Below are 71,382 nucleotides of genomic sequence, written 5' to 3'. Positions count from 1 at the left end.
GCAGGTGAGACTGAATCCCATCAGTTTGTTTTTTTTTATCTCACATTTTGGGAGATTTCATCCCATTTAAATCAGCGACTTTAAATTGAGAGTAAGACAGAAAATTGCTGGCCTATTACTAGAACCAGCGTGCAAGCACGTGCACACGCGGGGTATCCACTGTACGTCCGTCCGTGTCAGCGTTGATGATAAATGGAGGGCCTCGCAGTCGAAACCTATTTGCACTTCCATTAGACGGGGAGCCAAATGGGGATCAACATGCATATTTTTACCCGCGGAGAAGCCATACATCTCAGCCAAAACGTTGCCCCAGGGCGGCGGGATAAGAGGCCGCCAGAGAGAGAAAGGGGAGGGTGGAGGGCTGGGGGAGGAGGGGGAGAGCCATTCAGCTCAAATACTTAGGGGAGTAAAGTAAATGTTTAGCGAAGCACCTTCTGTCCCGGCGAATTAAACTATTCCCCACCGCCCTCTGATCACATTCATCAGCCGCAGCAGCCACTTTAATAGGCTGGGAACGGGCACTGCGGGCATCACGCGCGCACACGCAGACACATCCGTTGGCCTGCGAGCCGCAACTAAAATAATAGAAATGATTTCTAACTTCTAATGACTTCCATGAAACTGTTATTTGTATTATTATTATTATTATTATTATTGTTTTTATAGCAATATAAATGGATTAAAGAGTAAACGTCTGAATCCTGTAGGACATGAAACCCAAATATCCGCCTACACGGAATTATTGGTCAAAATATACATCAACAAATCCGGATTTTCTAATATTAATTTGCTAAAATTCATTATGGGTCATAAGACAAGAAGAAAACAAATGAAGCAGCATTTAGCCTATACATTTAGTAAAGGCTTTTTATTTGAAACTAAAAGGTAATATCAGGCCTGTGATTTCCTTCCAGTGTTCCCATACACGCCTGAAAGATGTATATCTCCTCCCTCTGGTCTCTTTGTAATAGTTATAATAACTGTTTGGACCTCGGAGATATCTCCTCCTGTCAGGCTACTAATACATATCTAATCATGACCTCCAGCGTTTCATCTATGAAAATCTCAGAAGAAGAAGAAGTGCAGAACAGGAAATCGTGCTCTTGTAAAAGACCGGATATTTTTCTTTAATAAGTCATCTTTTTTGTGTCAAGCTGCGATTATTTGAGTCTATAGATTTATTAGGAATAACTGAAAATGACCTCCAATGAACGTAATCAGATAAATGCATTCAATCACTTAGAAAGTGATCACGGCCTATTAAAAATAATCCTGCCGAATTTAAATCAGCTGATATAATTTTCCAACACATTTCATCAACGCCTTGATCTGTCACAGCAACACTTTCAGTGGGGATTTGGGTTTTCCGGGAGCCCGGGAACGAGGTGAATAAATTCATGAATAAGGCATCCGTCACGGTTCATTACGACAACGAGTGATAATTACCCCCAATTGAAAGTCCTTTGTATAATTAATGGATTGAACAGAGAGATAATTGGATGTTAATGGATAACACTTTAGTCTAAGTGCGCACATTAAAATCTGTTGGTCCCTTGAGCTCGTTGGCCTGCTGTCATTAACAAATAAAACGCGCGTGCATAGATCTCCCAGATGTTTTTGAAGCCTTGTTTGGAAGGGGTTGGGGTTGCTTAGTGACAGCGCATCCAACATGTCTGAGTGAAACCACCACTGCTCCTTCTGACGCGCGCCGCCGTCTCCTTGTGCGCCCCGCAGGTAGCGACCTCTCACCATGCAGCACTACGGGGTGAACGGCTACTCTCTGCACGCCATGAACTCCCTCAGTGCCATGTACAACCTGCACCAGCAGGCCGCTCAACAGGCGCAGCACGCGCCCGACTACCGGCCGTCGGTGCACGCGCTCACACTGGCCGAGAGACTAGCAGGTAATTGAGTGCGTGCTTTCATACTGTACACAAAGAGCGTTTCTCTGGAAGCCTGTGACTCTGAGGCGCAATGCTTTTAGCGGCCTGATGTTTGCTGCTAACTTCTGTCAGTATCTGTGATTGCCTCTAAGCTGCACTCTGTGTTTGAATTAATAAAATGAAGAAAGCTAAAACTTTTCCGGAGAGGGTAAAATATTACAAAATATTTTGTCTACATTTAATGGTTCGGTCATTTGAGACCTATTAATAGCAAATGCCCAGGAAGACTGCAGCTGGCATATGAGCAGGCTTTACTCCTCCATGCCCAGTAAAATAAAACCTGCCGTGCGTTTTCTTTTCCAACGGCTGCGCATTTCAAGACATCATCTTGGAGGCTCGCTACGGCTCCCAGCACCGCAAGCAGCGCCGCAGCCGCACGGCTTTCACCGCGCAGCAGTTGGAAGCGCTGGAGAAGACCTTCCAGAAGACCCACTACCCGGATGTGGTCATGAGGGAACGACTCGCCATGTGCACCAACCTGCCCGAGGCGCGAGTGCAGGTAGGCCCGTCCAAGGAGGGAGCCGTGGGCAGTATTCTTATTCCATATGTTCGTATTTCTGTTCAGAAAACTGAGATTATGCACTGGAATTATGAGTTTTTATTATTATTATTATTATTATTTTTGAATTTATAAAACCCTAATTCTGTTGCTCCATATCAGAGGTGTGACCAGAATGGCATGTGTGGGTGGGCAGTTAGCTCGTCTGGGGGGGGCAGAAAAAAATACCTGGGAAAAAAATAAATAAATAAATAAAAAAATCGGTGGAAAATTTTTGGAAGGTTTTTAGCAAGGGGTTAAGGTTACGAAGGGGGGGAAACACGATAACAAAAAAATAAATAAAGCTATAAACTTTGCAGATATATGCTTTTTAAAAATCACCACCTGCATTTATTCTATCAATACAAGACACAAACAGAGATAATAAATTGTGGCCTTTTTTCTGGACAGTTTTCTTTGGATGGACAGGGCATTTCTCAGGGGGGCAGTGCCCCCCCCCCCCCCCCCCCCCCCCCCCCCCCCCCATAGCCATGCCCCTGCTCCATATGAGCTTTATCTTTTTTAGGGTGATATTTAATATTATGCACCAGGATGGAGGTAGTGCAACACTTTCCACTGTAAGCGTCTACATTTTTTTTTTCTTGTTCTTCATCTGAATCTTCTGGTTGCCGTCAGGTTTGGTTCAAAAACCGCAGAGCGAAATTCCGTAAGAAGCAGCGCAGCCTCCAGAAGGAGCAGCTTCAGAAGCAGAAGGAGGTGACGGGGGAAGGAAGCGAGAAGGAGGACGCGCCTCCCTCCACCACTACCCTCCCGGAGGCTCAGCTCCCCCCTTCCTCGTCCTCGTCCTCCTTGGAGACGGAGAGGGCTGTGGTCCGTCCCGTGGTTCGTCCTGTACCTCTGGACATGGAGCTGAATGTTACCTCAGCAGAACATTCAGGCAGCGAGTCGGCGACGGAGGATAACGCCACAGATAAGGAGGACGAGTGTAAACCTCAAACAGAGGAGATGAAGTGTGAGAGGGCCCTGACGCCCGGGGACGCTTCTCCAGCTTGCAAAAGACTCAGCCCTAAACCAGGTAAGAACACAGGAAACTGAATCTTACTAAGAAGTCGACTAAGACCTTCATTCAGTTAACAGTTGACTGATAAATGCGAGTACTGATGAGAATCTTTTTTTTTTTTGGACAGATTCTTCCTTGGTCTCCCCATCGGTGACGCCCTCCTCCAGCAGCGGCCCCCTGGCCAGCAGCGGCCCCCTCTCTCAGAGCAACTCTTACTCTTCCTCTCCTCTCAGCCTGTTTCGTCTGCAGGAGCAGTTCCGCCAGCACATGGCTGCCACTAATAACCTGGTGCACTACCCAGCTTTTGACCTCGCCACCCCATCCTCACTCCCCTACCTGGGAATGAATGTTAACATGCCCCCTGCACCGCTGGGCTCCCTGCCCTGCCAGTCCTACTATCAGTCTCTGTCCCATCACGCTCAGCAGGTGTGGAACAGCCCGCTGCTGCAGGCGTCAGCTGCAGGCGGCCTCACCAGCCACAACAGCAAGACCACCAGCATCGAGAACCTGCGTCTAAGGGCCAAACAGCACGCTGCCTCTCTGGGACTGGACACACTGTCTAACTGAGATTACAGCCGTACGGAGGCGAGTGTAAACTAGGTCAGAGCCTCAGCCATCACCTACGCATCCTATTGCATGTCTCTGTGACTATAACTCTTTAGTAACCATTCACACAGCTCTACTCGACTAGATGGGAAAAGGACATACAGACATGTCCAAAAAGAAATCCTGTCGAAATGATTTGGACCTACAGATCTCTGTTTAACCACTGACTCCTTTAGTTCCTCGTCGATTCCTTTGCAGCCTAAAAGTACATCCTACTGGAATGAGAACATTTATGTATATATATATGAATATATATATATATATATATATAAATTATTCTCTCTCTATATACATGTGCAACACTGAATTTTGCTGCACTGAGGTGCCACGGTTAAAGCGACTGAAAGGGGAATTCTCCAGCTGACATGCAATGCTGGATCCTGTAAACAGTCCAGATGGGAAAAAAACTACTTAAAATGATGTGAACTGCTGATTATGAATGCACTCGGTTTAAATGACAATGCAAATAATGTTTACAAGAATAATGTGAATAAATGAGGCACTTTGGTGGGAATCACAAATCACTCTTGCAGTAAAGAGACTTTTCAATTAAGCGATGTGGTCGCGTACGTAGCGTGCGCTACACAACAGCGTGTTAATGAAAACAGACCCAAGTCATGTTGTCCTCAGCAACATAATTAAAAGTGACTAATTCACCAGTTAAATGGGCAATGATATGCTCCTTTCTGCAGTGGCTGGCTTGATAATGAGAAAATGATTTCAGTGACTAAATTTTAAAAGCTCTTAATTACATTTGGCCCAGGGCTGAGGGAGCTGGGCAAATGCAATTATGAGCATGCATAGCATTTAAAGAGAGGCTTTCTAAATTCAAAAGGCCTGTACACCGAAACAACAGTTTCAGGTGCCACATGACAAACGTCCCTTTGTCGGGGCCTCAGTGGGTTTCTGTGAGAAGATAAAATATTTCAGGACTTTTGCTCAAATGTAATCTTCGCTCCCATCTTCTCGACATTCATTCTCACCTAAAACTGTTTTGAGGAAACATGCTGTTTTGCATTGAAAGTCTCACAGACTGTAAGCACTTGATTGAAGAGAATCATACATCTCTGATGTTTTCCGTTAATATGTTCCGGAAGATCACGTCTTCGAATGAAAAAAGCACATTATCATAAGATATAATGTACAAAAAAAAAAAAATCTATCTATCAATGTTAACTGGTAAGGTAACTGTAAAGTTTTGTTGTATAATTGATAATGGGCTGAAGAGATGCCTCGAGCTGCCACATTGTAAGATTGTATTTGCTAAGCTCACCGACGGCCCTGTCTACCCCTCTCTCTTTGGTTGTCTGTGTCCCGCTTCTGGTTGAATTTATTTTGAAAGTGTATACAATCTTTACTTCTACAATTAAATGAAGCAACTGAAGAAATGAGACTTTCAGGAAAACTAACACCTTCCTTATTTTGTAATCAATTCAAAAGTCAACAAAAGTGAATATGATTCAGTAAATAATTCCTCTGTGTAACTCTGTCTTGACTCTTTGAGTTCTGTTGTTGTTTCTAATGCTGTTCCTCTGACTGTTTCTGTCAAACTACTTGGTTCGGTGAAGAATAGATTTCTAATGGTGGAGAAGGGAGTGACTGTTGTTTCCTTTGCTCTCCCCACTAATGTAGATTTGAACTAGTGTTGTATCTGCAAATAAAAACATTGCTTGAAGAGCTTTATAATGAAGGCTCCTGTAATTTGTGCCGGGTATTTACACAGTGTGGGCTGGTTATTGCTGCACCCTGACAGAGGAGGTGTGCCAAACTCTGTGAAACAGCAGACTTTAAACAGCAAGTGCTAAAGTCCAACTTTTCCAAATGCAAAAAGTCATAGCAAGTTATCCACTTAATGTGACAGTTTAGCTTTGGTTCTGTCTCTGAAGTGAAACAAAGTGAACATTGAATTAAAAAAAAAGAAAAGTGAAGAAAAAGCATCAAGACGATAGAGGCATGGTGAAAAGGTCAAATTAGACAAAAATCAAGATGAGAATTTGCACAAAAAAAAAAAGTGAGCGCGGCAGCAAAAGAGAAAGAAAAAAAAATCTGAAAAATACAAAGCTTGGAGACGTTGGGCATCCCCAATGAATAAGCAGGCCATTATCCTGAAGAATGATAGCCCGGGGCGGTGATTATGCTGCTATTATATCTTTAACAGCATGGTTTGTCAAAACGTACGGACCCCCGCCCACCCCAGCTGAACATTTATACACACACACACACACACACACACACACACACAGAATCTGGGCATGTCACATCCTCTAAAAAAGTGCCCTTGCTCTTCCCACAGTAAAGTTTACATGTATTGTAAGTGCATTACTGTGGCTGTGTGACATTGTCGTGCTGTTAATTGAATTAGCCTTGAGCCTGTATTTTTCCCTCAGCGTTTGTGTAAATGACTAATGTGCGGCTGCTGCGCTGGGCAATTTCTTTGACTGTTACGAATGACCGCTTTCCAAAAATCGGATAGAAGAAGATAATGATCTCACCAGATTAGCAGTGTTAATATGGGTGTAACATCTCACCCTAACCTTGTTGTGTTTTATTACACCACAAATGTGTGTGTGTGTCCTCAACCAAGGGCATCCTGATTGTGTGACTGATAGGACTGTGGAGTGGGTATACATCTGAAGAGTGTGTCCTTGTTATCCAGAGGAGGAATATGTCCAGGTACATGGAAGACATTTTTTTTCTCCCATGGGGCTCCAGAGCAGAGAACACAACAATAGTCCTGTTCCAAATGTTCTCTCTTTTCTTAACACCCATCCCCCAAACACACACTCACACACACCCTGGGGGTTGAACAGGGATTGCTTGATTGTGCTGCTGCAGGGTCAAGTGTGTTGAGCCCCCGATGCTGGATCAGGTGCTTCCATTTCTAACACTCAGGGCTGTATATAGTCACCACTAACACTATTTGTTTGCACACACATGGATCTCCATCTACTTTGCTTTAAGCCAGTGAACACATGAGTTTTTCTGGGTTGCTGTGGGCTCTGAAAAAAATCCTTCTCCCAAAAAAGTAGGGGTCTGAACCGGTTTGTATTCTGATGATACTTTAACTTGCACACAATATGTATATAATATACACATAAAATGTACTTTGACTACTGAATTCACTGGCCATTTGCTACATTTTCAGGCAACATCTTTGTGTACATGACTAACACAGGTGCACTGCTTTTGCTGCATCTCTTGTTTTCACTCTCCCTCACAGTTACACGCTCACACAGCCCCTCAGATCAAGACCCCCACACAAAAATCACAGTGTACCATTCAATCAGTTCTTTTTCTCCCTCCTCTCCATGGTTCTCTTAAAGGTTTTAACCACGACAAGAATGAAAAGTGCCAGCATTAGAAACCTCGGCCCATTGAGGAGGTGACAGGGTCTGCCAGAATATGATCCTAATCCTGTTTCCAGCATTCTTTTAGCCCAGTGGCACTGCCATTTCGCAGCATATTCTCTGAGCTGTCAGGCCCGGGGAAATCCCTCTAATAGTGCATTGCACTGATACACATCAAAGCCCTTCTGGAAACCACCAGCAAGAAATTAACAGAGAGGGAAGTACAATCAGGTTTACAGCTGCACATAGATTAAAAAAAGCAAAAGCTTTAAATCACGCAAAGATGGAATAAAATCAATTCAAACTTTATGGTAGAAAGGTGTCCAAATGTATAAATGTGGCAGCAATACCAGTCCTGTACGTTCTAATAAACTAAAACGAGACAAGTTGGTTATACAGAAAGAAAAAATTAAAGGAGTGATATCAAGAGGAAGACAACAGGTGGCTAAACTGTGTATCCAGGGCCACCCTCCTTTAGTTCCACTTCATCTTCAATTCTCCTCTTGTCTTTTTTCTCTTAAACACCCCGACTGCCATCTCGCCCCGCCCCGGGTAATCTTCTTAGAGAGAAGAAAACCCCTATTCTCTCTTTTCTTAATCTGGCTGCAGCCTAAACCGAAGGTTGCATTTCCAAACTGAACAAGAGTGCTCTCAGTATCAAATCTGTCGGCAAATGCTGAGATCACACATTTAAAACGTGTCCGGTTCATGAAGTCCATTTGAAGTTATTTAGAACGGCAAACTTAAAGATGCACTTCAAGCTACTGGCAGCTAGAATGTTGTGAGAATATCTCATGTCATATCATAATATTCTCCCTAAAATTATACCAGGGACACTAGAATTCATGTATTTCAGAGTAGGTGAAACACCTATCATGCTATTCAATTAAAAAAAATTCAAAAATACTTTATTTATCCCAGAGGGAAATTAAATGTTGATGTAACTCAATTAAATCAAGGAGTTATTATAGATGCTGATGGCTGTGGGCAGGAAAGATTTCCTGTAGCGGTCCGTTTTGCATCCAAACTGAAGAAGCCTTTGACTGAAGAGACTCTGTTTTCCGATAACAGTCTCATGGAGAGGATGTTCAGGGTTGTCCATAATTCTCTTGATTTTATGCAAAATCCTTCTTTGCATTATTGTCTCCAGAGGTTCCACAGTCGTCCCCAGAACAGAACCAGCCTTCTTTATCAGGTTGTTGAGTCTTTTTAGGTCCCTGGTTCTGATGCTGCTGCCCCAACAGATGACGCAAGAGGAAATGACGCTCTCAACAACAGACTTGTAGAATATCTGCAACATCTTGTTGCAAACCTTGAAGGACCTTAGCTTCCTCAAGAAGTACAGTCTGCTCTGTCCTTTCTTGTAGATGGCTTTGAGGTAAAGGATAGATTTTCTGGAAAGCGGAAATCTGTCTTTAGAGGAATGGGTTATTCAGAGTTATTCAAATAAAATATCTAACAAATCAAGACTAATCATCTTGTTAAAAAACATAGAGTAAATTTACTCAAGCACTATACAATAATACAACTTTGAGGTAATTTATTATTAGTATTGCTGATTCATACAGCTTTACTCTTCTCTTTCACAACATGCCACAGAGATATATAATGTGTTTTTGTCATAATCTTCTGACAAGTTAAGTTAACATTTTGAGTTTGTGATTCATAAAAAATGAATCGATGAATCATTTTATGTATCTTGTCATGTTTTATGATCACGACGTTGATGGGCCTCTTCAATTAAACTGTGATTTCACTGTTTATTATAAAAACAACAAAACTGGAGAAAAGATTAAAAGAATTGTGTAGAAGAGCTTGATTTTTTTTCTTTTAAACTCTTTGATAGGTTAGGAGGAAATGCAAGCGATAGGCTAGAGAAGATGGGAGACATAATTTACTCCAATGGTGTAGAAAGATTTGGGGTGCAAGATAGAAAGAGGGTTGAAAGAGTACATTTAGTTAAGTCAAGACGGAAAAAAGAGATGGAGAAATTGGTTAAGGAAAGAAGAAATTTAAGAAAGCAGTGGAAAAGAGCTACAGAAGAGAGGGAGGGAATTAATGTTTGCAGGAAGAATTGAGAGGTAGGCTAGCAATACTCAGAAGGGCTGAATATCTTAGGAAAAAGAGAAAGAAGAAAGAATATGTAAGTACTGTGTTTTACAGGGACCCGTTCAAGTTTGTTAAAGGATTGTTTAACCAGGAAAAGGGAGGGCAGCTTAAGGCAAGAAAGTCAGAGGTGGAAGAATATCTCAGAAATACATATTCAGATCTTGAGCAGCGTAGAGTAGCAGGCCTTCCACCTGACATGCCGCCATTAGGAGAGATAGCTCATAAGATGGATGTTAGACCACCTAGGTGGAAAGAGGTTGAAGAGGTAGTCAGGCGTGCAAAGGCTTCGTCGGCCCCAGGGTCAAATGTAGTCCCCTATCCGGTTTATAAAAGTGCACCTGATATCCTAAAATTTTCGTGGAGGCAATTAGGAATAGTTTGGGAGAAACAGATTATTCCTAAAGCATGGCGTAGGGCAGGAGGCGTTCTTATTCCAAAGGAGAAAGAGTCCTCGGACCTGAGTCAGTTCCGGATGATCTCTCTCCTAAATGTAGAGGGGAAGATTTTCTTTAGTTTAGTTGCACAGAGATTAGCTAGTTATTTAGAAAAGAATAGCTTAAAGGGATAATCCGGAGTAAAATGCACTTTAGATCAATTTACGGGATGTTGGGAGTACATACGTTGAGTTGACATCAAAATCATGTCATTCGGATGTGTTTTGAGAATTTCGATTTGACCGTTTTTAGCCAAAAGTCGTTAGCCTGGAAGTGAATGGGGCAAATCATGTCACCGCTACAAAACGCAATTTTTATACCTCTTCTACAGCTCCAAACAACATAACACTTATGTGGTAGTGAGTAGAGGGTCCCTAAAGCCAAACCGAAGTGTCCCGAGGTCTTCATGTGGTCGGATATAGAGTCCAGAATGAATTTAATCAAGCCAGTACCTTTCCGGAAATGTTGCGCTGCAGCTGCCGCAACTTCACCATGGTCTGTTGCGGCAGCTGCAGCAGACACATTTCCGGAAAGGTACTGACTTGATTAAATTCATTCTGGACTCTATATCCGACCACATGAAGACCACGGGACACTTCGGTTTGGCTTTAGGGACCCTCTACTCACTACCACGTAAGTGTTATGTTGTTTGGAGCTGTAGAAGAGGTATAAAAATAGCGTTTTGTAGCGGTGACATGATTTGCCCCATTCACTTCCAGGCTAACGACTTTTGGCTAAAAACGGTCAAATCGAAATTCTCAAAACACATCCGAATGACATGATTTTGATGTCAACTCAATGTATGTACTCCCAACATCCCGTAAATTGATCTAAAGTGCATTTTACTCTGGATTATCCCTTTAATAGATACTACTGTGCAGAAGGCAGGAATACCAGGTTTCGCAGGGTGTTTAGAGCACACTAGCATGATTTGGCATCAGACAGAGCGCCAAGATTGAGAAAAAAGACTTGCATGTTATATATTCTGGATCTAGCTAATGTTTTTGGTTCAGTGCCACATAGACTTATTTGGAAAGCGTTTGAGTATTTTAGAGTGCCCATAGTAGTTGTTAACTTAGTAAGAGCATACAGTATTTTCAGGAGATTAGACTGTGCCTAAGTACAGCAGGTTTCATAACAGGTTGGCAGAGGCTAGAAATAGGCATTATGGCAGGGTGTACGATTTCCCCATTAGCATTTACAATGGCGATGAAGATAATTATTAGAGCTTCCAAGTGGGTTGTAGGTGGGGAGAGACATCAGGATGGCATGCGCCTTACACCAATTAGAGCATACATGGATGATATGACGTTAGTGACTACAACAGTGCCATGTATGAAGAGAATACTTGAGAGACTTAATAAAAATCTAAAGTGGGCTGGTATGAAAATCAAACCTACTAAGTCTAGAAGTATCTGACTAAGTAGAGGGAAATTAAGTGATAGAAAGTTTGTAATAGATGAAGAAAAAATCCCAATCATTATGGAAAAGGCAGTAAAGAGTTTAGGCAGGTGGTACCAGGGAGACATGAATGATGGAGAGCAGGCAGTGCAGTTTGGGAAAGATGTTGCTGAGGCTGGATAGAATAGATAAATCAGAGCTTCCAGAAAAGTTGAAGCTGTGGTGTCTGCAGTTTGGATTGTTTCCTCGGTTGATATGGCCATTCTCTGTGTATCAGATTCCATTATCTGTTGCAGGAAAAAAATGGAAAGATTAGTTAGCTTTTACATTAGAAAGTGGCTAGGTGTTCCAAGATGCTTAAGTACTGTGGCACTGTATGGGAAGGGCATACAGGCTCCCGGTATCTAGTCTAGTAGAGGAGTTTAAATGGAGTAAAGATGTGGTAGTTAGTAAGGTGGTTCCAAACCCAACCAAGGAGAGGAAATGGAATCCAAGAATGGCAGCTCAGGAGGCAGAAGCAACTCTTAGACATGCAGAGATTGTGGGTAATGTGCAAAAAAGCCCCCGGAGGCTTGGGGCTTGGCCCAGGCAAACCGGTGTGAAGTAGAGCAGGTCCCAAGGAGAAGAGAAAGCTAGTTGTTGAGCAGGTTTGTAGACACAAGGAAATGTTTCGGGGTACAAAGGCAGTGGCTCAGGCTAAGCAGGGACGGTGGTTGAATTGGGAAGGTGTAGAGAACAAAAAGCTTAGTTGGAAAGAGCTGTGGAGTATGGAGGAAAGGAGTATTAGATTTTTGATAGGGGCAACATATGATGTGTTGCCAACTCCCCAGAACCTAAAACTCTGGGTAAATGGAGACCCGTTATGTTCGTTATGTTCAGGTACTGCAACTCTGAGGCATATTTTGTCAGGTTGTAACGTTAGTCTGTCACAAGGCCGGTACACATGGTGACATGACCAAGTATTAAGAAGCTTAGCTGCAGGTATTGAAATTAAACGAAGGCAGGTAAATTTAGGAAGGTCTAAGGTGAAGAAAGTGGCAATTCAGTTTGTTGAAGAGGGGGAGAAAGTTAATAAGACAATAAGGAGGAAAGGCAGCTTAGAGGATGCTTGTGATTGGGAGATGCAGGTAGATTTAGGAAATAAGCTTGCTATTCCCCAGGAAATAGCCTCTACAAATTTAAGGTCTGATATAGTCTTGTTGTCAATGAGTAGAATGAGAGTCTATTTCATAGAGCTGACTGTTCTTTGGGAGGACTCAGTGGTAGAAGCATATGAAAGGAAAAAGCTTAGGTTTGTGGAGTTGGGGGCAGAAGCAGAGCAGCGAAGATGGAAAGTTAGGTTATGTACATTGGAAGTAGGATGTAGAGGATTTTTTAAGGGTAAACAGACTCTTGGAAGAAGCAAGGATGAAATCCAGGATATATTTAAGTGGAGGGTGTGGCCCATGTGAGCATTTTGAAATCAGGCGGCCATTTTAGGTTCAATTCAATTCATTTTTATTTATATAGCGCCAAATACAACAAATGTCATCTCAAGGCACTTAAATAATAAAGTCCAATTCAAGCCAATTGGAATTCAATTCATTGTAATTATAATTATTTATAAAATAATCCAATTTATTCATATAGAGCCAATTCAAAAACAATTTCCTAGCTAAGGAAACCAACAGATTGCACTGAAACTTGTCTTCAGTCCAATCTCCCGTCCTGAGCGTGCCTGAGGCGACTGTGGAGAGAAACGACTCCCTTTGAACAGGAAGAAACCTCTGGCAGAACCAGAACCAGGAAGGGTCGGCATCCGCCTCGACCAGCTGGGGTTTGAGAAGACAGAAAAGAGGGGACAACAAACACTGTATCACCATTCAAAGGAAACCTGTTGGAACAGGGAAACACGAGTTAATGACCACAATAATGTCACATGTACATAATATCATTTGAGAAATTAAACGGGGGAAAAAGAGAGTAAAGTGTGGAAAGGTGTGACAGATGAGGCCCCCCAGCAGTGTGGGCCTATAGCAGCTTAACTATGGGATGTTTCAGGATCACCTGGGCCATCCCTAACTATAATCTTTATCAAAAAGGAAAGTTTTAAGCCTGGTCTTAAAAGTGGAAAGGGTGTCTGCTTCCCGCACATTTACTGGCAGCTTATGCCCCTTTTCCACCGAACATTTTCGTAACAGTACGGCTCTACACGGTACGACTCTACCCTGATTGGGAGCTTTTCCATCGCGGGTTGAAGGTGGGATCCGTTACGATTTTTAGTACCGGCTAGTACCTGCTTCAGAGGTGGGTCTAGTCGGTACTAGTCGGTGCTAAAACGTCACGTGATCAGTGCTGTCCACTGATTGGTCAGGTGAAATTACATCATACACGCAACGAAGCTCGGGGAGCTTTAAATAATCACCCGCCATGTATGAAAACACACCTGCGAGAGCAACAGAGAGTAAACAGAATTGCGAAGATGGAAGACCAGAGAAGGAAAGCCAACCCATGGACGATGAGCGAGGTGCAGACCTTTCTGTGTGTGGTGGCCGAGGACCGCATACAGAAGGAACTGGACGGAGCAACACGAAATGAGAAGATGTTCCAGGATATAGCCTAGCTGATGGCTAACCATGGCTATCACCGGAATTCTCAGCAGTGCCGAGACAAGCTGAAGAGTGATTACCGGCAGGTAAAGGACCACAACAGCCGGAGTGGGTCAAACCGAAAGACATGGAAGTGGTTCGACCAAATGGACGGTATTTCGGACGGATTCGGCGACGTCTTTGTTGGAGGCGATGGAAAATGGTAAGTGTTGTTCTTATCCCCTTGGTGCAACGCTTATATCTTAACAAATGCATGTTTTATATCGTAACAAAAACATGTTCAGTCTTTAACTTGTGTAAAAAGTTACACAGGTGTCTCATGTAAGTTCTGAGTAAGCTAGCAAACAACGCTGTTTTGGAAGGCTAGCACAGTGTCTCACCTATGCGTTTCGTATGTTCACACTTTTTATTCTTTTTCCCTCAAGACTCGGTTTGTGCAACCGATGAGTGTTCGGTTGCTGAGGTCAGCGAAGAGATCCTCCAATCCTGCAGGCTTCAGAACTGACACTGGCATTGCAATCTGCAGCTGAGGCAACAGCTGCTATGTGCATTCCACCAGCCCCAACACTAGTTAAACCAAGCTCTTTATTAAAAAAGACAGTACAAAAGTAAACCGTAGGGAGTTGTCTCAGATACAGGCGTTGTACTCTCTTTTTTAATAAAGAGCTTGGTTTAACTAAACAATATGAATTGTCAACTGCATTACACATTACACTCCATCGTTGTGTTTACTTTTGACTAAACGCGGCGTGACACTTTGTAGTCACCTGAAACCGACGTCACGTTAGTGGTGTCCGGGCCGACTCCGCCCACTTCCAGGTCACAGTTTGGGTGGAAAAGGAAATGTTACTGGTGCCGTGCCGTGCCGTGTAGTGTAGTGTAGTGTCGCGCTATATCGAACCGAGTAGAGTAGGGCTAGCTCGGCGGTGGAAAAGGGGCATTATTCCACAAGAGAGGGGCCTGATAACTGAAGGCTCTGCCTCCGATTATACTTTTAGAAACTCTGGGAACCTCAAGTAAACCTGCAGTTTGGGAACGAAGTGCTCTGTTAGGAAAATATCTTATAATCAGATCTTTAAGATATGATGGAGCTCTTTAAGAGCTTTATATGTGAGGAGAAGAATCTTAAATTCTATTCTGAATTTAACAGGGAGCCAATGAAGAGAAGCTAAAACTGGAGAGAATTTATAGGTGAATTTGAACAGGAACTAACATAGGTGAGTTGGCCTGTATGGCCTTGTTTTTTCTGGCATTTTTAGTGATTGTAGGACTGTTTAGGTGAGATTGTCTGCTGAATCTGCTAGTGTGTCTTGTCCTGCCTTCACCTCTGGCACCCTCTATATTTTCATTACCCCCTACCTGAACCAGGGTTTGTATCCCCACCCCACTTTGACTGGTGTGCAGTTGGTGAGAGGCTGGGGTAGCTTGTGGTTGTGGAAGAAAAGATGGTTGTTGTGGTGTGAGGAGCAGTGATGGCTGGCATTAGGGGGGTGACTCTGGGACGCCAGTGGTCATTGTCTAGCCTCCTGGAGGTGTCGTGGGCCCAACGAGACGAAACACTGATGAAAGGAGGTTCCCACCTGATGACCCCAATGACATGTTGGTCAGCACTGCTCACTGGTCTATATAGGAAATATAGGGAATTATTCACTGTGTCTGGTAAATTTTTTAGTACAAATTTCTTGTGTTTACTTCAAATTCAACACCATGGCTTCTTTGTAGATAAGTCCAGATACTGGACTGGTCTGCCTGCAGTCTAGAACTTTCTCCAGTTGTAAAGATTTGAAGCATAATGAACCACAAAACATGATAAAGAAAAACTAAATGGGACAACATTCTTCTCCAAAGGGTCCAGCAACTGGTCTCCTCATTTCTCAGATGTTTATGGACTTTTGTTTAAAGAAGAAGAGGTGCTACATAGTGCTGTACATTGCCCGGCCCCAAATTACTTAGACATGTGCTGTCATCAAATTTACTGACATTTTTCATAAAGTAGTAAAAAGTCACATATTAAACATTTTTTATGTTTTCATTGTTCAATTGTAAATAAAACATTGGTTTATGAGATTTGCAATTAATTGCATTCTGTTTTTTATCTACATTTCGCACAGCGTCCCTAACGTTTTTGGAATAGGGGTTGTACTCACTTAGGTACATTTTGACCATAGCGATAGCCTACTGTAGTTTAACCGAGCTAAAGAACCAGAATACAGTATTGCTTTAAACAATAATTCAAATGATGAATTCATTTAAAAAAACAAAAACAAAAAACACAACACTGGTTTTGCAACTTCCAACTGTTCACAATGGTATAAACCAGGGGTCTTCAACGTTTTTCAGGGACCCCCAAACTGATGGAGAGTTGGAGCAGGGACCCCCCTACTATTTATATGGCATACAATTGTGTTTTATATTTAACGGGGCCTAGTGCCGTGTATAAACATAGCTACTCTGTTATTACTGAGCTATTCAAATAATACACAGGTTAATATATTCATGTTTTTATTTTAAACATGTGCAAGGTACAGGGTGGCCGTGCCACTGCCATTTATAAACAAACATCTTGCATACAACACTGAGCTATTCAAATAATCCACAGATTTTAACTTTAAACATGCATGTAGATGGGACATTGAATCCTCAAACCATCTGTGGATGGCACACGTTTGCACACAATTTGTGAGAAAAAACTGTTTGAAAAAAAAAAAAAAAAAAACTTTTTTTTTTTTTTTTTTTAAATGTTAAAAATCATCTAATCAACCAAAGATTTCGCGACCCCCCTGCAGTACCTCCGCGGACCCCCTGGGGGTCGCGGACCCCCTGTTGAAGACCTCTGGTATAAACCACAGTAAAGAAAATGTTACCATTATATCAACCTTACGGTTGAAAAGTTATTACAATTAAAAACTTGCAGCCCCATGCAAGTACCAGACACGTTGTAGTTTAAAGTCATGTCTGTTCAGTTTTGTATATAATTTATGTTTAGACAATCTATGTAGAAATTTATGTACGAATTTCATTAAAGTGTATTCATATTTGGCAAATAAAGCAAATGTACAGATGGAACAATGACAAGAGACAGTGGTTCAGATTGACTGTAGATGTTGCTGTAAAGACCCTACAAGTTCTAAAAGGTGTCACATGTATATTCAACCTGACAGCACAGAATACAGTCACTTCAGTTTCAAAGGTGAGTACCAACAGTGGCATCCGTTCAGCATCAGAGCACACGTGACTTCACAATCTTTCTGCCTTCTGAGCCATGGTGAAATATGAGTATTATACTGCCACAGTAAACCGGACCTTTGGCACTTTTTGGTACAAAATTGATTTTCATTTCATTTCATGAAAAATTTGAGTGAAATTTCTATCATAATCAAATTTGAATTTAAAGAATTTCCATCTTTCAAGAGATACTGAGTTCAAAAGAAAAAGATGGGCTACCAGAGAAGACTAAGAATCTCCTCCTGCCACTGTTGCCTCCAGCATAGAGGCATGAAAAAACAGAAAAGGTCCATGTACAACCTTGACAGAATGTAGTTGGGCCTCTTGAGTACAGTTTGACATCCACTATGTCCTAAAACTCCTGTGTGAACTCCACTATTGTCAGTAAATCTACTGTTCTACAAAAATGTCTTGAAAAATCCTCTGTTAAATTACAACCCCCCCCCCAAAAAAAAAAAAAAACAGGGGAAATACAATATAAAACAAATTGCAAGGAAACTTTGTACACTAATTTCTTTCACTATTGACAGACCACGAGATGCTTGTGAACAGAAATTAGTGTCATAAGTGATCAGTAAAAACAGGAGTAGCTGTTGTCTGGGGGGGACAACACCAATTTTATATCGAACAATAGAGATGTCTCCTGCATTAAACACATTTTTTCCATCACAAAATATTGTCATCTTCTTCCCGACTGTCACACTGCCAGTTGGGATCTTCACCTTCAGGCTAAAAGCACCACAACAGCACTGCTTAAAGGACACAAACAATAACTTGCCTTCTTCTCTAAACAGATACCTTACTGATCACCTTAAACGACTTAAGATGAAAAACATCCAATCATTAAACTATTTCACAACCCACTCTGGGAGCTAGATTTTTCTGTGGAGTTCAAGAATAATGTGTAGCTTGTTTTGTGAGAGGAAAAAACACGAGACTATTAAAGTGTTTTGCATGTTTATTAGAAAGATGCGACATTTAAATTGTATTTGAAAACACAACAGAAGCAATGTTGTAGAGTTAAATCCATAATATTCATCTTTCTAATACAAAGCATGTCTCCCTAACAGGCTTACACACAGGGACACAAATGCACAGCGCTTCATTGGCTAATTCAATAATAAAGCAGGCAGCCAGTCGAGTCTATGGACAGGCAGAATGGAGAGTAACTCATCTCTAACAGTCTGCCGTCTCCTGAGTGTTAAAACATGTAAATTTATGTAAGAGCCCATAGGAAACACATATTTACAATACGTTTAGGTAATCACAAGATATGCGAAGAGGCACTCAAGGCCCTGGGGACAAATGCAGTCAATACAAAAATAGTTTTTATGTGTCATTAATTCCCTCTGCATTCCCTGATACATCCCCCTTTTGCCACAGTAATACAGTAATCACTCACAATCGCACAGAAAATTATCTGCACTCATCTGTGGAATAAAAAAGCGGAGGGGCAAACAGGGCGAAGTTGTCCCATTTTAGCTCTCTGCTGCCTCTTTAATGTTCATCTGGGAGCCGCATGGCTGCCGACCATCCCTGCACACGGATGGAGCTTGGCTCCAGCACTTGGAGCAGCTTAATGACAGTGGGAAGTGGATTCGTTTCACACAACCAAATACACACACATATATATATATATATATATATATATATATATATAAACACATTTATATATAAATATATATAAACACACACCTTTTTCATGCTACATTACCTGACCAGGACAACATAAAGGGTCATCGGCGGTGTGATGGCAAAAGAGGCACCTCTGTGCTCACATTAGGGTGTGATAAGAGGAAACATTTCACCTCTGAGTGATGTCAAGTGTAAAACGGAGTCAATCCAGCTATAGTAATGAAAGTTGCACAGATTCAGATGTGAGAAGCCAAATGGTCAAAATAAGTCATTACCTGCCTTTTCATTATCTCCTCCTTTCAGAAAGGAGCATATCATGTTATTAGACAAAACAATCACACCTGATGAATAACCAACAAGCCAAACCCATTTTCACTGCAGAGTTAAAAAGAGCACGGAATTCTGATGGAAATTTGGGTCTCAGTAATGTGAACCTGAAACATCATCTCCATGCATCTGACACAGAGCAGGAGAACATACACTCTGGAGTTCCTGCAATCTTTCTACATATATGCTTAGTGTCCTCTAGTGGACATCGAATATAATATCCTCCTTAGTTACTGTGGACACCTATGGGGCAAAAATAAAACTGCACATGAAAAACACTTAAAGTTGACAAGCATTCTGACTGCTCCATAACACACAGTAGAACTACTGTGTGTTATGTCGGGTGTATCCAGAGTTATAAAAAAGTCCAGGTCCATCAGCTGAAGATGCTGAATCACTCAGAACTTCTGAATCTAAAAGGAGTTCCTTTCCAAAAAGCTTTTAGGGCAACACATCCACGGAAGCACACTTTAAGTAAGCCTCCTCAGCTTGCACAGGTAAATGGGCCCAAAGTTAGCGGCTAAGTGTGGGACCACCATCTCACCCAGGTGGAGGTCAGGAGCGAAGTGAAAGGTGTTCCGAAACATTTGCGTGAGAGGTCGCAGACTGACAACCTGAGTACAGATGAGACCAGGACGAGGAAGGAAGGGAAAGAAAAATGGGAGTTTCTGTCTTTATCATCAGGTAATCCAAATCAATCAAAGTTACATTACTATTAACAGTTACTCTGAAGTGGCATTCTAGGGTTTCTTGTTGATTTTTAAATCCAGGTTAAAAACATTTCTGTTCTCATGTGTCTATGCATGAAATCTGCACGCTATCTTTGAACTTATCTAGACTGTTGCTTGTTTTTAAATTCATTTAAATTATTTTATGTGTTTCTCTTTATGTTCTTTTATGTGTTTTTAATGCTTCTTCCACTCCCTGCTGCAATGCTTTTATTTTATGTAAAGCACTTTGAATTGTTTGTACATGAAATGTGCTATACAAATAAATTTGATTTGATTTGATAGTGTCCCACTAACCTGAAGGTGGATGCCGTGGTTCTCTTGAGCCAAGTATATAGCTTGTTCAACCACAGCCAGGTTCTGGTTTGGAGACAGGGAGCAGGTGGAGTAAAGGATCTCCCCTCCAGGACAAGCAGCTTCGATTCCAGCGCTGCAGTAAAGACAAACAAATGTACGCACATGAACACGTGCATAACCACCCAAACGTTTTGAACACACCTACTCATGCGCAGAATTGCCTATAATAATGACGCCATCTAAACTCTGAAAAGGAATCCTGGCAGACGAAAAAAAAAAAGTCACATGTGTCTTCTTTAAAGCGTTTTCCCTTGATGACAGTTTTTTACACTCTTGACATTCTTTCCACCATCTTGACAATGCAACTATCTGGAATGCTTTCCAATCAACAAATGTGCCTTGTCAGAAGTGAACTATTGAACTTGTAGTGTGTTTGAACTCACAAGCTGTGTTGTATCAAGGTAAAGTTGACCGATTATGTCAAGAACTGCTCATCTAAATAAAGAGATCAAAAACACCAAATTACTTTAAGATGTGCAGGTGAGTCAAAGAAAACTGCAAGAACACTGAATTTGTTTTAAAGTGCATTTACACCAAACTGACTATTATGAAAACTATCCCAGAACACGAAGACCAAAGCTCAACTCTGCTGCAGAGGATAAGTTCTTTAGAGTTACCAGCCTCAAAAATGATCTATCAGCAGCACCTCAGATTAGAGCGTGCATGAGTGTTTCACAGGGTTGAGGTGGCATGTGCATCAAATGTTACGAGACCATTCCCTTCCAGAGGGAGACCAATAAGAAGAATAGGACCAAGAAACACAAAGAATAGACATTAGTAGGGCTGGGCAACGATTAAAATGTTTAATCTAATTAATCACATGATTTCCCTGATTAATCGCGATTAATCGCATTTGTACGCAAAATCCAAAAATGAATTCAAAAGTAGTGTATAGCTTTTAGCATTTAGTTTTATTTTAAATGTGCTGCCATATGAATGAAAGTGCCATAACATTTGTTGTGCAAACACACTTTTAACATCAGCATCTTTCTGTAGTTTTTATGTAGAAGCCTCGCTCCACTGTCTGTTTCCTTGAATGACTTGCTGCTATCAGTTGTGTGTTTTGCCTTTAAGTGATATTTTAGACTGGAACTACTACGCTGAGAAGACAATTCAACTTGGCAGTGTTTACAGATGACTTTGGTTCTGTCGACTCCGCCGTCTGGAAGAACTTTAAAATGAAAATGGCCGAGTAAAAGTTCCGTACCCTTCTCCATGTTTGGTGGATCCGCCGATTACTTTCTTTTCCGGTTCCGCAGCAGACAGCAACAGACTTTTACAAAATAAAAGCCTGTGAGCAACAGACTTTTACAATAATAAAATAAACGATAAAACAGGGGTGGTCCATGGCGTAGTGGGTACAGCAGGCGCCCCATGTACAGAGGCTATAGTCCTCGATGCAGCTGGCCCCGGTTTCAATCCCGCATCGGACAGCCCTGTGCTGCGTGTTGTTCCCCCTCTCTCTGCCCCCTGCTTCCTGTCTCTCTGAACTTTTTCTATCCATTCAAGGCACAAAAGCCCGCCACCATTTTTTTTTTAAAATAAATTAAACATGCGTTAATGCGCAATAAAATATTTATCGACGTTAAAAAATTAGCGAGTTAGCGCAATAATTACAAGTTAACTAGCCCAGCCCTAGACATTAGACAAGTGAGATGCAGGAAAGAAGAAGGGATGGTATCTGATCTGCATGTGTGGTTCCCATAATGAAGCGCGGTGTGGGGCTGTTCTAATCATTCCCTTGCCAAGCCTCCCCATCGGGTAAGTGACCTCAGATGATGATGTATAACACATTTCTGGATTGCATTACCACCAATGAACCTAAAATGCATGTTTCTGGACGGCGGGAGGAAGCCAGAGTACCTGGAGAGAACCCACACATACACGGGGAGAACATGCAAACTCCACACAACTGGGATTCGAACCAATAACCCTTTTGCTGTGAGGTGACGGTGTTAACCACCACACCACGTGCAGCCGTTCATCAGAAATGCACATCGTTGAATTCTATACGTGTTACTTCATAGAAAATAGTCAAAATAAAGAAAAACATATGCATGAGTGGGTGTGTTCACACCAAACTTACAGCAGCAGTTCCAACTGTAGCTGTGGCAGCGTTCGCCTCTCACCGGTCCTGCTCTTACTGAATAAATTGTTGTCATCCTCCAGGAGTGAATGTCTGTCTGTGGTGCAAGGAACATCAACAAGGACCTGAATTCAGAGACGACAAGAAGAAGCAGTGTCTGAATTAGTTATGCCTTTACTCAGCTACTACCAATGGAATTTTCTGAAAAGGTTCAACATTGTTGTGCGACAATCACTTACTCTGTCAAAAGTGTTACTTTCAATCTCCCCCCATTTGGTGCCATCAAAAGAGGTGATGCGCAGATTCTCATCTGTCAAAAACTGCTTAGGAACGTAGCTGTGGAGGACCTTCCTCAGTCGCAAAGTTCGAGACACTGACGAGTCGTTTATGCACAAAATCCCTGTGACATGAACAGAACATAGTGGACGATTAACAGAAGAGCCACTGACAGAGTAATGCTGCGTGTACACCAAGGGCGACCTACGCTGCCTGGTAGCGGAGGTAGCTAGAGAAGCTTCGCTTGAGAATTTGCTTTGGTAGCTTTGTTCGCTCGTGACGTCACATTTAGAATGTTAAATTCTTAAAGGCCCCGCGGCTGTGCAGCACCCGCGCGAAAAAGAACAAAGGAGGAAAGAGAGGGCAGGGACATGAATAAACGTGTTGTTATTTACAATTTGTTATACAAGATATACATCACGTTACAAATTATGTAAAACTACATTAGGTACACCTGAGAAGAGCAGGAATAGCAGAGGCAGCTGTGAAAAATAAAATAAATTCGAAATAAAACTTAATTGCAGTGAGAAAGGTATGCCTGGGGTTACTACACTATTGTATTGAAGCACTCGACACAGCAATTGCAACAGTCTCAGGATTAAACGACTATTGTTTGGATAGGAACCAAACAAGGAAACAACTAGGAACCAAAGTTTACACGTCTGTTTCCGCGAACCCCGCAGATTGTCATTGGTTTTCACCAAACCGCGTCATAGCTCATTACCATAATATTAGCTTGAGTTTAATCGCTGGAATTCGCTCTGGTCGCTCAGTTCGCTCACCCTCCATAGAGAAATAATGATTTCCGGCGCTCAGTTAGCGTAGGTCGCTCTTGGTGTACACAAGGCATAAGCAAGAAAGATTTTTGTCAAGAATAGTCTACTCACTGATCATCTGAGTCTGAAGTAAAGCCAGGGTCTTGCCACCTGGAGCAGCGCAGAGATCCAGCACAGCATGACCCTCCTGAACATCCAATGCGAGACAAGGCAACACAGACGCCGCGTCCATCAGGTAGTAGCCCAACCGGCCAAACTGATCTGGTCTTAAGTCAACAAGAGAGACGCGAGGATTAGACTGCACTCGGGCAAGAGACCACATCCTTTGTAATGAAACATTTTTCAGACTTTTGCTCACCTTGCAGGCTTGAACCGTGTGACATCCCCTCTGGGAAACACAAAGCACTTTATATTTGGGCTTAGATGCAGGGGAGATGGACCCTCAACGTCTCCAGCAGTGGGAACATCACTGGATTCCTCCTTAGCTGTGGGGATAAATGTATTGTCAATTATTAATAGCACTCTGCAGTCCGGGTTGGTCCCAGCTGACTTTAAGCATGCTGTGGTTGAACCTATTCTTAAAAAGCAAAACATTGACCCAACAGTTTGATCTAATTTTAGACCAATTTCTAAACTGCCTTTTATGTCCAGGCTTCTGGAGAAAGTCCTTTTTAGATCAACATCATTTTACAGAGGTCTTTCAATCAGGTTTTAAAGCTTTAAAACAGCCCTTTTAAAAATTTAAATGACCTTTTATCTATCACAGACTCTGGAAATCTAGTCTGAAAATGTAGACCTTAGTGCTGCTTTTGATACGGAAGACCACGGCATTCTTATGTCTCGTCTGGAGCACACTACTGGGATTAAAGGACCTGCATTGAACTGGTTCAAATCTTATCTGAGTAACTGAGCTTGTGCAGTTACTCAGTTACTTTTTTTTCACCAAAAGTTCCTCTCTCATGTGGTGTCCCGCAGGGGTCCAGTCTTGGCCCCTTGCTGTTCTCATTATATATGCTTCCTCCGGACTCAAGGTCCGCAGACCAGATGCTTTTAACTGTTCCTACGTCTAGGCTAAAAAATTGCGGAGAGCGGGCCTTTGCAACACCTGCCCCTAGATTATGGTAGGGATTATGGATTATGGTACCCAAATATGGATGTTTTTAAAACACGTTTGAGATCCCACTTTTATTCATTGGCTTTTAAAACTGACTGAGCTCAGGATTTTAATTATTGGTTTTATTGTTTGATACTATTTTGTTGCTTAATGTTTTATGTTCAGCATTTTGGTCAACTGTTTTTTAAACGTGCTTTACAAATAAATTTGACTTGATTTATGTCCAGGGTGTACCCTGCCACTCGCCCGATGACTGCTGGGATAGGCTCCAGCCCCCCCGTGACCCGACCGACGGATTAAGCGGATATAGAAAATAGATGGATAGATGGATGGATGGATGGATGGATGGATGACTTAGCTCTGATGTCCCATCCTGAGTAAAAAGCAATGAGTCACACTATCTGGTTCACTGAATACTGTACATGCACACCTACCCTCTCCATCTCTGTTGCTGATGAAGTCTCTGCATCCCTGGGCTTGGAGGTCTGCAATGCCAGCATCTTGTGAGAAATTATTGAGAAGAGCTCCGTACTTCCTCTCCGTCAGCAGTGCGACTCGGACTGAAGGCCACATCTGCCCCAGCTGTGCACCGTAGGTCCCATCGAAGTGTTGCAGGGCCAGCTGGGTGGGGGGGTGCTTGGCACGTGTAGCAGCCTGCCCGAAAACAAGGAAGCTGAAACGTCCTCATGCCGATCTTATTCATCCATTCCATGCGAGTTTTACTCTCGATTTATTCAATTCAAAATGTATTTATAGCACATTAAAACAGCCTCAGCTGACCAAAGTGCTTCACAACAGCAACTGCTTCACAAGAGAGTCAAGCAATAAGAATGACTTCATCACAGATAAAAATAAAATTTGAGATAAAATTAGCAATAAAATAACAATAACAGTAACAATAACAATAAAAGTAGCAAGCCAAGGTGAACTCCATTTCAGCTAGTGGAAGGCCAGGGAAAAGAGATGTGTTTTCAGTCCGGATTTGAACTGGCCTAAAGACTGAGAGGACCTAAAAGACAACGGGATGCTGTTCCTATGTTCCTAAACAATTACCTATGATTATATTCAACTACATAAATCATTTACTTTGGCAATAAAATCATCTTCTATCCTTATTTACCTTTTTTTATCTTTGTTGAACTGAACGAGACTAATTTTCTCAATTAGCAAACATCATCAACTGCTTTATAAATCATTCGGTTGAGAACCTACCCATTTCTCTTTCACTCGGTTTCGTCTTGGCGTCAGATTCCTTAAGCATTTAACCTTTCTTAACAGAAGTCTGTTGACGTCCAGGAACAGTGCCATCATGCTGTGTGGCATCTTTTAAGGTCCGACTTTTCTGCTCCATTCACAACAGCAGTTCCGCACTTGAAATTTTCAGATAGGCGGAACTTACACAAACTCGGTATGTCATTGGACTAAATTGACTTCAATACTAGCTCTTATCCAATAAAAAAACGTACAAGCTTTCCTCGTAGTTTCCGGCGTGTGACCGACCTCGCGTCCTCAAACCTGGACACTGACAGACTGGTCCTTCTTTCCGCTGCCTTTCCACAAAATTTCACCGACGTAATCATGGGTTTTGAGAGGAAAATGCTCACTAATGGGGATCCCGACGACGAGGTACTGAACAATATACGATTATGTATACGATTTTTAAAATATGTGTGGGTGTTGGGCCGTGTTACCTAACACTGCTACTCTGTTAAGCTGTGTTTCGTACAAGTTGTGGCCAGCCTTCAAATATACGTTGAAATATAAAATGATATAACCATTAGCCAAAACGGTCAAATAAATTGTACACGAGTTCAAAGTTTAAATAAACACTTTGGCTTCACAGTGATAGAGCAAAGATATGTTCCCTTTCTGTTACAGAGAAATGGCAATAAGACATTAAAACAGACTAAAATAGAAACACTTTCTCCTGATGATTTTTAACATACTGATACGGTTTATTTGTTCACGGTTTCTGAATAACCCTAAATGGCGCAGACCAAACTAACCACAACTTCTGATGCTTGCCACTGACTAGGAGGAAGATGCACCTGCGGAGGAGGAGGAAGAAGAAGAAGAAGAGGAGGAAGAAGAAGAAGAAGAAGAGGAGGAAGACCTGGTTGTAAGTCACATCAATCAAGGAAGAAACAGAGGCTGCGTTCAGACAGCACACTGAAGTGACCCAAATCCGAATTTTTTTTTTGGCCATATGGACCTGTATCTGATCTTTTCATGACAGTCTGAACAGCACAGATCGGATTTTTTCAAATTCGATCCAGGCCACTTGGATATGTGGTCCTAATTCCGATACGTATCTGATCTTTTGCCATGCGGCTGCAGTCTGAACGGCCAGGGCGCATTTATCCGACCTACGCGTCTGAAAAGCCGCTCACATCAGTCCCACCACTCCTGGCTACGACGACGCACCCAAACGTGTCTTTAGATAGACTCTGCCACTGCCCCACAAAAGGCCAGGGCCAAAAGCCTAGCTCTTTTTCTTTTTAATATCCTCTTTAAAATTATGCCGTGATTAATGTGCTGGCTCCGGATGGACAACAACTTTAAAATCGCTTGTAGATGGCCAAGTCCTGCACCCAGCCACAGCAGAAAGTCTCGTAAGATTCTAAAGATTTGTGGCTTTTAAACTCCTGCATAGTGTAGTAACTTACACCAAAGACAAGATAATTTACTATGTCCATATATGTGCACGGAGGTAACTGGTCCAGGTCTCTGTGCCATTCTGCTGCAGGGAGCTCGTAAGGATCAATATTTTGGATGCTCGAGAGCTTCTCCAAATACCGCTGCTTTGCGCTTGTAATAAGCTTGTCCCTGTAAGGTCCCTTTTCTTTCTGCATTGCTTTGCTTTCTTTCTTTTTTTAATTGTATTCGTCTCTGTCCTGCCGAAATGATAAATGCGGGAAATTTAAAGATATCTGGAATATATTGGCTCGCCTCCGTTAAGTTCTGATGGCGTTGCCCCTGGCAACCAATAGCGTCTCCTGCCAACATGGCCGACCGGCTCACGTGACTCCTCATTCTCAATATGCATTCCTAGTCTTACCATCCATGTTTACTTCCGCAAACACTGGGCACGCTCATGACGTATGATGTCATCGTACGCTCTTCTGCACATGCGGGATAGTATGGGGCGGTAAGCCGTTCACACAGCAGGCCACATACAGGTCGCATTTAATTGCAATGTGAACGACCTCACAAAAAAATCGGAATTGAGCATCAAGGCCTGCAGTCTGAACGTAGCCAGAGCCTCAGTTTACTTCATTATGTCTTTGATTTGTATCGTATAATGATGGGTCAGAAGCACTTTAAAGCACCTAAATACCATTACAAGGTACTTTTGTGCTAGGTCAGAATTTTCTGCCACCCTGCATTTCCACCACACTGCCATTCAGAGGCAGATTTCCTACTCTTTGATCCTGTATATTTTTATCATAGCTTTGTTTTCTTGTGATTTTGTTGCTCCAAAAATATAAATTTACTCTAATTTGAATTGTCTGCAGCGTTAAAGTAAACACAAATGATGCGATAGCTAATGTTGTAATAATTAGGTTATAATGAAAGCCATCATTCCTAAAGGGCTATTCAGTCAGCAGATTTCTTCCTCTCCATACTTTGAGTTTAGCAAAGCAAACTTTTCTATTTTGTTGTATTGTTCATTTGATGTAAATAATATAAATTGAGCCTTAAATCACTGGTTTAATTCTAAAATCGCCATCGCCACCGTTCTTTGTCATAGTCATGCAAGGCTTTTTTTCCTCTATGTGCTTCAGGACCCTCTAGAAGTGATACGAACCAAGTGTGAGCAGACTGAACACTGTGTGCACAACAGGGAGCGTCTGGAGCTCTGTCAAGCCAGAGTCAGCTCCAGATCCAGCACTGAGGAGGACTGCACGGAAGAACTCTTTGATTTCCTGCATGCACGGGACCATTGTGTAAGTCACACACGAAGGGAAAGGAAAAGATGGCTGACATTTTCCTCTTGTCATTGATTTCTTGATATGAACTTTGTTCGCCCTCCAGTAAAGCTACTTATTGTGCTGTTTTCCTCTTTACAGGTTGCACACAAGCTGTTCACCAATGTGAAATGACCTGCCGTTCCCACACATTGAAGCTGTAGAATCTATTTAATTGTTATCGTTGTACAGTAATTAGCAGCTATGACACCCCTTTGTAATCAGTGTAGACTTCAGTGTAGACTCACTGCTACTTTGCTTTATGGATGCATTAAAAAAGGCGAAGAAGGGCCCAGACTCTCACTTATATAGTCGGATCATATGCTGCTCCGCTAACGGAGTTTACCTCAGGCATGGTCATGGATTACATTGTTCTGACTATAAAATAAAGGTTTTCTTTGGTTTACCTTTAGGTTCATTTGTTAATAAGTCTACTGTGCCAATGATACTGAAAGTTGTTTGCTTGTGAAAACATTGGTTAATGATCGGGGTATATGAGCAATTTTTCATCACAGCATTTGAAATTACTGACCTACTATTAAACCAATATCATTTAGTTACTTTTCTTGTATTTGTGAATAAATCTTTCATCCTATTGGGGAGGTGCAGCAGCAGACTTTGGGAACAATTACTAAACTAACTAAAAAAAAACTGACAAAAACAAATGTGCTTTGAATGCAAGTTTGCCTATATACGTTTCAGTTTCCCTACATTCGTCATATAAAAGGCACCTGCACTGTACACCAATCAGCCATAACATTATGACCATCCATGGGCGTCGCAACCTTGGGGGATGGGGGTGTTTCGACACCCCCACGTTTACAGCAAGATGATTTCACCTTTTTGAATTTTCAATGACCAAATAAAATTTTAACAAATCATAAAATGGGTTTTAAAGGCTGTACCCTCTTTAGAATAATTCCATCCAGATTTGAGCAGTGTAACAATTGTAGTTTCCATACAGGACCTAGTTTAGGATGATCAGAATGCAAAAAAAAAAATGCAGTAAAACGGCCCTGTTCTGCATTTTCACAAATCAGAAAAAGGTTTCACAAATCCCAAACAAGGTTTTAATGAATCTATAGCTTTAGAATTATTCCATCCAGATTTGAGCTGTCTAACTATTGTAGTTTCTATACAGGATCTAGTTTAGGGCGATCAAAATTTAATTTGCGAATCGGAGGCCAACTTCAGCGTCGTGTCTATGGGCTTGATGTGGCGCTTATGTGCCACCCCTGTAACACCCCCACATTTAAAATCACTGCTCCACCCATGTGACCATCTACCTAATCTCCTCATCCTCCCCAAACAGCTTTGACCAGTCAAGGCGTGGTCAAACAACATCGGAAGGTGTCTTAGCAGAGGATCCTTTGGGCCCTGCGTGTTGTGGGGAGGGTCTTCATGTATTGGGCTTGCTTCCCACGGATGCTATCAGATTGGTATCTGGAGAGTTTAGAGTTCAGGGGAACACATCAGGCTTTTTAGCCATTCTGAAGCTGTTTTTGCCAGGGTAAGGGGCTGCTCATTATGGAAGTGGTTTGGTCTGCAGAAATGTTTGGGTAGGTGTCAAAGTGAAATCCATCTGAATCCCAGGATGCAAGTTTTCCCAGCAGAACATTGCATTGGATCAACATGAGAAATGTTGCTCATTTTACCTGTCAGTGGTCCTAATGTTATGACTCATCTTACTCCTAAATGACAGGTCCATCTCCACACTCATCCACACACCCAACACTTGCCCTTAAAGGGACATTATGTAATTTCTTCCCCCATCTAGTGGTGCAATTTTATTTTGCAAAGGCGAATGAATTTGCTCTCTAGCGCCTCGCGTTTTCAAATGTGCGTTGCAACTTCTTGAACTACGGCAGGCAGTATGTATCAAGATTCAAGAAGCAATGGCTTCAGACTCAAGCGCCATACAAACAAAAAGACATGAAGACACACAGTACAAAGGATTACATAACACACATACAACAACACTATAAATACAGATGACAGATAACATGTCAGATAACAGAAGTTGACATAGCCTTTGGTGTGCAAAACATATTCCGGGAGTTACCGGAAGTGACGTCGACGCAGCGGTAGCGTTAGCAGCAGTGTGTAGTTGCTATCTGGAAAGTGTTCTTTTAAATAAACTCCCGGTAAACTTACAAACTTTCTAATGCCTCGTTTTGTGAGTTAAGAGCCTATGTGTACTACGGCAGAAGTTTGGTAACAATCAATGCATTATTAGTGGGATCATTTACGAGATAAAATCTATTTACCATTAGTGCCAGTAATAAGCCATTCGGCGGACGTGACGTCACACTGCATGAAAAGAGGGATTTGCGGATGTATGTGGCCCCTTACATGTCCGCATACGTTGAGCCCCTGCATTTGCGGTGGTAAAAGTGAAAACTTGGCCCAAATTGTCGCAAATTGACCTGGCAACTGCTCCCCCATGCCCCCCTCCCCTCCCCTACTTAGGAGAGCCTTTAATATGTAAATGCCAGTGATCAGGTCAGGAGCTGCCACAGTCATTTTCAAGTGGGGTGGGGTGAGGTGAGGTGGGGGGTGGGCAGGCCTGTTTCTACACTTTCACTATCACCTCCAACTCCAGCCAAGTTTGTTGCTGTGTTGTCTTGAAAAAGAAGAGGTGCACGCTGTCTGCTGGTGACAGGTGATGCATATCTGGGTTTTTTTCTCCCAAACACCTCTTTTGTAACCGCTTTTTGTGGGCAAAATTCAAGGATTCAAGGTTTCAAAGGTTTATTGTCATGTGTGCAGTTAGAAACGTGTTTCCCTGAACAATGAAATTATTTTCTTTGTTGCCCGCACTGGATGTCCAAATGTATAATAATAAAGATAAGATAAAGATAAAATAAGCATGCAGCAGCAATATTCTAAAAGGTTTCTTAAATAAAATAGAAATATAGAAATAAAAATATAGAAATCTGGCCTGTATACATAATGTGCAGTAGTGCGCTCAGTGTTTTATTGTGTTTGGCTTAATTCGGTGTCACAATGGTCACAATATCGCCGAGGTCTTTTCTTTGTCCTTGCAGAGTCCATTTTTGTGTCAAAACAGTGCAAATTGCCAGCTGTGGTCAGACAACATTAAATAGCAAAAGGACGGGAGGTTGTCTCGCGAGTATTCCGTGTAATGACGTATACGCATATGATTGGTGGAGCTTAACGGCTCGCATAAGCTCTCGTTCAATCACGTATGAGAAACATTGTGTCGTGCAGTGTAAACAAAAAGTTTAAGGAGCAGATCTGGCGGCAGAAAGCCAGACAGAAAGGCAGACAGAGTCCCGTACTGTGAAAACTGCCCTGGTTTGCGGAATACAATGGCTGGAACTTCATTTTTTTAACTTGCTTTCAACTCCCCAGCAACTCTCTGCGGGTCTACAGGTTTGTGTGTTTTTTTCTACTTGCACATGACCATTTGATTGTTTAATTTTAGTCTTGTTGACACTGTACAGCACTTGGGACAGTTCTCGCTGATTTTAAATGTGCTGTATATTAAACTTACTTACTCACTTGCTTACAGGCAGATAAAATGAAAGTCTTGTTGAATGCTATGACCGGGATGTCTCGTATGGTGGCCAGCACTGTGGATACGGTCGTGGAGAGGGTTCTGGAGGGAATGGACCAGAGATTCGCTAGGTTGGAGGTAAGATGGCCGTCGAGAACGGACTGAAGTTACATTCCAGAGAAGTTGAAGAGCGCACCCCCAAGAGAAGGCGGATACAGAATCCGAAAATCGCGGTAAGAGTAGGTTATTGACTGTGGCTTTAGGCTAAACTCAACTTAATTGTGTCCATCACGTGAAAACCAGTGTGAGTTGCTTTATTTAAAAAAATGAATTTCGTGTTTTCAATTTATAGGAAGCAGTTCGCCGCCTGCATAACTCACCGTGGCATTATAATCCAGGTCAAGGGTAAGAATAAGTGAATGTTCTCCCAATATCTAGTTGAGTTGGACCCGATGTTACGTTAATGCAGTTTTTTTTATTAACCATAGGCCTGTTGTTTTTACAGGCTACTGTCACCTCACAATATGGATGTAACGAGTCGCTTGAAGGAGGCGGTGTCAAACAGTCCGAACTTCAGAGAGGCAGACGGGGACACTATCGAGGGTGAGCGGCGCTGACTTTTACCACGGCTGGCACTGATACTTTTAAGCACTGGTCATTTTATTCATTCCTCTTGTTTGTTTTTTTTAGCTGCGTGACGGACCTGTGTGCTGTGCTACAGGCGCGTCTTGAAGCCAACCCGAAATACTCACAGTCTCACCACAGAAGAGTGAAAGAGAGTAAGAACATATACGCTGTCAATATGACTTTTGTTACTTTATAGACAAGTTGTCAATATGCTGTGCATGGATTATTTATTGGTTATTCCAACAGCTCCCAGAAGCCAGCTTCTGATCCAGGATGAGGACGTCTGACAACTCCCGCAGACCCTGCAGGGACCGGAGTAATGCGGAGAATGCGGATTCCAAACGGCGGCGTTTAGGCTTATTGTGTATATCGTAGGCTACAGCAGTGTGTGTATATAGTTTTCAATTCTTTATTATCAACATGGTTCTTATTACAATGTAAGCTATGTACATTGTGTGGTGTGACAATAAAAGCGCTTTAAAAAAAAAAAAAAATTTCCTTTTTCATTCTCAATAGAATCACGTCATTCATGCCTGCATTAGCCTAGTCATAGTGCAGCTTATAAGAATGACGTGAATATATGAAGTACACAAACATCCCAGGAATATTAGTAATCATAATCACAATTATTAATCATAATTACTGAATGATATGCCCATATAAAGTATGCATATATTAACCTTATTGGCCAATGGGCGGACAGCTTTACAGGAGCTTTTTTATGTAATCACGTGCCTTTTTCGTCCAATACCAGCGAGGCCAGTGAGAGGTCCAGGCACTCTCACAGCGGGGTGCTAATCGCTGGGCCATTAGCACCCTGCTGTGAGAGCCCGCCGCGAGTCGGGTTCGTTTCCGACGATTTTCTCGCTCAACAAACTTAAAGTTTGTCTGCCTGCAAGCGCCCAGGTGCGTCCGAAAATTAGGCAAATTCGCGGAAGTTCACTGCCGTCCACAGTGACACAAATCCCTCTTTTCGTGCAGTGTCATTTCCGCTTGCAGGCCTGGCGTTGGGGAAAACGCGATTCGAAGTGCTTTATGTCCCTCTCGGCACTTTGTCGTTTTTCATAGACCGGAAGGACATGGCAGCCTCCATAGAGCTTGCCCGCTCTATGCAGATACAGACAAGTTATTCTTCACTCAGGAGGATAATTGAGATTTTTGACAGATAATTTTACACCAATGAAGACTAATTTATGAATGAATATGTTGATTTGAGCTAATAAATGACTTAATTTATTACATAGTGTCCCTTTAAGTGAACCAGGTTATTTTTTCTATAAATGATTCCAAAATATGTAACTGTTACAGGTTGGTTAATACTTTATTGGAAGGAATGCAAAAAGTCATTGAATCAAAAAATAAAAACAGAATGGGAAAAAAAAGCTCTTAAAAACCAAAGTTACAGTAATGAACAGATGGTGGCAGTGTGAGCTAAAAGAGTCTGTCGTTGCAGTCTAAAGGAAAAAGTCCCATCTCTGTAAAAGCATAACAAATACATTTTCAAGAAATTATTTTATGGTAAAAGTCCATGAATGAATTATGCTGGAAGCTACACATGAATTATATTTTAAAAAATGTCAAAATCACTTGCAATACATTATAAAGTTAAAGAACTCCTCAACCAAAAGTCATTATATACTGTTCAAAAAAGAGCAATAAGAATTAGAAACAAAAGCACTGTAAGAACAATTTAGCTTCAAAGTAAAACAGCCTAAATCATGTAGAGAGCAAGAAACCAATCATTGCCCTGTAGTATTCAGAATTTGTTCTAAATTATGTTTTGTTAGCCCGATTCTTTCATTGGAAGCCCAAGAACAAGCTGGAGAAGTCGTAAGTTAAACAAAGTATTTATTGGTGGTCACAAGTCAAGTCTCAGCGCTGGAGTTCTCGCATGAAATCTGTCCGACCAAGCCCCGATATCTGGAAACTTTTCATATTTATGTTCACCTTTATCTCACAGAGGTTGTACCTACACTCGACAAAGTATCATTGAACATTTAGTAGTGATGTGAGCAGGCCATCCACCGTCTTCATCATGTTCTTTGGATGTGATAAACGATGTGTGTGTGCAAGGGAGTAACTTTATTTTGACACTGGTGGGGACACAAAAGTGCTCCACGACAGTTGGTCGCATAAGAAATAGAATTTAGTTTTGACCAATCGCTGTGTTTTTTCACATCTGGAGTAACCACTTCAGGGAGAGATAGTCACTCCTCGCCGGCAGCCACGCTGTTGATTCTCGCACATCTGCATTAGGCTACATTCTGTAATTTTCATGATTTGTCTACTCGTTTTAATTGAATTAATCGAGGATGGATATTTAGGCTATTGCAATGATCGTATCTGCTAATGTTGTGATGACTTTCGTGAATGAATCGATTCCCCTTTGTCTGTCTGTTGTGTCCGCCCGCTCAGTCCTAAAAGTCCCTGCAACTGTGCAGTAGCCTAGCTCTAACGATGCGCCCTGTCACGTTGCTAAAACCTGCCTAGTGCCTAAAGAGCAGAAGAAGCCTAAATGCTTTTACGAAGGGTTTCCATTCATGAAAGGGATTTTTCTTAGTTAAAACTTGACAGAGACCCTGCACTTACATTCCTGACTGTGAAGAATGAACGAATGTCTCGTTTCTTGGGAGGGGGTCCGTCATCCATTACCAATGTCAAGTTCAAGAGAGAGAGGACGGGGGGGACGGGGGTCGATGGGGTGGGGGTGGTCGATGGGCGGTCGCGGCCACTGTGGGAACTGTGGTACTTAGTTGGAGTGACAACTGGGATAGCCAACCAAGTGTAGCGAGAAACGGGTAGCTGATCAGACAAGGATATCTACGTGAAAGAGGGGGGGTTTCGAGCTGTCACATTTAACCCTTTATGTGCCATAATAATGAAGGACAGCGGTTGTATTGGTCGTGATTACACAGTAGGGGGCTGAATATTGGTAGGGGCGTGACCCTAGCGTCCCTACCCAAAATTACGCCCTTGTGTATGTGTGAGTGTTGTTTCAGGCGTGCATCTACTGCACCAGACCTATCTGACCAAATAGAGACGCTTTATCTGACCCAGTTATTTTATCCCGCTGCGTCATCTTAAAGTCTTGGACATACATTGCGTTTGTATGAGCAGAGTGTACACGTACAAACTAGGAACATGGATTATTTAGTGAACTACAGAATATGAATACATAAAGTCTAAGAATAAGGCCAATTTATAACAGTTTGTTTCTGCATTTAGCAGACGCCTTTATCCAAAGCGACTTACAAATGAGGATATAACATTACAGCTAACGTCAAAGCTAACAATGAGCTACATAGAAGGAAAGCACCAGTCAGACTCTGTCAGAGGTGACAGGGGTAACAGTAGAGATAGAGCGCAGGCATAGAGGGAAGTACAGAAAGAGAAAGTGCAGTAGAGGGGGTAGGCAAGTACAGGGTAAGTGCTAGGAGACGCTCTCTGAAGAGCTGGGTTTCAAGAGTTTCTTACAGATAGACAGACTGTTCTTCTGTGGTGGAAATTTTAGTTAGGCACAGAGTCAGTCATTTTCTGAGGAGATAAGATGCTTTTAATGATATCTTGAAAGAGAGAACAACACAGTACAAAGTACAGAGCTGCTCTGAGCACTGGGGCAAAAACAATTCAGTTATAATGCAAATTGTTGTGTCATTGCTCCTTGGGTATAGTTGAGCGTTCTTATCTACCTTTCCTTTCTAGCTACAGCCAAGGTTCCACTGACACAGCTCCAAGTACCATCTTCCCTACCTGTCGTAAGCACCCAATCATATGAATAATCATTGAAAAAAATCATTTTGGCTCTTCTTGCATCTTTTTGGGTGGGAATAAACCAATATTTTTGGAATTTTTGGAATTGAGCTATTTTTGATCATTTTAGGCAATGTTGCATATTTGCAACTGTGGGCTTTCCTGATTAATTTTGTTCACAAAACCAAGTCATTCTCTGCAGATCGTTTGGCAAAAAAGGTAAAGTGAAAGTTCACCAGTAACTGCTGCTACCACAAAAAAATGTATATAATAGACCTTTATTGAACATTCTTAATACAAAGTGCGGAACGCAACCATCATAAACTTTCCATTCAACAACAAATCAAACAGATTTCACAGATCTTTGTTGTGAAAAAGTGAAGCACATATAAAATGCAAAAAATGTAATGTAAATCAAAAAAATTGCACATGAAGCTAATAAAAAAAATGCAAACAAATAATGATAATACAATTTGGAGACCTGACCTCCCATTACTGCTGTGAAAGGTGGACAAAGCAGACCACACCAAACGAGACCAGAACCAACTAGAACAGACCACCGCAAAGCAGAGTGTAATTCACTGAGCCAAGAAAATGATTGCTGTGACAACTGTCGGCACATAAAATGTAATGTAAAAAAATATTACATATGAATGTAAATAATGTATGTAAATTTAAAAAAAAAATCAAATAATGTAATGTAAATAAAAATATAATGTAAATAAATAATGTAAATAATTAAAAAGCTTGTTGCATATCTGCAACTGTGGGTGCTACAAGGTTAATCATATAACAAGCACACGTCCTCAGGAGGAAAGAGAAAAACAGGTTATAAGCAGGTTCTAGACAGTAACACTCAATACAGTGCATATAAGAATTCATTTTCCATTCCATCTTGTAGCAGTCGGTAGGTCATTCCACCATCATGGAACGACACATGAAAAGAGTCCGGATTGTTTTAAGCGTGGCGTAGGCGCTGCTAGAGGACAATCCTTTGAGTGGCCGAGTTGTGACATAAGCCTTTCAAGTAAATAAGACAAGAACATGAACTGAGAGGAACCCACATGTTCAACAGACTGGCAGTAAGGACTAGTGCAAAATATCACAGCATTGTAGTTAAGGGAGTCAATGTGTGGAATAACTGCACTGGGAAAATGACAAAAAGTTGAACACGTCAACAAGCTCACATGACTGTTTGAAACCAACATATTAAGTAAATATGGTGAGGAATTGCAGAAATAATAATTAGAATTATTATAAGTATTAGTATCATTATTATTATTTCAAGAAGGTGTTTACTGTATGTAGTATAGTACTACATAGTATGGGTATGAAATTGTACGCTTTGATATAAGGGTTTAGGTCCCAGTAAGCGTAAACATCTGCCCACTTCCTTTCATTCAAAAAAAAATTTCTATTCAAAACATCACAAGATTGCTATACGACTGATATTCACCAAACTGACTGCTTTGTATTCGATTGATTTTACATTATTTGTTCAAATAAATAAATTCCCTATTATCCAATGATTCAATCCTCAGACCCTCCAGGCTCTGTGCCTGAGACAGGACCACCTAAAACTGGCCCCTCTCAAACACGTGCCAGAGATCTCAGCGCTGTGTTAGCCCTGTGATGGACTCCTGACCTACTATGGTATAAATAGGTAATTAGGTACCTATTGTTAACCATAGGGCCCCCTTTCGTTCTCCAGCCAATTAGAGTCTGTGATCAGGATATAGAAGCTGTTATGGCAGCAGAGCGGAAACTGCTGGTGAGCAACTGATGATGACAATCCAAGACCATTCGTTGGTGTTTGACCAGGGCTCCATTTCAATTTCCTTTTCAACAGAATTGTTGCTCCTAGTCTCACCTAACCTGAGTCACTCTGCCAGTTGTATGATTTGAAACTGTCAGGAACTGAGTTGTCCAATTCAATTTGCACACAGAACAGCAACAAGCAGGACATGAAGAGGAGAGAAAGGGGAACAACACACATCATGGGGGGAAATCTAAATATTGGCAATCCATTTGAATCCACTAGAGGGCAAAATGAGTCAAATCATACATGTGTTCTCAAACAACATCAACAACAATTTTTTTGAATTTAGGTTTTAAAGACACAGACTATGACAATACCAATTTAAACCTCACAAGTTTGATTAAAGATGTTGAACATTAGACTGTAAATCAGTGCAATGTGAAAAATACCAACAAAGAACAAGTGCTCTCCAGCTGAAACTGTAAATAAATCATTTGAAGGGAGACCAGTTAAAAGTGCTTCAGGTTAAGAGGTGTATTTCTAAGATGTTAATTGTTGTTTTACCTGAGCACTGTGCACTTCTAAGAGCGCATCTCCCCTTTTCTGTAGAAGCCAAACACAGAAGATGCTGCCTGCCTTAGCTTAAAGGCAGCCTCAGATCCCGAAAAAACTTGCAGCCATTTTGCTGCCTGCAGGACAACAAATAATGTTCCTCAAAAAAATATTCAAGACAAACCCACTCAAAACACTGGTGCTCAATGGAAACACTAATCAACATTTTCTACAAAGAAAGTAGTCGTCTTTGGTGAGCATGAGAGCATGTGTCTCAGTATTTTAGTACAATTTGTGGCCAACATTCTGATTGGTCTGACTGTACTCATCGGGTTCTTAGAAGCCTAAATAGCCCAGGCCAGTTTGATTGTCAGCTACTGTCAATTCAAGTGGATCCCACCACCAGACCTTGCCAGCAGCTCTGTGACGCCACCAGCGGGTGGCTGAGCAATTGTCGTTTATTTTTATTTCATAAAAGAATTTTTATGAGATTGCACAAAACGCACGAAGCTAACCAGAACGACTTCTGTTTAAAACTAAAACTCCTGGTTTAATAAAACACCTTCCTGTTTCACTGAAATGCCTTCCGTTTCAACTGAAATCCACAAATATTTGACCAGTGTATATGAGGTTTGACGTGTGTATGAGAGGTTTGACATATGTATATGAGAGGTTTTTACTAGTATATATGAAAGGTAAAGCTTTTCACGAGTATATATGAAAGCTTTTCAGTAGTGTGTATGAGAGCTTTTGAGTAGGTTATATAAGAGGTAAATGTTTTCACTAGTTTATGTGAGAGCTTTTCACTAGTGTTTGTGCAAGGTTTTGAGTATAGTATGTGGAAGAGTTTAATTTCATATGTGTATATGGAAGTTAATTCTGATTTATGTCCCTGGTGGCACCTCATAGAATAGCCCTCTGGATAGCTAAGCAGCGTCGTTCTGCAGCTTCCAGCATCCTTTGAACTATATTTCGCACAAGTTAATGGTCAGCCTTTTAAAGACATTGAAATATTTCTTCCTGCATGAGACATGGACGGCGGCTGAAATGGTAACAAACTGTGCACGACTTAAAGTTGAGAGACACTTTGTTTGGTTTTACTGTGACAGAGGAAGGATGTAGGTCCCTGTTAGGTTACACAGACATTAGAATGCACCATTACAAAGTTTCCTCCAACTTAAAATACTCCTTGCATTTTTGTCTTTATGATTTTATCAGAAGACGGTGTTTGTTTATCCACAGTTCCTGAATGTGTTTTAATACTGCAGACTAAACCAACCAAATTAACTCTGCTTGCCACCAACTCGGAGGAAGATGCACCTGCAGAGAGGAAGCTGAGGAGGAGAATGAAGTGGGATGACAGGTGGAAGTCACATCAACAAGGTGGAAATGGAATAGATGGAGTGGGCCAATTGTCTGTGTTCATGTAACTTTGATCTTTATATTATACGAAAGGTCTGAAGCACTTTAAAGCATTTAAATACTATTGAAAGGTACATTTGTGTTACTTGTACCATCATGCTTCCACTACACTGCCAGAGTTGGATTTTGTTCTCCATGCTCCAGTGCATGTATAACCATAGCTTAGTTTACTAGTTATTTTGTTTCTGAGAAAGATCAGTGAGCTCACATTTGAACCATTTAGCATGTCTTGACGCTGAGTGTAACAAAGCAAAGCATTTTGTGGCAATCACATTTCCATTTTACAGGCTTTTTAGGCATATGTACAAGAGAAAGAAGGAGTGTGAAAAACTCAATCCTGTAAGTACTATAAGGACTGTTTTGAGAGTTGTAAAGCTGGGACCAGCTTCAACATTGAGGGACATTGCTCTGTAGAACACTCAAAATTCCACCATGCACAGGAACAATGTGCAAGTGTGTGCTACACAAAGGGAAACAAAAAGACTCCTCTCATCCATTTGTTTGCCTCCCACTAAAAGTGCTAATTGTGTTGCATTGCCTCTCTACAGGCTGCAGACTTGCTGCGCTAAGTAAAATTTACTGCCTACACCAAACCTTGAAGCTGTGGAATCTCTTTAATGTTCTACAGAATCATTGGATTCTATTGCTCTGACTCGCTTTCCCTGTACTGAGAATATAATTCTGTTTACCATGCCATCACCACTGAAAGTTGTTCGTAAAAAGTCTAGTTTATGTTTCTGTTATGAGCTCCCCCCCCCCCAATCACAGCATTTTAAACAACTGAAATACTCAAGTCCCATTGAATCCACCTCATTTAGTCACATGTATGGGAAGTAAACCAGTAACCATGATGATAATTTGTGATTAAATGGGAGGGTGCTTTCATCCTGCGAGGGATGTGCTGTAGCAGACTTTTCTAACAAACCTGCTATTAAGTTACAAGTTAGCTTATACAAATCTCAACTTAACTTGATAAATCACATAAAAGCCACCTGCACTTCAAAAGGATGTTCTTAACAGATGACATCTCTAGACTCAATCATGTAAATAACCAATACCCCAAGTACACCAGGTTCTTGCTTCTTTTGCTGGCTACCATAAGTGATGACAAAATATTTTACCAATATCCGTTTACTAACACTTTATTTGAATGAATGCACAGTCATAATAAATAAAAAACAAAAATATCAAGGCATTACAAAAATAAGCTCCTAAAAAACAAAAGCTACAGTAATGAACAGATGGTGGCGATGTGACTTATTAAAGTTTCTGTGGTTCCACTCTTATGGAGACAGTCACACCCAAGTGAAGGCATAACTCGTGCACACAGTGCATACAGTTTCAAGAGATGCCAAGGCATCCTCATCGTGCATTTTCCTTGCTGACAAAATCCTCCATGGAGACCTGCAAACAATAATGGAAGACACTCATTTACAAGACTGAACTTTTATGAGAACGCCAACTTCTAAAGGCTCCATGGACCACTCCCAGTTCAGCCTCAGTCTTTCTGCTCAGCACACACACTTACAATACTGAGTTTCATCTACAATATCTTGTTAGAATCTACGAAAGCATCTATACTAAACCAGATTACATAACAATCCAAAGAATGGAAGGATGAATCAGCTGTGTCCTCAGGTTACAGTAACAGAAGAGAAACACTGCACTCACCTGCATGAGCAGCCTCTCTTTTCTCAGTTTGTTGTAGAAGAGGAGAACATCCGGATCTGCTCGGACCACACGGGGGTCAAAGTCCATGACTCTCAGACCCTCCAGGCTCTTTGCCCGGGACAGGGCCACGTAAGCCTGGCCGCTCTCGAACACACGAGCCAGAGAGATCTCAACACAGTCAAGTGTCATTCCCTTAAAAAATAAAAATAAAAGTACTAAGGCTATTTTACAACCAATACAAAGCCACTGTTTAAGAGGACATTTGTTGGGATTTGGCGCCATGTAGATAAAACTGAATTGAATTGTTTCACGCTATAGACAAAACAATTCAGCAAGTATGGTGGATGAATGGATATTCCACCAAGAGGAACCACTGACATTAGGTCAGTTTCTTAAACTATTTACATACAAATACCTGATCACTTGACACAAAAAAAAAAAAAAAAGTTAAATTGTGTTTGCAATGTAATATTCTTCCACACAGATAAAAATGTTCAGAGAATGCCCTGGCACGGGACCAACTGCAAGATTCAAAATCACCAAGGCAAGACCTACATCACACTGGTGTCTTATAGCTCTTTTGTCACTCATTTTCCCTTTTCTTTGATATGGAATGGTAAAGTGGTTGAACTGGTGAGTTAGAAATTGTGTCCATTTGTATGGATGCTACACGTTCCCCCTGTGCCAGCGTGGGTTATGGTTTCCCTGTTCAAAACACAAGCATGTTCGTTTAATAAGGGTTCATGTAACCATGTACGGTTGTTTGTCTCCGTGTTAGCCCTGTGATGAACTGGTGACCAATCAACCCAATTAACCAAAGGGCCCCTTTTCCTTCTCTGGCCAGTTACAGGATCAGGATATAGAAGATGTTGTGGCAGCAGAGGGGAAGCTGCTGATGAGACAGCCGATGGATTAGTGATGACAATCCAAGCGTTGCTGGCTCCATTTCAACAGAATTGTTGCTCCAAGTCTCACCTAATCTAACCTGAGTCACTTGCCAGTTGTAAGATGTGAAAACTGTCAGCAGGAAGCGTTTTGTCCCATTCCATTTTTGCCTTTATTGGCACACAGCAGAGCAATAACAGGAAATGAAGAGCAGAGACAGGGGAACCACACATACCATGGAAGATTGGACTCGATTCTAATAGAGTCCCAACAACAACAAACAGAGGATGCTGACTGACTGCGTTCCACGGCACACTCAGACAGTTGGGGCTACAGATAACATCAGGGCTCCTATGGAAGTTTTTCTGTGCCATCAGAGTTTGAATACGAATTTCTAATATTGAATTTTTACAGCATCAAAATCAGACTTTGAATTTGAAAAACCAACAGTGTAAAAAAAAAAAAAAAAAAAAAAATTTCTAAAAACAAAAATCAGTGTAAAAAAATTCAACATCCAAAAAAAATTCAGTGGAAAAAGAACCAGACTTAACATCCGTGTAAACAGGGAGAAGCAATCGATCCCTGTCTCAACTCATCCAACGGCAGCCAATCAGGTTACGCTCCATTGGACAGATCAGCCATGTCCACCAACGCGGGTGATGGTGCTTCGGTGAGTGAGTTTATTTGCCATTTGTGTTAATAAAATTGAGTAATAGATATTACTAATATCTATTGAGCTGATATTAGCTTGATTGGCTGCCGTTGGATGAATTGAGACAGGGATCGATTGCTTCTCCCTGTTTACCCGGATGTTGAGTTGATGTTTTTCCACTGAATTTTTTTTGAAGTTGATTTTTTTTACACTGATTTTTGTTTTTAGAAATTGATTTTTTTTTTTGCATTGTTGGTTTTTCAAATTCAAAGTCTGATTTTGATGCTGTAAAAATTCAATATTAGAAATTCGTATTCAAATGGCACAGAAAAACTTCCATAGGCTCCAGACTGCGACCAAATGGTCGCATTTCAAGACCAAAATTTGAGTGTGCGCGACTGAATATCAGCCCTTTTAAAAAAAAAAAAAAAAAAAAAAAATTATTTTTAAACATGTTAAACGTGGAAGGGGCGCTTCATTGAATCCGTAAGCCAATGAGTGTGAGAAGGATACTGTAATTGGCTAATGTGTGGAGGGGGAGGGTCCTACAGTTTTACATTTACAAATGTCTGTGGAAGGTGAAAGAGAAAGATTTCACATCACAACCTGTGTGCGTTTGAAATGAGCAAGCCAGCTATTGACTCGTTCTTCAGACTTGCGGCTAGTGTGCCAGTGCCTGTGCTACAGTGTCACAGTTGGATGAGGATGATTCAGAGTCAGAGGTTTGTGTGGCGAAAAAGGTCCAACCCCAAAATTTTCGCGAAGAGTGGCTGCGAGAATTCAGCTGGTTGAGGTACTGTAAGGAGACCAACTCCATAAACTGCAAATGTTGCAGTCGCTACCCCAGAACTGCGGGGAACACCAAGTTTGCCGACAGTGCAGGCAATGGCAGTTTAAACATAATGTTGGAATGAAAAAGCAAGGCCACTGCCGGTTGCTTTTAGAAGACAAGAGGCTGTAAATCATAGCGCAGATGAGGCAGAAATGATGCTGAAATTTAACACGGCCTACTTCGTTGCTAAGGAGGAACTACCCTTCACCAAATTCAAGAGCCAGCTCGATCTTCAAAGGAAGAATGGCTTAAAACTTAACGAAACACAACAACGATACAGCATGCGCGCAATTTATCGGAGTAATTGTGGATACTCTGAAGGGGAAGACTTACACGAAGACAAAGGATGCTACATACATATCAATTATGATCGAAGGGGACACGGACGTTTCTACAAAGGAATGCAAAATCATATATGCAAGGATCCTGAACACAGGGAAACCAGAAATATTTTGTTGGCCACATCTTAGTGAAGCATGCACATGCTCAAAGTATGTTTTAATTCAAATTCTGTTTAGACCCATCCCTAACTTCTTTTGCTGTCTTATTTGAATATTTTTGTAGTTTAAATAATCCCTTAATCTGCCATAATGATGATTCAGCTGTGAGGGTCGGTTTACCTTCTATGTTGCATCTTCAAAATGGCACAATAAAATGTGACACTGAATTTGAAACAGCACATTGTAATTTCTTCATCCATTATCAAGGTATTTATGAGTAATATAGTGAAAATGAGTGGAAATGAGAATATTTGGTTAGTATATGGATTTACGGTGTGTGCCCCTAAAATTTTCAGTTGGGGGCTACAGCGCTCCTAGTGAAAAAAGTTAGTCTGGAGCCCTGAACATGCAATAATAATTCACTTAAGACAAGCCCACTCTACATGTTTGTACTCCTTGGAAACGCAAATCAATGCTTCCTACAAAGAAAGTAAAGTCACCTTTGGCGAGATCGTACATCTGAATGCGATTTGAGGCCAACATACTGGTGGCTGGGCCTTACTGCACTGACCTGGCTCTTGTGAACAGAGATAGCCCAGGCAAGTTTGAGTGGCAGCTGCCGTCGACTCAGGTGGATCCCACCACCAGACTTGAACACCCAACGCTCCGGCTTTATCACCTCTGTGACACCGCACAGAAAGCGCACACGTGGAAGTCCTGAGGATGAATGGAAAAGAGGTTTTATATATTTAACACAAAAGACAACATGGAGGCACAGCAGCTATTTGTGGCATGTTCAGGATATAAAATGCACATGAAAAGAAATGCCTAGATTTCTCTGGTTGCCTTAAGGCCTAATATTGGAGGTTTTGAAATCCTAAAAGTCTGGACCTGGATGACTGAGAATCTATACCGACAAGATTTTGCAAAGCTGCAATTACACATGTAGAGAGTTAAAAATAACAAAAAAATGTGGTTTAAAACCTTGTTATTATTTCATTTTTTCTCCTTTGTCAAATTATTTCTACAATCATTCAAACTTTTTTTTTTAGAAAAAAAAAATATATATCAGATTTGATTTAACAGATCTAAGAATAGAATAAGGACACAAGGAGTAAAATGAAGAAACTATACCGATTCATCTAGAAAACTCCTGGCTGTATGACAAAAATATGCAGCTTGTGCCTCAGGTGCCCAAATGCGTTTCTTATAATGTCAAACATTCCTTTTAATATGGTCTACGAGTAGAAAATATTCAATTCATCGTCTTTCCCTGAGCAGATATTGTTGGAATATCCCAATAAAAACATACTGACCACTTTGTTCAGACTGAAAAGCCACCACAACTCCTCGAGCTCCATTCACCAGACCTCGAGGAACATCCAGGTTTTTTGTCAGCATCACCTTTAAAGAACAAATATTTCGAAGCAAGACTTCACTTCAACTGAGCACAGAGCATGATGCATATCACAACAAAAATATTTTATTTTAAAAGGACACCACGTATGTGCACAAACACCTACCTGTGCTCCCACTTTGAGCTGAATCTGGCTGCTGACGGGGCTGTGAGCGTCTATAGTCTTCCCCAGCTCTGGGTCACTGTCAAGGGCCTCAAACACATGCACTGACCCTGAGGGACACAGAAATGATTTTTATTTTACCGATACAGCTTCTAACAATAATAATGTAGGAGGCAGTTACAAACGATATCTGATGGAACACAGACAATTATCAATGTGAAAAAAGATACCAGAACATTTAACTACAAACAAAAAAAGTTAGCAAATAAAAAAAAAAAAAACTTAAAAAACTATGGTAAAACCAGTCTGAACATATAGACCCTGCTTCAGGGATCAAACAGTTTGCTGGTGGTAGTTGGGTCTTCCAAAAATAAAAAGGTACACCAGAACAGAAAATAACATTACTTAGAACAAGTAATCTACTAGTAATTATTTAAACAGCTTTTGGAAAGAAAGTGGTTTTAAATTGGGTCACTATTAACTACTGATAACAATATAATCAGGATCCAAACCAAACTAACTCACACCTGTTTGAAGCTACAGGGACAAAAGGAAGTCTTATGGTCAAATGTCAGAATACACACCTGGCAGCTGCTGGAGTTTGTTCTTATTGGTGAGCTCCACGTCATCCTTGTGTGTGCACAGCCTGGTGGCGAGTATATCGTCCTTCTCAATCTGATGGTAGGCACTTTTCATCAGCTTAGCTGTGACTTCCTCTGTCACCCTGAACGGTGTTAATTGACAAAATCTTTTCCTTAGAAAATAGCTTTGTAGAGTGACGGCTGCAATAATATTTGTGTAATATTGAATGATGCCGTGTAATGTGTCGCATTCTGCAACAAAAGTTTAAAAAAAATATGTGCACTGATCAATTTGGCTGTACAGAAATAAACTGTGGTGATGACATAGCTTGAAGAAAAAAAAAAAAAAAAAAAAAAAAAAGGTACTTTACCTCCCCACCCTCACTGCCTGCAGGAGGGAGATGAAAATCTGATCCGTTTGCCTCCGTACTTCTGTTAACTCCATGCTAACCTGAATGACTTTTCGCCAACTCCTGGCCTGGAAGTTCAGAGTTGAAAAGGTTATTCCATCAACGTCCGTTAAAGCTCTTCAAGAATGCAAAGCAGAGACTGTAGGATAAGACAGGTGCTGACTCAAACAGAATGTCCATTATGAATAAATAATGGCCATTCTGTAAAGTGCTGTAATGACTTACAAACCAGACAAGACTCGCAACGTTTGCATTATTGTACCAGCAGTAAACCGGCTTTTTACATCCAGTTTTACTTCCAATTACATAGAACACCAGAATTTATATGAGGAAGCTGCACCTGTTGTTTTGCCCTGGAGTTTAAACATTCCTTTTGTTTCTATCAATTCAAAGACAAACATATGGGCTGACCTGAAAACAGAAGCCAGCTTTTTCCTTCCCCTTTGAAACCGGAGGCAGTTGAAGGAAGTCGCCACATACGATCAGCTGGATGCCTCCAAACGGCTGATTAGACCTCTTCACTGACCTACAAGTGAGTGGGGGTATGTCATTTCCATGTTGCCGTCACTAACAATTACAGTCAGGTCCTTAAGTAGTCAAAATATGCATTATATTGCCATTGCGATATTGATATGAAGTAATCAAGATGCGAATCAAATGCAGATTTTCAGCCTTTATTCACCCATTTTCCATACCCACTTAATCTAATGTAGGGTTGCAGGGGGGCTGGAGCCTATCCCAGTTGGACAGGTCGCTAGTGTCTTGATTCATGAGGTTTGAAAATAGTACATTAAAAAGGGTCAGACCACAGAGATTGAATAATTGGGATATGTTGCTTTACACTCGGTAAAATCGTCTGAATCGATCCTGAGAGCTATGTTGTCAGAAGCGTTAGCCCCTGGTAGGGTCTCCAATGGCAAATTGGTCTAAGGGGAGGGGTCAGACTAAGAGCAATTTAAAGACCTTGATGTAGTGGCACCAGAGGAAAAAAACTGTTACCTCGCCTGGAGATAGCCTAGTGGCCGAGCCGTGGCTCCTGAGGCTCAGTCGGGCCCAGCCCGAAGAAAAATCAGGAGGCCACCTCCACTTGGCCCACCCCGGCATTGCAAAGTGGCTCAAGGGACATGGAATGTCACTTCGATGGTGGGGAAAGAGCCTGAGCTGGTGTGTGAGGTGAAGCAGAACCAACTAGATAGAATTGGGCTCACCTCTACACACAGCGTTGGCTCTGGAACCAAACAACTCTGGAGTTGTCCATGGAGAGAAGCGTTGGGTGGGTGTGTGGATCCTCACAAGCCCCCGGCTGAGTGGCTCCGTGCTGGAGTTCTCCCCGTGAGCGAGAGGTTAACTCAAATTACCCAGACTGCTTGGACTTTAGGTGGCATCCTGGAGAGGATGTCTAATGAGGATCCCATTGTTCTTCTGGGGGACTTCAATGCCCATGTTGGCAATAATAGAGTGACCTGGAGAGGCGTGATTGGGAGGAACGGCCTCCCTGATCTGAATCCCAGTGGTGTCTTGTTTTTGAGTTTCTGTGTAGTCATGGATTGTCCATCACAAACACCATGTTCGAGCATAAGGTGGCTCATAAGTGTACTTGGTACCAGGACACCTTAGGCCAAAGGTCGATGATCGACTTGTTGCATCATCAGACCAGTGGACATATGTCATGGACACTCGGGTGAAAAGACAGGCAGAGCTGTCAACTAATCGGAGTGGCAGGGTGGGGTGTGTTGTATGTGGAGCATGGGGTACCGGAACCGCTTTTATAAGTTATCCAGCCACTGTATAACCAAAGCAAGAGCTGTGTCCGCATTCTTGGCACCAAGTCGAACTTGTTTACAGTGCGTGTTGGACTCTAGGGCCAGGGCTGCCCCTTGTCACCGATCCAGTTTGTGATTTTCATGGACACAAACCGGTCCATGAAAAATTTGAACTTTATGTATATTGAGGAGAACGAAATAGAAGAAATTAATTTTAAATTGTGTGAATGTTTAAATCATTTCCCCACCTGGCTATCGACTCGAGTTTGTCAAAGAACTGGGCCTCCACCATGGATATCTCGTCAATGATGAGGTGTCGACAGCTGGTCCAGTGCTGCAGCACGCCGGGCCGCTGAGCGAGCTCAATACACTGCTCCAGTGGGGCAGAGCCCGAGCCAATACCTGGAACAAAGCATGAGAATGGAGACACATGGGCAGAAGTGACAAAGTGAACAATATTCATGCAAAAATTTAGCTTTCCCCATGAAATTCCATCCATTTTCTATATCCGCTTAATCCAACTCAGGGTCACGGGGGGCTGGAGCCTCTCCCAGGTGTCATTGGGTGAGAGGCAGGGTGCACCCTGGACAGGTCAGCAGTCCATCACAGGGCCACACAGAGACAAATGAGAAACAACCATCCATGCTCACTCCTAGGGAGGATTTAGAGTCACCAATTAACCTAACATGCATGTTTTGGGACAGTGGGAGGAAGCCGGAGTACCCGGAGAGAACATGCAAACTTATTCGAACCAGGAACTTTCTTGCTGTCAGGCAACGGTGCCTCTGCATGAAATGGAATGTAGAAAACCTCCGACACCCAATTCTTCATCATTTCAAATATTCATAAGCTGAAATACCCAGTCACATTTCAATTTAATCCACAGGTGGGATTCTTCTTCAAAATACAAACACACAAAAAATAAAAGCTTCTAGATTACACACATCTTTAGAAGTAAACCTAAAATCATCCTTCAGTTATGTTAAACTTCTTATCAAACATTTGCATTTCCAATTTTTTTTTGTTTTATACCATAAGGGAATGTTATTTAAATTTGGACTCTTGGTGTGACACCATAAGTCATTTTTATTTTATTTAATCTTTAAAACCTTTATTTAAAACAAACAAACAAACAAAAAAAAACAAGTACAAGCACAGACCCATGATTTATTTATTTTTTTTTTAATTTGGACAGCAAACACTTCTATCCACTTAACCTTCTAATTTAGCATACGTCTTTGTTAAAAGCTGAAAAATTGACCAATTATTGGTTTAATATTTCTTGTGGATGTGTGCTTTAGCTTGTTGATGTGTGCTGCAGCACAACATATTTGTTTTTCCTCAAAGACAGTGAGATGACTGACCTGCAAAATTGTGTAATGTTGTTCCTCCAATGTGACATGCAGCCACTCCCGTGCTGGCTGTTGCAAAGGTGCTCTTTGGTGGGAGAGATCCCATGATCCTCTTTAGCAAGAATGACTTTCCTGTACCTGGAGAAAAAACAAACAAAACGGCACAGAATTTGATCAATTTATTATAAACCTAATCAATGGAAATTTGTCAGGAACAGTTTATCCTCAAACACGTTGTACCTGCACTTCCGGTGAAGAAGACATTCTTGCCACTCAAGACTGCACTAAGAACAGCAGCTTGATCTTTATTTAATTTACTGGATGAGAGCGATAGGATGGGTTTCTTACAAGGGTTAGCCTTGACCTGAAAGCATCAACAAATATGATCAATTCTTCAAAAGCACAACCCACAGTGTGGAGAGTAGCAAGTGGAATAAGAGATTAATAATGCAACAGCCTAACTACAGCTTCACTCAGGGGCGAGGCTAGGGTATTTTTAGTGGTGCCAAGGCACCACCGTGAGATAGCTCGGCACCCCCTGGCTCAGCACATTTTTTAAATATTATATTATGCAAAAACATTTTTTTTGCTCAAGGATGCATTATTTTAGTGACCATTTTATTTATTTTCTTGCATTTGTTTTTGTTTTAACTCTTTACTCCCAAAATAAATGTTGAGTTATCATCAATATTTGTCTCAGGCTCTCTGTTATCTACGGTTGCCGACACGTGCAAACGCGCTGCAAACGGCGAAACAAATCCAACAGTAAAATGCTGCAAGAGAAAAATGCAGCAATAACAAAAACGACCAAAGCACACGCGCCGCAAACCCCAAAACACATGCAAGAGAGAAACGCTGCAAACTTCAAAACACAACGGAAGTTCGCCAGGCCACTAGGGGGTCTCGACCTATGGGATAGGGGATCGACTATGGGAGATCTACCATATTAATGAAAGAGAAGAAAGTCAAAAGGTACGTTGTCATTTATGTCTTTTTTAAACACTTGGCCGTAATATTTTACCTTATTATAGCGACATAATTCCGCTGCTCTTCTAGCAGCAGTTTGCAGCGTGTTTTTCTCTTGCATGTCTTTTGAAGTTTGCAGCGTTTCTCTCTTGCATGTGTTTTGGAGTTTGCAGCGTTTCTCTCTTGCGTGTGTTTTGGAGTTTGCAGCGTTTCTCTCTTGCATGTGTTTTGGAGTTTGCAGCGTTTCTCTCTTGCATGTGTTTTGGAGTTTGCAGCGTTTCTCTCTTGCATGTGTTTTGGAGTTTGCAGCGTTTCTCTCTTGCCTGGGTTTTGGAGTTTGCAGCGTTTCTCTCTTGCATGTGTTTTGAAGTTTGCAGCGTTTCTCTCTTGCATGTGTTTTGGAGTTTGCAGCGTTTCTCTCTTGCATGTGTTTAGGAGTTTGCAGCGTTTCTCTCTTGCATGTTTTTTGGAGTTTGCAGCGTTTCTCTCTTGCCTGGGTTTTGGAGTTTGCAGCGTTTCTCTCTTGCATGTGTTTTGAAGTTTGCAGCGTTTCTCTCTTGCATGTGTTTTGGAGTTTGCAGCGTTTCTCTCTTGCCTGGGTTTTGGAGTTTGCAGCGTTTCTCTCTTGCATGTGTTTTGAAGTTTGCAGCGTTTCTCTCTTGCATGTGTTTTGGAGTTTGCAGCGTTTCTCTCTTGCATGTTTTTTGGAGTTTGCAGCGTTTCTCTCGCATGTTTTTTGGAGTTTGCAGCGTTTCTCTCTTGCCTGGGTTTTGGAGTTTGCAGCGTTTCTCTCTTGCATGTGTTTTGGAGTTTGCAGCGTTTCTCTCTTGCATGTTTTTTGGAGTTTGCAGCGTGTTTTTCCTCTTGCATGCGTTTTGAAGTTTGTAGCGTTTTTCTCTTGCGTGTGTTTTGAAGTTTGCAGCGTTTTTCTCTTGCATGTGTTTTGGGGTTTGCAGCGCGTTTCTCTCGCATGTGTTTTGAAGTTTGCAGCGTTTTTCTCTTGCATGTGTTTTGAAGTTTGCCGCATTTTTCTCTTGCAGCGTTTTACTGTTGGATTTGTTTCGCCGTTTGCACGTGTCGGCCTCCGTAGTTATCCCTGTCAAGCCACAGTCTTTTGAAATGAAGAGGTCAAAAAGGTCAAAGCAAAACTAATACGGCTACAAAATTTATAAATGTACTAGTTCGCTAGCCTGGCTGACGCGTCGACAATCTCGATGAGATGGTGGTCTGGGAACTAGGTGTGCATTTTCTCGTATTTGAGGCGTGGTTTACGAATGCCTAGAGCCATTTATTGGGCGCTACGAATGTCTATCAAATGGCGTCTGGTTCTTCCCATGCTGCTTTGCGCACGATTCATAGCCAATTGTATCACTTATACCAGATGACGACAGAAATTCGACAAGGAAGAAGAAAAAAAAAAGTAAACTTGCGTTCTAAGCTACTTAAAACACTTTCTAAGGCTGCATCGAACGGTAACGTTGTGTCCGCTGCCATGTTGGATTAACACTCTACAAGCTTCGTTGTCGTGCATAGACGTCGTCATCGTCTTGCTGCCCCCCCCCCCCCCCCCCGTTCTGTGATTGGTTCCCAAACTCAGGCAAAAATAAGGGCGGCGGTTTCCAGGCTGACTTTGCAGTGAGAATGGAATCGTGCGCAAAGCAGCAGGGGAATTCCCAGGCTACTAGTTCGCCTCAATTAGTGAGAAATAATGTGCCTCTGTGAGCACTGGGGGCTGGGCACCCCTAAAGACCAGATCCTAAAATCGCCCCTGGCTTCACTGAAGACATGGAGGAACGTGGATGAGAAAGTAAATGTTCTGGTGCTGAGTGTAGGACTCACCGGGCTGAAGTTGGTGTCACTCCTGGACCGTTTGACCTGCTGCCCGGTACCCCGGACGGGCATCTTATTGGTGCAGTCAGCCAGCCCAGCAGGGGCCACTTTACTTCGCATTTCGTTGACCTTCTGAATATCCTTTTGCTGCAGAGGGCTGATGGCCTCGAAGCTGCGCGGCAGAGCGGCCTTCAGCTTCTCCCGGTCGCTCCGGGGCTTGCTGCCCTGCCAGGCCTGATGTTTGATGCTCAGGGTTCTCAGAAAGAGCCTCAGCTGGTCAGGCGGACAGTTGGACATGAGCACCTGGATGTTTGCGGGAAGCAGCTTCACGGTGCACTTCCCCTCTCTGACGAACTTGGTGAAAAGTCTGAACTCTTTGAGGTGGAAACTTTGCGGCACTTTTCCGTCATGCACCCGGAGGATGATCTCCTGGAACTCATTGCGGCCGAGGATAACAGCGGCTTTGCGGACCACCTGCCTCCGGATGGCCTGGCCGCAGCTGTTCAGGTGCTCCACCGCCACGCAGCACTGCAGCTGTGCGCCCTCCTCCCCTGAGAACATCACAGCGACTTTGCGCCAGACAGCGATTCACATTAATTTAGCATTATTCGCGTTTTATGAGATAAAGATTCAAACTAGTCAGTGCCTATGAAGTAGGAGAGCCCCCCCCCCCCCGCCTGAGTTGAATCAGTGTAACTTTAGCGCAGCTGAACCCAATTCAGTCAACACAAACATCGTTCTAAAATGAAAACTAACTGCGCGTTCTAAATGAACGGATGAGTCCCACTCTTACCTATTACTTTAGAATAAACGATGTGCTCCTCTTTGTCTTTTGTCTCGGCACAGGAGCTACTTTAAACCTGAACGCGAAACGCCGACTTTCAAATTCTATGTACGTGAAATCAGCCAATGGCAGAGCGACGCTTCTGGCCAATCGTAGCGAGGAGATTTAAAAGTGCATCCAATGATAAAAGACATAATCCGCCTCCGTGGCTGCAACAACCAATCGTTGGGCTTGTAATCACATACGTCATATAATGCGCATGGTTATTCGCGGAGCCTTTTAAAAAACATTTTTACCATTTGTATATTGAGAATTCACGTTTTGTATTGCAATGTAGATTGTTGTTGTTGTAACATTGTGGTTTTCAATAAAGAAAAAACAAAACAAGACAAAAAACAAACAAACAAAAAAAACTCTTTTTACACCACTCTGGTTATTCGGAATGAATTTGAAGGTTAAGGGTAAAAGGTATGGAAGTTTTTCTGTGCCATCAGAGTTTGAATACGAATTTCTAATATTGAATTTTTACAGCATCAAAATCAGACTTTGAATTTGAAAAACCAACAGTGTAAAAAAAAATCAATTTCTAAAAACAAAAATCAGTGTAAAAAAATTCAACATCTAAAAAAAAATTCAGTGGAAAAAAATTCAACTTCAACTACCCACTACCCACTGCACATTGTAATCACATATAACTAGACCCACTGTCATTATTTAAACGTTTGTGATCATTCATTTCAATCATTTTGGATAAATGATGATTTTAGATGATGTTGCAATCATTAGATCATTTACAGTTTCCCATAGACTATAAGGCTATATATAAAATGACGGAATATTAGGGCCACAGAGAGAAAAAAAAATTGACAGACTTCGAGAATAAAGTCCTAAATTTATGAGAATAAAGTCAGAGGAGGAGAGTTGTTAACCGGAAACTCAGAGTTTTCTATCTCAGAGTAGATCAACTCAGAGTTCAGGAATAGAGTTTCAGAGTTTGTTGAACCTCGTTTGTGAAACAGACCCAAGGACAACAAGGAGGGATGGAAAAAAATGTTTGCTTCTTTGTTATATTTGATTTAATAAGTTGTAAATCAATATTTTCTGGTTTAAGAAAGAGAATATTGTAGCCTGGCTAATTCTTTAAATTTGGTAATTCATTTTTGGATTCAGTTTACACAATTATTGGTGATTTTGATCCTTGGCTTCTCCAATCCATAATGAAATGTCTGCTCCTTGGGTGAGACACTGATTTTCTGAATGTGATGCATGTATGGAAGAGGGGGGGTGCACTTCCGAGGCTGAAGATGAAACCGTATAGAAAGAAATGCTGTATAAATGAGTGTTTGAGTTTGGCTTAAAGGTTCTTTGAGTGGTCAACAAGAAAAGTGAATACAGTCCACTGGTTTTGTTGGAAATGTTGGACAAAAAATGCCAAAACAAGCTTATAAGATACCACATTTTGTGAACATGATCTCTAATACCATTAATTGAAAGAACCCATAGGGCCTACCTCATTTTGCAAAAACAAACAAAATTTATTTAGCACAGGTATGGGAGGGTATACCTCACAAGATGGCGCTCCTGTCCCAACATTTAAGTGGAAGCTTTGTACTCCATCCTGTGATAAATCAAGTAAGTCCTTTGCAAATGATAGAGTTAATTTCAGTTCATTTCATATACTGTACATACTCTTCATTTAATTCTGATAGGATGCCTCTGATTTGCATCAGCACATTATTAGCAGAGCACACGGAAAAATATGTAATTGTAATCCTAAATCAAGTTTTTGGAGGAAGACACAAAAAGGTCAAACCTTTGACCTAGGACCTGTGCAACAGAGCAAAACTAGTTGCTAAGAGAGGTAAGCTCAGCTTCAGCTTTGGGTTTTCACTGTCACGAAGCTGTTCACTTTTTACCAAGGTGTATCACCATGGCAACCTATGCTGGAAGCCTAACTGGAAAAACAGCAGCTTAGAAGAGACAGCACATGTATTACATATTATAATCATATTCATTCTATATATTATAATTTCAATATAATGTTTACCTGTTACAATATAAGTTATAAACACATGTAAAGGAAACACCTCCTGATCATCATCACAGAACTGTAAAATATTTCCGTGCCATATTCTTCTACAGTGTATGAGTGTGGAGCGAGCTGCATTGTTTTTCAGTTTGATGTAATCATAATTGGTCATTTAATGCTATCTCCACCCATTTTACATTAACACAGACATGTCCAAAGTAAGAAAACCTGCGTTAACTTACTGAGGTGAGAACCAGCAGTATACTCTGTGGGTTTAGTTACTATAAGCCAGATAATTGAAAGACAAGCAGGAATTGTTGAAACAGCCTAATAGAACAGGCTGTTGACAAAGATCTAAGCTGGAAAACAAAAAAAAGATCTGTGGCATGGCGTGCAAACATTTCTCAAGTCTAAATGATGCGTATGTAAGCACCACATATTCCGTCACCACACAAGAAGACCTTCACTCACTCATGGGCTAGAGAAACATTTCTTCATAAATTCTCACATGAAATTGAAAATAATAGAAAGTAATAGGACTGTAGTTGATTTAGAAGAATTAACAGAAAAAATCTATCACAATGTTGGAAACTCTTTAATAAAGTTCCATTTGAGGTAGACATAGAAATTTTAGTTTGGCACCTGTCCCATCCACCAACTTGGAGGAGGTGTAGTGTATGACATAGACTACAGCCAGAGATGAGGTGGTTATCAAGATGTTTTGGGGCAGATTTTACCGTTCAGATTGGCTATTTGTCTTTGGATGGAAACCAGAGATGAGACTTGTGTAGGTACAGGTTACTAGGAGACCCTCTATACAGAAAAGATCCATTTAAAGCTATGGTAGGTAATCCTAGAGAGCTAGCAAGAGAGCTAGCATGATTCGAAAGTGTCCCCTCCTCTAAGCTCCACCCCCCCCTCCCCATTCCGTCAGTGCTTCATCCAAAGCCGGTAGAACCGCGTGCGCACACGGAGCAGGGAGCCGACAGAGGGGGGCGTAGGCAGAAAGCAGAGGCATCTGATTGTTTTTTTGTAGGCGCTCAGCTTTTTCTCAGTCCTGCAGCTGCCACAGAGGTCTGATTATTTTCGTCCCTTTTTCTAAATACATCTTGAATAGATTTCTCTCAGGATAGACGGACCATTTCACCCAGTATTACAAAATGTGTTTCTGAACAGGATTACCAACCATGTCTTTAAGTTTATGATTATAAAAAGGACAATGAGAAAATTAACCTTGTGATCTGGTCAGATGTTTCTGGTCAGCTTGCTCCCTTCCAACATCCCTGTTAAACCAATATTAGAATGCAGGGATCATTTAAATGTCCGGGAAGCAGACACCCTTTCCACTTTTAAGACCAGGCTTAAAACTTTCCTTTCTGATAAAGCTTATAGTTAGGGATGGCTCAGGTGATCCTGAAACATCCCATAGTTAAGCTGCTATAGGCCCAGACTGCTGGGGGGCCTCATCTGTCACACCTTTCCTCACTTTACTCTCTTTATGTATATGTGATATTATTATGGTCATTAACTCGTGTTTCCCTGTTCCAACAGATATCCTTTGAATGGTGTTACAGTGTCCCCCCCCCCTTTCTGTCTTCTCAAACCCCAGCTGGTCGAGGCGGATGGCCACCCTGGTTCTGGTTCTGCCAGAGGTTTCTTCCTGTTAAAAGGGAGTCGTTCCTTTCCACAGTCGCCTCAGGTACGCTCAGGCCGGGAGATTGGACTGAAGACAAGTTTCTGTGCAATCTGTTGGTTTCCTTAGCTAGGAAATTGTTTTTGAATTGGCTCTATATGAATGAATTGGATTATTTTATAAATAATTATGATTACAATGAATTGAATTCCAATTGGCTTGAATTGGACTTTATTATCTAAGTGCCTTGAGATGACATTTGTTGTATTTGGCGCTATATAAATAAAAATTAATTGAATTGAATTTAATTGAATTTCAGCTTTGATTTGTATGGCCCTCTGCCACAGCTGTTTTTAAGAGCAGAACAAGAAATGGGAGACTTCTGATCACAGCCTGATTCATTTACTATGGTTTTAATAGTTGGGACTACGTCTAGATGGAAACCATTTATGGGAGACTTTTGTAGTGTTGTCATCTACTCAGAGGGCGTTACATAACAAGCACACAGATATTTCTGCAGCATTTTTCAATCATATACAGTGCTTTTTCTGTCACCTTCATCAATGATACAGGGGGAGACAGGAAATGAACCACTGACTCTCTGACAAGTGTATGACTTGCTCTACATCCTGAACCACAGCCATCTCTACACCTAAAAGTTCTCAAAATGCTCAAATAGAATTTTAGAAGAATAGAAATAGAATAGAAAAATACTTTATTCATCCCCCAATGGGGGAAATTCAAATTAGTCAAGTAGCTCAAATTTCTTTTAAAATATTTACAATGATTGTATTAACAACAACAATAATAATAACAATTCTAGTAAAAAATACTACTACTAACTAATAATAATAATAATAAATGACTAAATAAACAAATTTAAAACAAAATCAATCAATCAATTTGAGAAGAACTCAGCAGTCCCTGTTAAAAAGCCTTCTGGTTGTGGGGACAAAGGACCTCCTGAAGCTTTCAGTCCTGCAGCCTCTCACTGCAGCTGCTCCTCTGTCCTGCAGGATGCTGTGGAGAGGATGCTTATTATTCTCCATCACAGAATCTAACTTCCTCCTCATCCGTTTCTCCACCACAGCACTGAGAGGCTCCAGCCTTCTGCCTACAACAGAACCAGCCTTTTTCACCAGTTTGTCCAGGCGCCTACAGTTTGTGTCTGTAGTGCAACTCCCCCAACAGACAGCAGCATAGAACAGTGCACTCTCAATGATAGTGTGATAAAACATGCACAGCATATCACTGCAGACATTGAAGGACCTGAGCCTTCAATATCTTTCATTGAAGGCTCAGGTCTTTATTTATTTACTGAAATTTATTCACTGAAATATAGTTGTTATAATCTCACTGCTGGCAAAATATTGATTAGCATCCTTCTCTGCAGACCTTCAGCTTTTAATTTAGCAAGAACTAAGCAGAACAAGAGTGTTTTTTTTATGCTTTAAAAACTTTCCATCCTACAGTTTTATAATGATGATAGACCAGTCCTTTCATGAAAAGCAAGTGGCTCTCAACAGTGGTTCATTTGTTTAACATTTCAAATGTAATCTGCGGGCAGTGGAATTGAAGGGGTTGTTCTGATGGTACATTTACAGTAAACACTGGCCTCTGATGCTACTGTAGATACTATGGCTTGTGTGGTAAGTGTGAGCACAACACATCACATGATACTTTGTATTCCTTTTCAACAGTGCAGGAACAGCAGCAACACTCACTTCCTAGCAACATATGAAAATGGAATGATATATGTATTATGCATCAAAACATGGTATTTAAAGGCTTAAAGTAAGAAATGCACAGTGTTGTTTTCAACACACTTTGAGCTGAGATAACCACTTTTACCCTGTGGCAGATGCATTAGAGCACATTTTCATTAAATTCGATGGTGTGTGATGGTTCTGCTTTTAGATGAGATGACACAGAAGAAAATTATTTGCAATTTTCTCTGCCCTTTAACACCAGCCAAGTGATGGCTGTTGGCGCCTTCTGTCTCCTAAAATCCTACAGTCCTTTTAATGAGGATTTATGGGAAATAATGTTGACACCAGCCGCGGCTATTCAGAGACAACACGGGAAGCCGGACAGCCTCTCCCATTCTCTGGCGAAATTGCTACATCTTCAATGTTAAATTGACGATAAAACAGTTATTCACAAAACACAAGATATGCCCAATACTGCATTTACTTTCATAACTACAACATGTTGTCCTGTAGCTTAATGAAGTGATTTGTTCTGAAATCGCCGCCGTTCACTGAGGAAATCATGTTGTGAAGCCGCCACTAACAGCCGGGCTTCCGAGCCGAGGGCTGCCCGGCTTCAGGAGGGGGCGGGACAGTCAAGTTTTTTTCTACAATTCTAGGTCATCATTGGCTAAATCGACAAAAACATTTCCATTTCCATCCTCACACACATACACTTTTGTAAATATTACACTGTAAATAAGAAACACATCCTTGTTGTTTAGAAGTTTTGTCAATCATATTCCTGTTGTGCATTTGTTTGTCGTGTTAGCTAGTAGTTTTGTTACAATGCTCCATCAAACTCTAAATATTCATTATGACAGGGAAAAATGCTCCACAGATTCTGATCCAGCCACAGATCCAGCCATTTACAGTCCTTAGATTCCATCATACTTGATTTTGGCCTTGCTGTGTGAATTTTCAAAGTCTATACCTTCTTTCTGTGTATTTGCTGGGCATACTTGTCATACTAGACACAGCTATGTTATAACTAATTCTTTTTAACTTTGCTATCTTCTGCTTTGGGATGGCACGAGCCACTACAACCCTGAACGCGTAATATGGGCTTCCCCTGTTTTAAAAGTCAGCAGTCGCCACTGGTTAACACATACACCAAATCACAATGACTCGAAGAAATGTGATTTTTAATGCTTAGTATTGTGGGTGCTGATGTGTGCTTGGCATCATTTTTCATTGCTCTTTATTTTTACTTTTTTTTTTTACTGTTTTACTGTTTGTCTTTTACCTCCAAAAACCCCGGGGAATCTTATGGAAGAGTTAAAGCTTGGCCAAAGTTCCAATTTGGTGTGTATTAAGGTCACTATCTTTAAAACTATGAAATACAGCATTGGTCTTAACTTAGGGTGTACTCTCCATGTGCCTTTCTGGTTTTAAATTCAGGTTGAAGCTCTTGAGGCTCTTTTTCCTTTATTATTCACTAACTCACCTGTGTCATTTGGCATAAGCTAATGAACACTGGAGTACTGAACACAAAAACAGAGGACAATTATGTTGATGGAAATCGACATGGCATTAGCACTCTTTCTGCATTTTCTTTCTTCTCCCTCTATTCTCTTTTTCCACCTTACAATACGTTTTCAATCATGTGTTTTTGCACAGTAACAGAACAGGGAGACTTTTCTTGTACAGTGTCAAAATAAAGATTATCTTTCTTGAACCTTTTGCCTAGCCATCCACCCACACAAATATTTATTAATGCTTATACCACAGACAGAGAGTCTTTACCAGACCAGCAACAATTTACATGTTTTTATGCAGTCTTCTCTGAGTAAGACCAGCAACAAATCAAGTAGGCATTTGATAATTATCTGTTTATCATGTGCTTCCGTGTTGTTTATTCATGGTGAATTATTTTGAAACACCTGGGTGCACATGCTAATTTTAATGAAGATGTTGCAGTTGGGGAAACAAGAGTAGACATAATGTGTGGTGTAATGTTGATGTTGACGCAGCGGTATTGTTAGCAGCAGTGTGTAGTTGCTATCTGGATGTTCTTTTAAATAAACTCCCGGTAAACTTACAAACTTTCTAATGCCTCGTTTTGTGAGTTAAGAGCCTATGTGTACTACGGCAGAAGTTTGGTAACAATCAATGCATTATTAGTGGGATAATTTACGAGATAAAATCTATTTACCATTAGCGCCGGTAATAGGCCATTCGGCGGACGTGACGTCAAAATGACGTAATTTCCGTTTGAAGGCCTGGCGTTGGGGATACGTCCCCTACCCGGGGACCATATATTAAATTGATTTTTGGAACAGGGAGATGGAATAGGGGCTTGCTCCGTCCACTCCACGCATCGACCTGGTATTGCAGTATCTCCAGGAACGGTGCACTAAAAAAAAAAAAAAAAAAAAAAAAAAAGGCCTGGCGTTGGGGAAAACGCGATTCGAAGTGCTTTATGTCCCTCTTGGCACTTCGTCGTTTTTCATAGACCGCTCTATGTAGATACAGACAAGTGATTCTTCACTCAGGAGGATAAGTGAGATTTTTGACAGAGATAATTTTACACCAATGAGGACTAATTTATGAATGAATATGTTGATTTGAGCTAATAAATGACTTAATATATTACATAGTGTCCCTTTAAAGAAGAAGAATTAAAATAAATAAATAAATAAATAAAAAGACAGTCTGTAAGAAAGACCTGGAAACTGTTATAAAACATAGAGCATATTTAAAATGTTGGCAAGAGGCGTGTGAAAGGCGACAAAGAAATCAGCGTGAAATGGCAGGGAGAAATGATAATACTGGGGCTATAGGGGGACGGACTGACAATGCTTCTGTATCTGAAAAACCTCCTCCATACACTAAACCTAAACCTTCTTTTTCTTCGGTTTCCCCTTCTGTGTACACTGATTTGAGCACTCTCTGTGTGCCTGATCCGGACCTGCACTTCCCCCACCACCGTCAACCTACACCTGCTCAACCGGACCCTGTCCTGCACCCAGGCCCACCAGAGCCTGATGAAGAACAGCCCAGTCAGGAGGTGGAAGTATCAAACCCAAACTCCACCTCAGACGCTCTCTCCCCAACCACCACTTGACATGGGAAGAATTACAGAGGACACGGGGGACAAAAAGGAACACAGCCCAGCCCCAGCACAACAGCAACACTCCCTACGGTTGAGATAATGGGCCCCAACGGTCCAAATCTTTTTCCAGTTGAGGAGGCAACCAAACATTTGCCTGACCTCCTCCAATATGGAACTGTGCTTGCTGACCAATTGACTATCTTCTGCCGTGAGTATCTGCCCTCCCGCAAGGAGGAGAGAGCCCACACAGAGGACGAGGCAGCGAGGCAGAGGGTTCCCCGTTGAAGGCTGGGACCCTGACACATGCTAGTGCTACACATGTGGCCAAAAGGGACACTGACTGCCCAAATAACAGGCCTGGAATCTCTGTTTCAGACTGGCAGGGGTTGGCTGACTGGGATGGGTCGTCACCAGCAGAGCATCAACACACAACAGGGGGTAACACACAACACACACACTTCTGCACACCGCAATTAAGAAAAGCTTGCTGACACACATCTTTCTGCTCTCTGCAATGATGAAATGCTTGCTGACTGTGACTAACGTGACAAAGTTTTACATGCCATTTCTGTTAGAAGAGAAATTCTCCTTCATACAGACAGGAACTTATGCTCACTTAACACCTGCTTACATGCTTTTCCCATCTTTCAGTTAATAATTTTACTTATATGGTAGATTCTTAAATCCTCCTAAACTGAGTGGGAACCATGTCTACTCTGTGTCTGCATCAGGTCAGGTGGTAAAGGAGAAAATTACCACCCCCACTGCGTGTGTCACTCCTGATGAGTTCTCCTTAACCTTGTAGCACCCACAGTTGCAGATATGCAACAAGCTTTTTATTTATTTACATTATTTATTTACATTATATTTTTATTTACATTACATTATTTGATTTTTTAAATTTACATACATTATTTACATTCATGTGTAATTGTTACGATGGCCCTTAGCGGCTGGCTTAAACAGGAGGCTTGAGGCAGATGAAAGGTGCAAACCCACTAGGTGTTTTATTCACAGACACTGAACATTTACACGGAGAAAATCTCATCACACAAGTCACATATAATCCTCACTACAGCCAACTCCAGGTTGTCAACCGGTAGCCTTTTATAGCCCCTCCCATTAACAAACCTACCATGAAGGGGAAACAAACATACATTAACATACATACAAAATAGCTAAAACATCACTTTATTTAACAAACACTATCACTAGACATCTGAAAACAAGTCTATCTAGGTTCTAGGGTTTTTAACACCAAACACTAAAAATGCACATTATCTAGTTCTCCCCTTCAACTCATAATGGTCTCTTCCGGAACCTTTAAAAAAGTGCTCAGGCTCCTGGGGAATCTTTTAGCCTGAACACCTACAGAGGAAGAGACAGAGGCTGTGTTCGAAACCGCCTACTTCTCCTACTATTCCTACTAGTCCTACTTTTTTAAGTTCCCGGATGTACACTAGATGCATACTAGATTCACCGAAATGTTGAGGATTCATCATGAGGTTACTTGTCACACTCAAACTACCCAAGATGCAACGTAACGTGACGTTGCCCATCGCCATTTGAACGGTCAAATTCCATTAACGGGACGAGAGCAGTCAAAACGGCATAACCGGAAGTGCGTTGCTCACTGCGGCCAGCTTTAGCAGCGCCGAATTTGTGGGAACAAAATTGTAAATAGCTGGTACTTTGTCAGATTTTCAACACCTTGGGGGTCTAAATGACTACTTTCTCGCCTGAAAATGTTTCAAATGTTGCTAAAGTTATATATTTACAGAGTTTATAGCTTAAGCGAAATCAGCTTTTCAGGCTGGCTGATTTTGGCTCGGGCAGGAGTGAAGTGCACTGTGTGTAAACGCTCTGCATACTGTCAGATCGATCAGTATGCCGTTTTCAAGTATGTAGTATGTAGTAGGCGGTTTCGAACACAGCCAGAGGTATAGCCTGGGAATTCCCATGCTGCTTTGCGCGCAATTTCATTCACACTGCAAAGGCAGCCTGGAAACCACCAGCAAGACGATGATGACGTCTATGCGCGACAACGAAGCTTGTAGAGTGTTAATCCAACATGGCAGCGGACACAACGTTACCGTTCGATGCAGCCTTAGTGTTTTAAGTAGCTTAGAGCGCAAGTTTACTTTTAAAAAAAGAGCAAAGTTTGGCGTTGAAAGATTTCATTGCCTTCTTCCTCGTCGAATTTCTGTCGCTCTACATACGTCATCTGGTATAAGTGATACAATTGGCTATGAATCGCGCGCAAAGCAGCATGGGAAGAACCAGACGCCATTTGATAGACTTTCGTAGCGCCCAATAAACGGCTCTAGGCATTCGTAAACCACGCCTCAAATACGAGAAAATGCACACCTAGTTCCCAGACCACCATCTCATCGAGATGTGGACGCATCAGCCAGGCTAACAGAGGTAAGTAATTTACTTCACAATACACCTTCAAACAAAGATTAGTTACAATACTAGTGTTTTATTTATTCATTTGGTTTATTCCACAGGACAGGTCATCCTCAGTACCACCAATGTTCCCTCTAATTTTTCATGTGTCTGGGCAAACACACAAGCTCCCTGAGCACACTGAGGACCACTGTGAGCAACATCAGATGTGCATGCTGTGGCCACACACCTGTATCACACCTGTTCAAAACCTTGGATCATAGCAAGTTACATGGCTTATTAAAAGAATCAAATCCCAGCAGTAATTTTCATTAGTTTACTTTTAATATATGCGATTTGGCCCACTTAAAAAAGAAAAAGACAAAAATCTTGTTGTTCATGAGATGTGTAGTATGTTATATGTGAGTCATGCTTGCAGCCTGCATGTTTTGCAGAGTCAACCTTTCTCACTCGAAAAAGAAAAAAATTTGACCCAGTTTCACCGCTTGTTCTTCTATTTGCACATACTCAGAAAGCCATTCCATCCTAAAAGAACCGCATTTCTTTTTTACTTTGGCTTGGTGAGTGGATGTGTCGTTGGCGCTGCGGGGTTGCGTCTCTTAACTCCGCCGCACTGTTGTTAGCTAGCTAACCTGCACGGCGCGTATGGGCAGGGCACATATGCAAGCACTATCAATGCTATGATTGGCTGCATAGCGTAAGTAAACTCGTATCATTGGCTGAACACCTGTCACTCATTGTGTTACATTGAAAAATGCTACAGAAAAACACTACACCTGGTAGTAGATATTAATTAATACGTTTATGGTGAATTTTATTTTATGCGCTGCATAGATTTTCTTGTGCGCTGAGAATGTGCGAGCAGTGCGCGATTGCGCAGGCGTGCAGCTTAGAGGGAACATTGGTACCAGCTGAGAAGAAACTGCCTAAACCCCACAAACTAATAAAATACTCCAATCTTTTTCAGTGTAATCTGTTCTTTCAATAAAACTCCAAACATCATTTTAAGTGTCCAGACAATGTAATGAAGCTCTTCATTACAGTAATATTTTTTTACATTACATTTTATGTGCCGACAGTTGTCACAGCATCATTTTCTTGGCTCAGTGAATTACACTCTGCTTTGCGGTGGTCTGTTCTAGTTGGTTCTGGTCTCGTTTGGTGTGGTCTGCTTTGTCCACCTTTCACAGCGGTAATGGGAGGTCAGGTCTCCAAATTGTATTATTATGATTATTTTTTTGCATTTTTTTATTAGCTTCATGTGCACATTATTTATTTACATTACATTTTTTGCATTTTATATGTGCTTCACTTTTTCACAACAAAGATCTGTGAAATCTGTTTGATTTGTTGTTGAATGGAAAGTTTATGATGGTTGCGTTCTGCACTTTGTATTAAGAATGTTCAATAAAGGTCTATTATATACATTTTATTGTGGTAGCAGCAGTTACTGGTGAACTTTCACTTTACCTTTTTTGCCAAACGATCTGCAGAGAATGACTTGGTTTTGTGAACAAAATTAATCAGGAAAGCCCACAGATGCAAATATGCAACATTGCCTAAAATGATCAAAAATAGCCCAATTCCAAAAATTCCAAAAATATTGGTTTATTCCCACCCAAAAAGATGCGAGCCAAAATGATTTTTTTTCAATGATTATTCATATGCTTGGGTGCTACAAGGTTAAAAACATAAATTTTTGTTGTCAGAACTGTGTCCCGTTAACCTCATGGGCCGTGACTTAATGTGTAAATTAGGCATTATTCTCATTTCAACTCCAGAAGGTGTTGGAGTCACGTCACAGTCTGACTCTCAGCGTTCTGAGAGTGTTCTCTCAGCGGTGCAGTTTGACCCATCAGCTCTCACATATGCTTATGAGTGGAAACTCCCCACTCTCCATTTTCACAGCAGTTGTTCTTCACCCTCTTCCGATTTCATGCAGCTTACTGATCTGCACTGCACGTCACACATTTCACTGGGGCCTGACAATAACTATGAGAGGAAATGGTTCCGCACTTCTTTTGAAAAGTTTTCATATTCACTTTGTTTTGGAACTCACAAACTGCTGCATTGGCTGTGTCCCTCACCCCCATACAGCTGCAACTTTTTGATGTTCCTGGTTCTTATCCCCACATCTCACCGGCCAAACCTAAACAATAGCATTGGGAGGATGTGGGTGGGTTTGTTTCTACATGCAGAAATGAAACTGATTGGACTATTTCACCTGCCGACCCAAATTCGATGTTTTCGAAACGACTGTCTGCATACCAAAAAAAACATTTTTGAGCTGTTGAACTAGTTCCCACCACAAAATCCCAGTTTGAAGCATGCTTTTTTTTTTTTATCTGAAACAGATCTGTCTTCGCTACCCATGTCGACTGAAGTGCCCACTGATTTTTGGGCTAAAAGCAAATCTAATGTGGGGCTGATAGGAAGTGAACCTGTAATTGTCACCTCTAAATCTGACTATCGCCCGTGTAAAAAAAAAACCAAAAAAAAAACCTTTGAAGCCTTTAGAGATTAAGCCTATTTTTCCAATCAAACATCATTGTTCCCTGTGAAAACTCACCTGTGCGCACTCCATGATTTCCTATCAAAAAGGGGGGATGATGATTGCACTCACTGCTCGTGGGTTAAAGGGGATAGAGAATCAAAATCATCTTTTTCCCGTTTTTGGTGTTAGTTCTGAGTCTCCCCGCTGTGGGGAGTACACACGAAGTGCCAGCAAGTGTCAGAACCTCTGTTTCAAGTACTCCCCTTTTTTGAATATCCCCCAGAAAAAGTGCCAATCTGTTTTTGTGAAAAAGTGATGTCACTTTTTCAGCAATCACTCGGATCACAGCTGACCCTTCTCTATTTGCACCGCTCCCCTCGGGCAGGAGGCTTCGGTCCATTCGGACCAGAACCTCCCGTCACAAAAACAGTTTTTTCCCCCTTGCAGTTGGACTTATGAACACTTCATAATCACCTCATAACCTGCCCCAGTCACTTTACCATCATTAAAATTGCACTAATGAAGCTGCACTGTTGTTGCTCTGTATATTAGATACTGTGTATTGTTGTACACACCTTGTACATTTTATATTCATATATTTTTATTGTTTATTTTTTATTATTATATCCTATGTTACATGTTTGCACCTTACGCCGCAGCAAATTCCTAGTTAGTGAACACTGTTCACTAACAATGGCAATAAAACGAATTCTGATTCTGATGAGCTTTCTTTCCAGTCAGTGTATTACTCTATAAGGCTCGTGTATACTTCGCAGCAGTGTGTCGCAGTGAGCTTGTCGCAGACACGACGCAGTTATTTTTGATTTATGCCTTGAAGCGCTGTCTGCGCTATGTTAATCCCACGCCACAACGCAAGAGGGACAATCACGAACAAGCTAGGATTGTGGGTGTTACGGTTACGGAGGTCATTCAACAACAATGGCGACTGGACGAATGCGCACTTTGATTGAGATGCAGCTGATCGATCTAGAAATAGAAGAAATATTGCTACTACTGGAGCTGGCAGAGAGGGAAAGAATCGTCACGGTTAGCACGGTTAGCGTCAGCCGGTTAGCAAACCGGAAATACGCATAGTGTAGAGCGGATGTAGAGTTGACCAATCAGAGGCCTCCTTTCTCTCGTCCCTGCGGCGATGTCTGCGAGCACTGTCTGCGGTGAGTTACAATTTTGAGGAGGTGCACCAGAGTGTCTGCGTAGTGTCTGCGTAGTGGGCGGGGGCATGTCTGCGTTAACTGCGACACACACGCAGATGACCTGGTTTCCGAGTTTAAATCAGGCTTTAGTTCTGTTTTCAGTGAGAGCAAGGGCAGCCAATCAAGCAACGGCAACCGAATAGCGCCAACACCTACCTGCATTTCATAATGAGGTTGCCAGATAAGCTCTGAAACGACGCCAATAAGGGCAAACGACGCATTCTAAACCCAGCATAGTAACATAGCTGTTTCAGAGAGCCTTTTTAGGGAGGTTCTGAGCCATTACAGACCCAACCGATTTTTTTTGGGCTACATATCACATCACAGAACAAGGATTAATGCCCCATTCAACCTTTCTCTATCACCTTTAACAAAAGGTTTCAGTTCATATGCACAGAAATACTGTCAGTCATGTATGATTTGTGCTACAAATAATGCAGGAAAAGCAATACACACCTCACAAGCTGCACACCCCCCACCACAAAGACCTTTTGAACATTTAATGATGGACTTTGTTGAACTCACACCAGCCGAAGGGAAGAAGTATGCACTAGTAGTAGTGGACATGTTTAGTAAATGGGTTGAAGTTTTTCCTGCAAAACATGCAAACAGTCATGCAATAACTAAAGCACTGCTGACAGAAATCATTCCAAGGTAGGGCATTCCAGAGAAGATCAGCAGTGAGGATGGGAGATGCTTTGTAAATGCAGCATTGACCGAGGTTGGTAAGTTTCTGGGAATAAGCTTGCGCACACATTGGGCCTCATGCAAGAACATTTTCGTATTTTTATTTTTATTTATTTAAATTATTTTTTGGGGCTTTTATGCCTTTAATGGACAGGACAGTTTTAGAGAGACAGGAAGCAGGGGGCAGAGAGAGGGGGAACGACATGCAGGGCCGTCTGATGCGGGACCCGAACCGGGACCAGCTGCAGTGAGGACTGTAGCCTCCCAACATGGGGCGCCTGCTGTACCCACTACGCCACGGACCACCCCCTCATTTCGTATTTTTATTCTAAATTTCTCTTATTTTTTTCGTACGAAGGTCTCGTACGAACACGCCACGTCAGATTCAACAAACGCTCTTAACTTCTGAAAAAGTGTGTAAACAACCTGCGTGAATGATGAATGCCCCCCCCGTGCGTATTTAATTGCACGTGCACGAGGATAGTAGATTTGTATACTCCACGACCTAAATTATACCATATAAGGCTGTGCTTCCTCTCTCCTGTGCCAGGAAAAGTTGAATGTTGAGTCATGAGAATGGCATCATGGTACAAAAAGAACAACTTTAGGGGCTCTGAGATTGAAGTTCTGCTTTCAGAGATCCAGAAAGGAAAATCTGTCATTTTTAGCAGTGTCAGCAGTGGAATTACGGGACCTGCTAAAGCGAAGAAATGGAAAGTTATTACGAGTGCTGTTAATTCCGTGTCACCTGTAGGCGCTCGATGACTGCAACTAAAAGGCAATCAGTTGTTGCCTCATCATGATGGCTCTTTGATGGGGCGGTCCATGAGGGGGGTCTTCTGACACCACATCTTCTGGTCTGCCTGGGTGAGGAGACCCTCGTTCATGGCAATATTGTTCAAATCTGGCATGCCTTTTCTGGGCTATAGTGCAGTTTACCCCCCCCGTATCGAGACACACCCACCTGGCCTTCAGCTCAGTGCGCTTCACAGCAGCACGGGTGCTTTGATGCGTATATGTGTGCAGTCTATTGCTCCGATTATGTTTGGCAGTCCAGCCATGGCATGAAAGTGTGTTGGAATTGGGTTTGATCGGCGTGTTTTTCTCTGGAGTTGTGGCTCTAGCAAGCTGTATATTTGCAGCAGCACAGTCCTTGCAGTGTTGTTTTTGACAACCATCTTAGTCTTAGTCTTAGTCTTAGTCTTTTGGACTAAAATGCTTATTAGTTTTAGTCACGTTTTAGTCACTTCTATATGTGATAGTTTTAGTCCAGTTTTAGTCGACGAAAATTCAAAAGGGTTTTAGTCTAGTTTTAGTCAAAAAAAAAAAGAAAAAATAAGTACTGTATAGTCTTTTAACAAATTAATTTAGGTCAATAAGTCAATAAGTATATAACGTACACACAAAGCGATAACCACACCGTTACTGAATGTAAACATAGCTAAACATGCTGCTAAAGTAACACACACATAATGAATTGACATTAGCGTAACAAAAGCTAACTTTAGCCTGAAGTTAGCAGCCCATTTGCACCAGGAGTATGTGGAAAACGTACTAATGTATTAGCTTACTATGAAATTTATCGATTATGTTAACACCATTTGTAACTTACCTTCGAAAAAATATCCTTGTGGCAAGCCTTAAGGTGCCGCTTAAGGTTGGTCGTATTTTTTCCCCCTACTTTGTGGCCACATTTGTCACCGTCTTCCTTCACAATACACTCTGTTTTATTATCTGCTGGGTTATATTTAAAATACACCCATATGTCGTCTCTACGTTTGTGACCACCGAGCCTCTGTGTTGAAACTGCCGCCGCCATCATGGTCCATTGTCTGATGAGTAACAACAGTGTGACGTGTTGAGCACGTTGAGCGCTGTACGCCAGGTGGTGGGCGTGATCAAACAAGGATAGAATGCAGCAGATACTTTTTAGGTTTTAATTGACACACACAATAAGCAGAAATTTCATGGATTTTAAACGTCTGACAGATCACCCACTAACATTTTCGTCCATTCTCGTCTCGTCAACGAAAACTCACACACGTCTCGTCATGTTTTCGTCATCAGAGAGATATTTTTATCTCGTTATCGTCATGAAAAAAAAGTGGCGTCAACGAAATGATTTCGTCATCGTTGACTAAAACAACACTGAGTCTAAAATCGCGATGTCAGCCATTCGTCTGTATAATATCTACATGGTCTTTTCCAAGAGCCTGACGCGCTAAGGCATCCAAAAGCAGAAAGTCAGCCGCTGGTTACGCTTCCCATTGACCTTGTTATATCCAGAGTCAAATTAACCTTCAATTAGTGCATAATTT

At 41.6% G+C, this 71,382-nt stretch overlaps 4 protein-coding genes, 1 long non-coding RNA gene and 1 pseudogene across 5 annotated transcripts in view; 4 read left to right on the top strand and 2 right to left on the bottom strand.

The window, feature by feature from the left end:
• Window positions 1-4,079, top strand: part of dmbx1a (diencephalon/mesencephalon homeobox 1a) — a 5,263-nt gene extending 1,184 nt beyond the window's left edge. The window contains exons 2-5 of the mRNA XM_075482426.1: window positions 1,735-1,904; window positions 2,264-2,442; window positions 3,118-3,517; window positions 3,630-4,079. Coding sequence (XP_075338541.1) covers window positions 1,751-1,904; window positions 2,264-2,442; window positions 3,118-3,517; window positions 3,630-4,069 — 1,173 coding nt within the window. The 5' untranslated portion in view covers window positions 1,735-1,750 and the 3' untranslated portion in view covers window positions 4,070-4,079. The remainder of the gene's footprint in view (window positions 1-1,734; window positions 1,905-2,263; window positions 2,443-3,117; window positions 3,518-3,629) is intronic.
• Window positions 4,080-18,164: 14,085 nt separating this feature from the next.
• nsun4 (NOP2/Sun RNA methyltransferase 4) lies at window positions 18,165-25,852 on the bottom strand. The gene is made up of 8 exons (XM_075482425.1): window positions 25,724-25,852; window positions 24,946-25,165; window positions 23,756-23,882; window positions 23,509-23,663; window positions 22,585-22,745; window positions 22,346-22,470; window positions 20,200-20,332; window positions 18,165-19,788 (listed from the first exon to the last, which is right to left on the bottom strand). Exons 1-8 carry the CDS (start codon window positions 25,832-25,834, stop codon window positions 19,645-19,647), a joined length of 1,176 nt encoding a protein of 391 aa, XP_075338540.1. The 5' UTR covers window positions 25,835-25,852; the 3' UTR covers window positions 18,165-19,644.
• Window positions 25,853-25,990: 138 nt separating this feature from the next.
• Window positions 25,991-28,885, top strand: LOC142399470 (cytochrome b-c1 complex subunit 6, mitochondrial-like). The gene is made up of 4 exons (XM_075484174.1): window positions 25,991-26,137; window positions 26,547-26,630; window positions 28,297-28,458; window positions 28,582-28,885. Exons 1-4 carry the CDS (start codon window positions 26,090-26,092, stop codon window positions 28,612-28,614), a joined length of 327 nt encoding a protein of 108 aa, XP_075340289.1. The 5' UTR covers window positions 25,991-26,089; the 3' UTR covers window positions 28,615-28,885.
• A 3,465-nt stretch (window positions 28,886-32,350) lies between these two features.
• LOC142398442 (uncharacterized) lies at window positions 32,351-33,086 on the top strand. Its single transcript, XR_012772797.1, has 3 exons — window positions 32,351-32,404; window positions 32,505-32,602; window positions 32,690-33,086. It is a non-coding gene; the product is annotated as an uncharacterized LOC142398442 (long non-coding RNA).
• An 8,185-nt stretch (window positions 33,087-41,271) lies between these two features.
• Window positions 41,272-53,572, bottom strand: pif1 (PIF1 5'-to-3' DNA helicase homolog (S. cerevisiae)). Its single transcript, XM_075482423.1, has 12 exons — window positions 53,021-53,572; window positions 50,456-50,579; window positions 50,228-50,353; window positions 49,112-49,265; window positions 47,512-47,626; window positions 47,062-47,168; window positions 46,694-46,833; window positions 46,113-46,219; window positions 45,906-45,993; window positions 45,161-45,306; window positions 41,781-41,972; window positions 41,272-41,513 (listed from the first exon to the last, which is right to left on the bottom strand). Exons 1-12 carry the CDS (start codon window positions 53,570-53,572, stop codon window positions 41,472-41,474), a joined length of 1,893 nt encoding a protein of 630 aa, XP_075338538.1. The 3' UTR covers window positions 41,272-41,471.
• A 7,872-nt stretch (window positions 53,573-61,444) lies between these two features.
• LOC142399572 (U2 spliceosomal RNA) lies at window positions 61,445-61,567 on the top strand (annotated as a pseudogene).
• Window positions 61,568-71,382: the final 9,815 nt, after the last annotated feature.

This window comes from Odontesthes bonariensis, chromosome 14 (assembly GCF_027942865.1).
Source record: "Odontesthes bonariensis isolate fOdoBon6 chromosome 14, fOdoBon6.hap1, whole genome shotgun sequence".
Taxonomy (NCBI): Eukaryota; Metazoa; Chordata; class Actinopteri; order Atheriniformes; family Atherinopsidae; genus Odontesthes; species Odontesthes bonariensis.
The sequence above is the reverse complement of the archived record's forward strand: the minus strand, read 5'-3'. Positions and strand labels throughout refer to the sequence as shown.

Coding starts and splice junctions, on each gene's coding strand:
- nsun4 (XM_075482425.1), bottom strand. CDS start 25,834: ATGCCACACAGCATGATGGCACTGTTCCTGGACGTCAACAGACTTCTG. Junction 23,664..23,755: donor ACACGGTTCAAGCCTGCAAG/GTGAGCAAAAGT, acceptor TGTTGACTTAAG/ACCAGATCAGTTTGGCCGGT. Junction 22,471..22,584: donor AAAGTAACACTTTTGACAGA/GTAAGTGATTGT, acceptor CTCTGAATTCAG/GTCCTTGTTGATGTTCCTTG.
- LOC142399470 (XM_075484174.1), top strand. CDS start 26,090: ATGGGTTTTGAGAGGAAAATGCTCACTAATGGGGATCCCGACGACGAG. Junction 26,138..26,546: donor ATGGGGATCCCGACGACGAG/GTACTGAACAAT, acceptor GCCACTGACTAG/GAGGAAGATGCACCTGCGGA. Junction 26,631..28,296: donor AAGAGGAGGAAGACCTGGTT/GTAAGTCACATC, acceptor TATGTGCTTCAG/GACCCTCTAGAAGTGATACG.
- pif1 (XM_075482423.1), bottom strand. CDS start 53,572: ATGTTCTCAGGGGAGGAGGGCGCACAGCTGCAGTGCTGCGTGGCGGTG. Junction 50,354..50,455: donor CTTCTTCACCGGAAGTGCAG/GTACAACGTGTT, acceptor TTTTTTCTCCAG/GTACAGGAAAGTCATTCTTG. Junction 46,220..46,693: donor CAAACTCCAGCAGCTGCCAG/GTGTGTATTCTG, acceptor TGTGTCCCTCAG/GGTCAGTGCATGTGTTTGAG.